Source organism: Perca flavescens, chromosome 22, assembly GCF_004354835.1.
Source record: "Perca flavescens isolate YP-PL-M2 chromosome 22, PFLA_1.0, whole genome shotgun sequence".
NCBI classification, from domain to species: domain Eukaryota; kingdom Metazoa; phylum Chordata; class Actinopteri; order Perciformes; family Percidae; genus Perca; species Perca flavescens.
In genome coordinates, this window is record NC_041352.1 from 16,349,318 (window position 1) to 16,421,406 (window position 72,089).

Consider the following 72,089-nt stretch of genomic DNA (forward strand, 5'->3'; position numbering starts at 1 on the left):
AGAGAAAAAAGATCAGTCAGGACCTCATTTGAGTTCGTTTTTATCACACATTCTGTGATATAAATGCCCTGAAAGAGCCAAAGTTTCATACGCAGCAGTAAGAAGTGAACGTCCTGCTCGGAGGGCAATTCTCTGATGTAAAAACACGTCTGTGGATTAAGTTAAGACAGAGCATTTTGGGGTTTATCCACTTGGGGCCACACTGCTGTTGACACTATATGTTATTTTAATGAGTGTTGCGGCGTAGTGGTTAATGTGGCCACAGCTCATGGCTCAGAGGTGCTGCTAGGCTGTGTGTGCGTGTGTGTGTGTGTGTGTGTGTGTGTGTGTGTGTGTGTGTGTGTGTGTGTGTGTGTGGGGGGGGTCACAATATGGTTATGGTGACAAGCACTGGGATAACTCATACCGCCTCTCCTGTCAAAACAAAGACTATACTTGAGTGAATGAGGCCAGCAGCGACACACTTTACGGTAACTGGAAAAAGCTTTTGGTGCCGCAGACTTTTATTCTCCTTCAATGTGGGCTTCATTCTCATTTTCACTATTCAGATTGTTTTTAAAGCATCCTGATGGACATATTGTATTCAGTAAGGTCGCCATACTCAACCCAGCAGTGCATACTGTGACAATGACATAATGACATGAATAGGGGAAATATTGCACAGTTCAGTGGTTTGTATTGCGTGCCATTATCCCTTTGTGAAACAGAAAGATCAAAATTATGAAATATCATGCGACACATGTGGGATCTATTCAGCGGTATCACAAAACTCCCATTGAAAAACGGTTAAATGGCTTTGCATGAGGCTGTGTACAGAACCATATGGACTCTTCCACATCTCCTCATTTCATACATGTTTCTTTTGACATCAATAATGCCTCGGTATCCAGTGGCGTTTGGAACGCATCCAAAACAATTATAAAGTTGCCGTGGAAACTGAGGTCCTGTGCCAGGGTGAGACATACTGTCTCTGCTCAGATAACCGCATGGAAAGTCACAGCAAACAAAGCACTTGACAGGGGTGCAGAAATGGAAGAAATGAAAGGAGGGAGGGAGGGAGGTAAGGGATGGGCAGAGGTGAAGAGACAGAGACGGAATAACAAAAGCAGTGAATGTGGCAAATACAATCACACAATCAACAGATGATGAAAACATGCACAACAGAATTTCATTTTTGTGTGTGTGGGGGGTGTGAATTACAGACATTGTATTAAACCCTTGTCATGTCGAAATTTATAAGACTCTCCAAACATCACCAAAACAAGTCTGATTTAGGCTGAGAATCAGTATAACGTTGAGGTTCAGTTAAGGGTTAAGTTTAGGCATGTGCATGTTTGTGTGTACATGAATGAATATTATCATGGCAAACTAACACACAACCCCTCAGTGACACATGCAATTTTGTGTGCGGAACATTGGGACCGGTGTAATGTATTGTAACCTTATGCTAACCTAATGAACAAGGGGATGAAAGTGGTGTAATGGAGGCATTTTTACATTCATCTTTAGACTCCTCATTATACGCCGAATATGACAACCTCGTTAGGAGTGCACGAAAGATTACCCATGCGGGTAAAGAGCACCACCTTAACGCAAAAAACCCCCACAAACACACAGAAATATTGTAAAACAGGTAGGAATGTAGAGTGCACAGACTGTACAATTGGTGTACACACACACACACACACACACACACACACACACACACACACACACACCTCTGGTGGGGGTAACTGGGCTCTAGGAGTCAGAAAGACAATCTGACTGGCTTTCAAAGACCCCTGACTGTCCGGTCTGTTTATTCAGATGGGAGCACAGAACACCACCATTTCAAAGTCATTGCATTACTTTGTTTTGATCTCACTGATGAAGAACATAAGTTTCAGGGTTCTGGTTGGGCAGTTGGGGTGATAAAAAAGGCCCTTGATGCTACCAACAGTTCAGCTTTATTTTGCATGTGATGCAGTGTGTTTGAAGCTTAATTAAATACATACCTAAAAAGTAAAAAAAAAAAAAAAAAGTATAGCTATTGTAAAAGAAATGTTAAATACAGCAGAAAACACACTACTTATTATATATGCAGTGTTTTCTAGGCTTTGTCAGGTAACATGAATCAATTAAAACGGGTTTTTAGTTGTCTGTGCCTGAAGTGTCAGCAGATCTGTGCACGAGTCATCATTTGTTCTCATTAGTGTTTCTTGGAGAAATCAGTAGCGCTTGAGGAAATCAGGTAATTTGTATCCGCAAATAAGGATACTTGGGCCAACAACGTGGTGTCATTTGTAACAGGGTAGTAAGTGTATTTGTGTGTGTGTGTGTGTGTGTGTGTGTGTGTATCAGTGTGTGTCTATCAGGGACTATTTTGAACAATGAAAAGGCAATTTCTGCATTAGTCTTAGTAATGGCCATGAGGCCGAGGATCATTAGCTCAACACTGCTCTCCAGTGGATACAAAGAATAATAACCAACACATAAAGTTCAAGTGTGCATCAGCTGTGTGTAAAGATGCTTCCCCTTAACATGTTGTTATGTTGCCGCCTTCAGGTTTGTAAAAGTTTGAGTTACTTGAACAGTTATATATAAAAAAAACATCAATGTCTTTAAGATATTACGTGATGCAGCGCAGGGTAAGATTGCAAATTATGTATTAAATACTTTTATTTAATACATTGCTTCTTGTTTTTAACATAAAACGTGCTCAGCTGCAAAATGTTTAAAAAATAAAAAAGGTTATGGTGTTCTTAGGTAAGACGGTGTTCCAGCTGGATTTGATTAGCCTATTTTCTCTCTATATTGCCATTAATGTTGGAGTCAGATCAGAATTGTGAGCCTGCAGCTAACTTTTAACTTCATGTCTCTATTGCTTGTGTGTGCAGCTGAGTGACATGGAGTACAGCTTTGTGGTTACATCTGTCAACAATCTTTCTCCCACTGCATTGTAGGGACAACAGAACAATAGTGTCTCTCATAACATGCAATTTGCTAAAATACACAGTAGATCTAACACAATCACTGCTTGGTATCAGATAGTGTAAATATAAGCATAACAGAAGAGCAATGCTTTTCTTGAGTGTCTACACATATTCCCCATTTACATTATTTACAAACGTTTTTTTAATGATGTTTATGTGTTGTTTTCAATGTCATATGTGCCCTAATAATCTGCATAGACTCATGTTCTAACTGTTGGGACGGGTTGTTGGGATATCTATAGGGGCATTAAAGGTGTCCTGCCACACGTATTTCATTACTTGGTGGTAATGTCTGAAGTTCTACTATGGACTCATTTTTTGTGGAAAAAATGCCTTGGTTACCTTGTTTCAAGCCATTCTAGCGTGGTATAGAAAGCCTGCAGGAAGACTCAGCTCGATTTCTGCCAGTTCTCATTAATATTCAACAAGCTAAGCAGTTTGAATCTGATTGGCTAACAGCTAGCCAATGAGAGCCTGGCTGTCAGAATCCTTTAAGCATCTTATATACAGCTGGCGCGTACAAATGTGACGTCATGGGATCGCCGTGAGTATTTATACCCGCGCTGGAGCTCGCGACACTAGTTGCAGTCTTTTCCTGAACAGCGGTGGTGCTAATGAGCAAAGGCTACCGACGTTGCTCTTTCTATGGACTAGAAGAAGAAGAAAAAGGTAAACAACCACAGAACTGGCAGCAGCATTGCCGTCATAGACAGTATATAATGGACCAATAGACCCCGTTGCTCTGGACGGAGACCAGTGAAGGCTATTAGAAGCACTTTTCCGGTGATGGCCAGCTTTACTGCGCAGCCTCCAACTGAGAGAATGTGACGTGAGCAACGTGTCTGAAAGTTGTAAGTCTTCTGGTAGCTGTGCCAAGAGAAATCTCAATCATTCCCAATCTTACAGATACGGAGACTGTAGGTGTATGTAAGGAGATAACATGGGCACAGGCTAATTATTGATCACTAAAATGCTAGTTAACATTAGTAATTAAACCTAAACATCTCATGTAAGTCGAAACTGCCTCAAGAGCTTCTCCTGTACTATACGGTAATTCCTCTACTATGCGACAGTAAGTCACTTGGTTATGACACAATCGTTAGCTTATTTTTACAAAAACGTCTGCTACGGAGCCATAACGTGAGGTACAAGGTAATGAAGCCTTTTATACATTGTCGTGTTTCTTTGGAACTAAACAACGGACAAATAGAGTCTTTAAACGCTTCAGATGTAAAGTTATTCGCAGTCAAGTGACGTAAAAAAAAAATGGCGGTCAGCGGAATGCTAACAGGAGGTGATGGCCAGTTAGCAACAAAATGGCGCCATGATGGCTCGAGTTCTGAAGCGAAGCTTACCCCCTTAATAGCCGTCAATGCTTTGATTTGATGACCTACTTCGTCGGATCAAGCCTTTCATTCTACATAAAAGAACTCATCTTAACCCAGTAAGTTTACAAGAGAGACTTGCAGTCACTCTGGGAGTCCTGTTTCCGCTTTGTCGCGCACTGCTGAAAAAAAAAGTGCTGTGCGCGACCTCGGCTCGCGCGCCGGCAAGATATTACATCATTTTGACGTCACGATGGCGCGGACCACCTTGGATGCATCTAGTGTAAAAACCCCTTTACTCAGCCCAACTGGGCGAGCTAATGAATAGTAATGAGCTCAGGCAATATGATGTCAGACTGACCAGCTTTTGGAATTGGCCTGATTTCTCTGCTCATTTCTTTTCAGTGGCTAGAGCTGACAAAGGAGGTAGCAGTTCATTTTCACATTCACAACATAACATGGACCTAATATATTTCAAAAAATGCAAGTAAAAACTGTTTTGTATGGCAGGGCACCTATAAGACTTAAAACACACCATCTTCTTAAATAATTTCAGTAGTATTGGAAACCTCTATAAGTTTTCTTCCCATGCAAATATTCATGTGCATATATATATATATATATATATATATATACACACACACACATACACATACACACAGACATGTGTCAAAGGAATACTGTATGAATAGGTTTATCAGCAGATTGTGATGGTGCATAAACACATTGAGTACCTGGTAATTACACTGCAGCTGAGAGTTTCCTACACTGGTGAGCCATGCAGTGGTTTAAGGCCATTGAGTCACATCACTCTGGATACAAATATCTGATGGCCACTGCCCAACATATCCTTATGCAAACATACAATGCATTAATGTTCAATGCTTGAAGATGGTAGAACTATAGCGACCTATATGTGAATTAGGAGAGGTTGAGAATAAATTAATTTTTTTTTAGTTAAGAACACACATCTGAAATGAAATGTCTGTTCTAAATCCTAAAATGTTCTGGTATACTGATGATGACCAAATGGAGTATACGTTGGGGACTTTTGTTTCTAAAGCAAAAAAGACAAGAAGGTTTATTTGTTTAATTTATGTTGCTATTTTGGTATCTGGTCCCTGGCTATAAGTAATGGTGTCTTGTAAGCCCGTTTGGGCTGGGCATACGGTTTGTGTGCATGACACAATAATACAATTATTCATTCATACATGTTTTTGGGTAAAACATTTTAAAATGTAAATGTCTCGTGAATTTGAAGACCTCTTCCTTTCAGTCCAGTTGTCATTTATCACCAGTCTTCAGTTCCAAACTCTACATCCCTTACTATATTTTTTATCTGACAAAGTCCAACATTATTGGATGGGGCAAAAATGCCTTACTGCAGACTCAAGAACACTCATAACCTAAGCAAATGTTCCTTAATGATCACCATATGGAGCTTATGTTGTCTTTTCTACAACTCAGCATAGTGTGTAGTGTGCACATGCATGTGAGTGAATGTCTGGATATGTGTGGTGGCTGGGCAGGTATAGGAGGTAGGGAACTGATCTTTAATTTGGATCCCATGTTATATAGTATTATACTGTATATCCTTTAGTAATAAATAAAGAATGTCCCTTTATTTTCTATTTATGAATTTTTAAAGATACAAAAACAAATTCACAATAGTCATTTAGCAAAATAAGCCTACAACTATCTGAGATAAAATGCTGTATATGATATAGATATTGGGGTTTAATAAAAACATTGTTTTTGTAAAAAAAAAAAAAGATCACGTGCTGACTGTGCACACAATGCGAGATAATAGTATTACAATACTGTAATACCTTTCCACTCTGCTACTTGCTTGTGTTATTGGTGACATCTAGAGGATGGAAAAATAAAAATATGTTCATTTATCATCAGAACATGCCAAATAAAAGCTATTGTAAAAAAAAAATTATATTGCTGTAAAATGGACAAACTAATGCAATGTGTGCATGCTTTCTCTACAGTAGGTTATTTAATCATGCAACAGGCAACTATTGATAGTCTGAGTCCAGTTCTATTATGTAGTGATCTAGTTTATTCTACTCCGTTCTGTTGAGCTGCCTTCTACACTCCCGGCATGTCATTGGCGCATGAAAATGGGAAGTACGATGACGTCGACCAATACGATTATAGGTTTATTCCACAAGCTTGGTTCCCGGAGTGGCCTGTTATTATTTTGAGTAGCAGGTGAAATATCGGTGAGTAATTCGGATTCCGAAAAAAACAGCTGCCTGTTGTATAGCTAATACAAACTGTGGCCTACAGGCTGTAATGGGAATATTGACGGAAGCTCGTCGCTTTTAACAACTCGCCGTCTCCTTTGAATGAAAAAGTAGGCATCAAACCTCGGCATGGGCTCTCTTTACCAGCAGACGATACCATAGGCTGTAAACATCACACGTTGAAAATAATCAGTCACAGAGATCTGCACTGGAATGCCCTACATCGTGGAGAGGAGCGGTGTAGCTTGTGTTGGCTTTTGGACGTTTTTTTTTTTTTACGTGTAAACAAACGGAGTAAAAGGATTTCTCATGGTGGGTGTCTTCCTGTCAGAAGCCCGTCACTTCCCGATACAACCAAGACTATCTGTGTCGCCCACCGTGTCGGTCCGCAGCAGCACCCCCAGGCTGCGGACGAGCTGCTTCGCAACTTGTTTACATCTTAACATAGTGGAGAGGACAAGGGCGGGGGGGGCTCCAGGCTGACCTGTTAGCTTTTACAATACAGAACATGTCATGTCATGTATAGAAAGACACATATTAACCGCTTTGGCGATGTATCTCCATTTGTTTAAGAGCGTTACCTAAATAAACACAAGATGGCGCCATATCTCAGTTTTAACCATTCCATTTATCAACAGGTCATCCTCCAGACTAACAAAAATGAATATGTATGCTGTGCCCAACCCGGAAATACCAGGCTGTCCCCCAGGATTAGAATACCTGACTCAGGTAAGAAATACAACAATGTTTCGTTTTGATTTCCTTACAAATGTTACATGTTAGTGTTAGTGCCACTTAGTCCAGTAGCCTACTGCCTACATGAAGTCTGTTCATTCATTAAGGGCTGTGGAAAGGAGCGTCAGGTGTCACTGACTCTACATTCCCTAAATATTTAACATCCTCACAGCACACTGAGGATACATCACCAAATAGTCCAGTGACAGTGGGGGGTATAGGCTTCTTCAGTATAGTATGGGTATAGTGTCCCAAAGTTAATTTGTTTGTTAACATACAGTATGTTAAAAAAAAAAGCATTAGATGGAACAACATGTTTAATATGTGTTTAATATGTGTTCCAACTTGCAGAGAGAGAGAGGGCAAGGTTTATGATGTGACTAATTTACTTCTACTTTTGAATCTTTTTGAATAAAAAGGTTCATAAATAATAATAATACATTTATTTGTAAAGCGCTTTCAAATCAAAGTGCTGTACAGAACATAGAAAATACAATTTAAAAACATTTCAAATAACTAAAACAAAAATAAACACACACTCAGACTCTCAGGAAAACATACAAAGAAATTAGGCCTCATACACAACAGTAAACAGATGGGTCTTTAGCTTTGCTTTAAAAGCCTCAACAGAACAAGCCTGCCTGATGTCCTGAGGTAAACTGTTCCACAATGTCGGTGCACGGAAAAAAAGCCTGTTCACCAATAGTCTTCTTTTTAACCTTTGGGACACTCAGAAGACCCGTCCCCTGAGAACGCAGGGCTCGAGCAGGCACATAGGGGTTCACTAGGTCTTTAAGATACAACGTTGTGCTGCCATTTAATATTTTATAGGTTAGTAGCAACACCTTAAAGTCTGCTCTGGCATGAACAGGGAGCCAATGGAGCGAGGATAACACTGGTGTAATACAGTATGTTCATATCTGGAGGCTCCGGTCAGAACACGAGCTGCAGCATTCTGAACCACCTGCAGACTCCGAAGACTTTTCTTTGGCAGACCCGACAGAAGAACTTTACAATAATCTAGCCTTGATGACACAAAGGCATGAATGAGGACCTCAGAGTCCTTAAAAGAGAGTATTGATCGGATCTTGGAGATGTTTCTAAGATGGAAAAAAGCAACTCTGGTCACCTCCTTTATATGTAAATCAAACGAGAGTGTCCGATCGAAAAGCACAACAAGATTCTTAATTTGGTCTCTGTGATTGATTACACAATCATCAAGAGACAAAGTAATGTGATCAAAAAGATGACCTAGTTTTGTCATCTTTTTGACAAAACAAGATCAATGATCATCTAATCATTTGTATGATTTTTTTTTTCTGTTAAAGGTCACTTTGAATTATTCTAACTAATGATAATGTAGAAAAACAAAGATTTTAAATTTGGGATGGTCCACATTTCATTTTGGGACGGCCTAGATTGTATTTCGGGGCAGTTTCAGGAGGATTGTGAAACAAGTTAGGATAGAGCCCTCCCGTTCATCACACTAACTTGTTTTAAAACATATTTCACACCCTAAATGTGAATGTACAGATATTATAATGCACTGATGCTATGAAAGACGGTGCCTTTTTCATGAAAGACATTTTGACATGTCACAGTAGGATTAGCACAGGTGTAAATAATTAAACATATGATGGCTGAATTCCATGAAGCCGCTTCAGTTTCAGGGCCCTGCTATTGTGCATGCTGACTCACTGTCAAGGCTCACTGGGATACTCAAATATAACAGAGCCATTGTTAATGTTGTAAATAACAACTGTGCTTTTGTTACTGTTACAAGTCAAATTGTCTTGTGTAAAAAGGATCTTTTGTCAAGGGAGTTTCCTACCAGCCCTCCCTTCTGCAGATCAAAAGCCTAGAAACTGCACTACAATTCCTCTGTTGGAGTATTTATACACAACCGTGGTGCTTGAGATGTGCATAACAATAGTCACAGAAAATAATATACAGGTGCACTTAAAAAAAATGAACTGCTCCACTCCAACTCTTTTGTAGGCCGTCCCCTTCAACTACACTTACTCCACTGAACTGCTGCATTTAACAAACAAAAATGCATCGGTTTGAATCCATTGTATGTGGTTATCTTGTTTTCTAGGTGGATCAGCTACTCATCAAACAGAAAGTTGAGCTTGTTGAAGGTAAAGTATGTAAAACATGCACTGACTTCTGAGAAAATATGTAATTTATGCTCGTAGTTATGTTAAGTACATATGGGTTTTGCAGGATCTGTATAGCAATGACATCTTCATACGTATTGTTGGTCCACGCAGCCCTTGTTGGATTCGAAAGCAACAACAAGTATGAGGTCCGTAACAGCATGGGGCAGAATGTGTTCTACGCTGTCGAGGAGAACGACTGTCTGAGTCGACAGTGTTGTGGTCCCATGCGCTCCTTCACCATCCACGTACTTGACAATTTTGGGCAAGAGGTCATCACCGTCACCAGGCCACTTAAGTGCATGTCTTGCTGCTTCCCTTGTTGTCTACAAGAGGTGAGTGAAACCACTTGTAGACATGCTCACATTGTGTCCATGAAATGACAGTGTTTGAAGGTGGGTTTTGTTCACCCCATATGTTATTGTTTACATTCAATGTTGTCTAGTTTTCTTGCGAGGATATGACTACAAATCACACTCTGTTCTCCCACAATCCCTCACTCAGCTGGAGGTGCAGTCTCCCCCCGGTAACACAGTGGGGTACGTTATACAACAGTGGCACCCGTTCTCCCCCAAATTCATCATTGCGAACGAACACAATGAGCCTGTACTGAAGATCCATGGGCCCTTCTGTGGATGGAGCTGCCTACCAGATGTTGACTTTGAGGTGGGTTTGTCTAAACATAGAAATCCATTCAATTCATGAAAACATAACATGACACGGTAACATTCTGGCCCTCTGGACATTTTTTTTGTAAGGGATCCTCCTCATGCTCTGGAGCAGGAAATATGTTTCCAATCAGAGCGGGCTGTAGCTTGGATGAAGCCATCGCAAAAGGGCATGCTCTTGTGTGGTACAGTGTGGCCATTGTCCCACGGCTCAGCTGGTTTTATTAGATTGAGCGGTGAAGAGGATTTGGGTCAGGGACACAGACCTTTTACCAGACCCAGAGGAGGGGTAACTGAAGCATGATATTACCATCACGCTTCCTCCCTTGCTGCTTTGAAGTCATTATTGGGATAGAAAATTCAAGTTACTGTGGCAGCGGGCAAAAAAGCTAAAATGTGATGGGATTATAAATGATTCCATGATCTCCTTCCAATAAAACAAAACAAGTTTAGGGATTGATCTTCATCCTAATGCAGCACATGTCAGCATTCTGCCCTCTCTGTGACTCTTTCTGCAGATTTTGACAATGGATGAAGTCAGTAAGATTGGGAAAATCAGTAAGCAGTGGACAGGACTTCTTCGGGAAGCATTCACAGATTCAGACAACTTTGGTATCCAGTTCCCCATGGATCTGGATGTGAGAATCAAGGCTGTCATGATCGGTGCATGTTTTCTCATTGTAAGTAAAGTCTTTTTACTGAGTCTTTAGTTCTTAAACAACATCAAAAAAGATTCCTTGTGAAGTTGCATTTCTTTTTTAAAGATTCTCACGTAACAAAATAAACAGGACTATTGCCAAAATGTGGCTGTTAACAGATGCAGTAGCCTCAGAAGACCCAGCTTTCATGGGGAATTATGTCTTTTAGTTCACTGATAGTCGGAAACTTAACGTACCTACCACTTAAAGGAACACGCCGATACATACCCTTCTCATCTCTGTGCGTGTCGTAACTCTGTCTGACGCACCCACCGCTAGCCTCGCTTACCACAGATCCTGGAGGTAACCGGTTCCAACTAGCCTACTGCTCCCAATAAGTGACAAAATAACACCAACATTTTCCTATTTACATGTTGTAATTTGTATAGTCACTGTGTGTACAAATAACGTCACATGAGACACAGCTGTCTTCTAACCGTATATTTACTGGGAACTATTCTCCACAGAAGGCAAAGCACTGCTACTTCTGCTACATGGGCGGAGTGATTTGCTCGCAGCACCTGAGAAGCCCCGTGGTGAGGAGCAGAGAGTAACAACGGTGCTTTTCAGGTGTTGCGCTAATCACTCCGCCCAAGTAGCAATGCTTCGCCTCCTGTGGATAATAGTTCCCAGATTGTATACGGTTAGAAGATGGCTGTGTCTCATATGACCTTGTTATTTGTACACGCTGTGATTATACAAATCATAACATGTTAAATAGGAACAATTTGGCATTATTTTATCACTTATTTGGAGCAGTAGGCTAGTTGGAGACGGTTATCTCCAGAATCTGTGGTAAGCTAGGCTACCGGTGGGGGTGTCAGACAGAGTTACGACACGCACAGAGATGTGAAGGGTATGTCAATTCCATTTTATTTATAGTATCAAATCATAACAAGAGTTATCTCGAGACACTTTACAGATAGAGTAGGTCTAGACTACACTCTATAATTTACAATTTACGCCCCAACAATTCTAGTAATTCCCCCAAGAGCAAGCATTAGCAGTAGCTAATGCGACAGTGGCGAGGAAAAACTCCCATTTAGGAAGAAACCTCGGCAGACCCAGGCTCTTGGTAGGCGGTGTCTGACGGTGCCGGTTGGGATTAATAATTGTTAATAATAATTGGCAATAATAGTCACAGTTAAGATAATGGAACAGTGACTATGTAGTAGTTCATGTCATAGCAGGGCACTGCAGGGCGTTACAGGATGTAGCATGGCACAGCAGAGCATGGGTGGACATAGCAGGACGTAGCAGAAAGCAGCCGGACACTGCAGGGCATCGCAGAGCGTAGCAGGGTGTAGCTGGACGACAGCTGCAACCAAGATCTTGGTGCCGCCCTAATCCAAGGAAATATTCTGGGCGAAAAAAGAAACCTAAAGACTCCGGGGAGTAAACTCCCCAGAGCTAGGTTAGTAACAATCAGTTCTGGTACAAGGATGCACACAAATGGAAACAAATGGAAGGAGAGAGTAGAGAGCAGCTCAGTTTGTCAAAGGAAGGAAGGAACTTCCCCAGCAGTCTAGAACTACAACAGCATAACTAAGAGAGACAGGGTAAGGAGAGGAGCCTGGTCGGGCTAGAACTCTCCCCAACCGGATCGGGCTGTACCCTCTATGTATGGACTTATCTAACTCTGGGGGATACGGTGAATAAGCTAAAGTCTCAATAAGTCGGCATGTTCCTCTAATGCACCACTTAGCCTACATTTTATGGGAAATGTGACCTGAAACCACCCCAATCACCACAAATGCAAAACAGCTTGTCTGAGCTACTTTTTGTAATAGCACAAGCCACATTTCCTAAAATGCTTCAATGCTAAAATCTCAGGATGTTTTTTACAGCTAATTTGGCAGTGACATACCAGTGAATAAATTCTACCCCTCGGCTATATTTGAAGTTCAATTAGGCATTCTGTGTCAATGTAATGCATTTGCATTGCCATTAACACGTTCTCCTTGGTGTTTTTCTTTACAGGATTTCATGTTCTTTGAGACTACTAACTAGGAGCCAAACAGGATATCCATGTAAGCATACAAACATTCCTGGAAGAACAAGGCCACAAAGCCATGATGCTCGGTCCCAAATGCCCTTACATAGAACAACCTTCAAACAGTTAGTTTAAAGGAAGTACCAAAAGGTACCTAAATGTTATACTTTTGCATGAAAAATTAAATAGGTTTGTTTTAGTCTTAGCTGCTCAGGTTGGTTGTTAAAACACGTTACTGGGCTGTGAGTACAGGGCAGTGTTTTTAAACAATGTCTCATTTGGGTTTACATTATGGTCGCTGAGCCCATCTGGGCCCAGAACCTTTAGCTACTCTAAAACAACTTGAATAGTAGGATAACATCCATATATGAATGAATAAAAAAGGAACACCATTGCAGGCAAGTGCTGTTATACAGTTAATGAAAAAAAAAGACTGGTGTCATTATGGTAGTATGCCAAGAAGGTCAGCCAAATAGCACTTGTGTAATTTGGTCATATTAATAGTCATGTTACTTTATATGGAGCACTATGCTTGTAGCCATATTGTGTGAGAACTGAAGGACTCATGTAATATCATAGTTTATAGTTCAGATATTCAAAGCCCTTATTTATTGTTTTATATTTTGGTCTGTTACACATTTGTCAACATAGAGTAATGTGTGTGTGCACTGCTTTGTGCGTGTGTCTGTGTGCTATGAGTGTACTTGTGTGTGTGTGTTTTAACTTAAACATTAACTATCATAGCATTGCAAGTCAATTGTTGAGGTTGTTTATTTGGGAACAGAGAGGTTATGGCTTGATGTGTCCCAGTCTTGTCCACAAGAGGGAGCTAGCTTTTCATTTAAGGATAACCCAACACCCAAATGGACAAACTGAAGACCTCCTTATGCCATATGGTTTTTATTCAAATATTAGTGTCTAATCACAATGTAGATCTTTGGACAAACTCAGGTTGAAATGCATGCTACTGTTGGCTCCAGGAAATACACACCTACACCTGATACTATACATATAAAAGATAATCACATTTAGTACATTGAATCATCTAAATATCCATATATTTTGAATACATTGTGTGGTTATCAACATGAATTTCGATCTTTCTAGATATTGCATTACACATGGTGTGACAGCTCTACATGTGTCAAAAATGCAAGAGTTAAGTAAAACCTTACTTTCCATCAAATGGCCATTGATACGGCTGTGCACCATGCTTCATTATAAAATTCTAAATGTGATTTAATGAGTATGGTCATCAGTCTGATGTTGACTGGTATGAATCATTGTTGCAACGATATTATCTATGTGCTACATCAGCATTAAGGCCATTAAGAGCTATTTTGTAGTATCAGAATTAGGGCTGGGTATCAATGATTTCCTGAATGGATTCAATTCCGATTCACAAGGTCCCGATTCAATTACATTTCCAATTTGATTCCATGTCAATTAGGTTATGAAAATTTTAGTTACAATACCAATTTTGCTTGGTTATGAAAGAGATTATCAGAGAACCTATGCTGTAAATTGTACAAACAAGAAGCAACCCTCAATTTAAAAAACAATGCAGGTTAATGTTTACATTAAGAATTGACCCCAAAAAGTATGTTTAAAGTACTTTTTACTTATACATCCATGGTGAAAAAAAGCATGTTAAAAGATTGATTTCTGGATTTTATTAATCAATATCAGATCACTAAAAGAAAGAATGGAGAATCGATTATTTTAACCCAGCCCTAATCATGATAACATGTATGTCATCAGTGGTTCAGGAAAACTGGAAAAACATCCATCTTAAATAATCTTCTAATAGATATTAAGTGGTAAAAGCTTTTAAGGCTTTAAAGTGCTCATATTATGCTTTTTGGCTTTTTCCCTTTCCTTTATTTTGTTATATATCTATATCTTTTTTGTGCACGTTATAGGTTTACAAAGTGAAAAAAGCCCAAATCCACCCCAAAGGAACTTACCATCTTCATCAGAAAAAACTCTTCACCAAATGCTCCATTGTAGTCCAGCCTTTACTTCCGTGACAAACGTGCGTCACTTTGTAACACGTTATAATGCTCGCCTAGCTGCTAGCGTGGCACGCCCTCATACTCTGCAACTGACAAGCTAGCAGTACTTACTGCGCATGTGCGACTCCCAACAAAGATGGTACAGAAGTACGATGCCTCACTCTGTAGCTAAAGCAGAGAGCTCAACACACAGGGTGAAAAGAGGAGCTGCAGCAATGTGCAGTACAACAAAAATATGGTGTTTTCTGAAAATTAAACCACATAAACCTATTCTGGTACAACCTCTAAATACAATTATGAACCTGAAAATGAGCATAATATGAGCACTTTTATGTTTGTTAAAACGTATTATAAACTTTCAGTTGGAAGAGCTAATCTAGACTTATTTTATGTCAACAGTGTTTGATTCTACCTTTAATATATTGATACTTGTTTGTAGTAACTACCATAAGTGGATTAATCTCACCTTTTATCAGCAGTATTTTTTCAAAACTTGATATTAGGACTAAATATATGTACTAAAGATAGATGTTTTTTCAGTCTATTCTGTTTTCATGGTTTAAGTTGTTGAGATACTACGTCATTTAAATACATTTTAATTACATTCTCACCATTAAGATTACCCTGATGATTTGGTATGTCTTGTTTGGTTAAATGGATTAATAGTATAAGATGCTGGTGCCTCTCTGATTGTGGTTAAAAGCCAAAACTTTAAGTCAGAATGTTATACAAAGGGAGTTTAGCTATTCCCAGTCAGTTATATATACAACAAACAGTACTTATTCTTCTACTTTTGCACTAATACTGTGAACTAATTTAAATCATGCAATGAATGCAAACTAACTCTGTGAGCTAAGCTTAAATTGTGCAAATAGTCCATGGAAAAATAAATAAATAAAAAATAAAATAAACAAATTGTGATGTGCTGTGCAGTTCTTTTGTTTTTTGTTTCTTCATTTGCCAAGTTAATTTGGCATTAAAAACCGCTGACACTCAAAAATTGTTTACATTACTCACTATCAGACGGGACCCTCTGTGCTGTAGGCCTTTCAATAAAGTTAGTGTCTGTGGGTGCTACAATGGTCAGACCTTTTTAAATGGTCATGTAAAACCACTCAGCCTTGATTGTTAATTAATTGAGCTCACCAGCTGATGTGATTGCCACCTTCACCTTTTTAAGCAATATTCTTAAACTGCTCATGAATTATGAATGCTTTTTTTGCGGCAAAAATCCAGCCTGCAGAATAACTGATTGGTCCAATTACTTCAAACATAGATGTCCTTGAAGGTTAACATGAAGAGGGGAACATTTAATTTTCTCCCCTTTCAAGTAAGCCATTAACCGTTAACCTTGTGTGTAACCTAAATAACTAATTTAAAACTGCCTTTTAATGCTTTTTTTAATCACACAACAATGAAAAGAGGTACTTTGAAGCTGAGTAAAGGGCAAGGCTTGCTGTGTCTGGTGCAGTTCATACAGTATTGTTTTACAAACTGTGACTTCCGCAAAACAATAGTATCTTTGTATGGGGCTAATGTCAGTGTGTTCATGGATATTGTCAAAAATCCACTGTGTTGAGTGATCATTCTTACAATACTAAATATTTGAGGCCAAAGATCCCTTACATTTAAAGTTTCACATTAATACACTGCACCATCTCTGAGTCATGGGAAAGCCCCCTTTTTGTGAAAAGGACAGTTTTTACACGTTGCTTGGCCTGATGTTCTGGAATATGACGCGGCACTGCTCCGAGTGCTATAGGTAATTAAGCTGTGGTTGGAAAACAATGACAACTGTGGAGGCAGGTACGTGGAGGGCCAGAGAGGACATGGATAGGGATGATTTCTTATTCCATTTTCTCATGATCATGTGAACATCTGTAACTCTCATGTCTGTCATTTGGACGGTATTCGGTTGTTTCAGACATAAATGTCTCAGCAACTATTGGTGGACTGTCATGACATTTGGTACAGATATCCATGATATCCATCTTTATGACTTTTCCTCTAACCAACCAGCAGGTCAAAGTTTTTACTTATCCTGAGAAAAGCATGTATTACAGTAGATGGATGAGCACAACATGGTTCCCAGAGGATGAAATCAATTAAATTTGGTGGTCCTCTGACGTTCGAGTGTGTCTCTACAGCTATTGGATGGATTGTCATGAAATCTGGTACACACATTTATGTTCCCCGAAGGATGAACCAAACAACTTTGGTAAACCCTTCACTTCTCGTCTAGCGACGTCATCAGGTCAAAATTCTCATAATGAGAAAATAGATGCGAGGAATAAGGATTAAGGTAAAGTAAAGAAGTTTAAATTGAGATTAAAAGTAATTGCTGAATCAGCTCTATGCAGCATTGGCAGAGGTCTGTACTCCTGAGTGATTTCTATTTATTTATTTTCTCTGCGTCTGGATCCAGGTTCATGTACATTAAAATACATATGATAGACAATCATGGGAGATGTGCTTGATTTTTATTTAAGTGACTTGAGAAATTTCATGAGAATATAGCAAAAAGGTCCAACCTCCCTATGTTAAAAATTCTACCAAAAACGAATCATTTGTTCCCTGCCCCCAAGTTACCAAACCAACAAACAGGACCCAAAGTAAATATGGGGTACTGTGCCGCCTTACTACTCAACTATCAACATAGACTGTAACACATGAAGCTATCTTTTAGCTACTTTTTCTCTCACCTTTGAACTCTTAGTGACCCCACATTTCAGTTAACTTTACTGGGAACTTAAGCCCAACTAAACATTCGTACAGAAACAGCTGCGGTCGACAAAGATTCATGTTTAACTGCTCATTGTTTTCCTCCTTTTTGGATACTGTGGAGACTTCCTTAGAATTCCCCCTCTCTGGGGGTATTCTGTAACAGGATGTACATTTCTGTAATAGCGGCAATTGTGCTGTCAGATATTACTGATATATTCTCCACATATGGTGATATGAATTAAAAACACCCAAACCACAGCAATTTCACTGATGTCATTCCAGCAGTGATTTGCTGGCTGAGATGTCCCAGACGAGGAAAAACACAGCTGTTTTCTCCAGCTACAGTATGCTGTGTTCTGTTTGTATAGCATTCCACTTGATAGACTTCCCTTATACTTAGACACATATTTAAGCTTTGCAGCCCAAAAGATTTGTGATAATTTTGTGTTACTGTACAATTATTTAAAAATGACACAATTGGTTACACAAGGGAGGTTGACATCTTGGAGTCAAGAGATGCAAACACACAATACAAACAACTTCAACATGCTTTGCGTCAGTGATTGAAGAGATTGGGGGCAACTAGACAGCCTTCTTGGACAATCTGTTTACACTACTGACACATTTAGGACCTGTGGGCTGTGGTTCTTCTATTGTTTCATTGGACTACTCTGTTGAATTACTGCACGCATTTTGGGTATTGAACGCAACATTAATTTTAAATGTCATTGTGAACTATTTGGGACTGTTTTCTGTAAGTCCTGTAACAACAAATCCATGAGACCAGAGTCTTTATGGAAACAATGTTTAAACTCTGTTACTAGCCAACAGGGGGAACAAATATTTATATTACTTTACTTATTACTTTTGGAGCTCAACACACACTGATAAATAAACAAGAGTATAGTTTGCTTACTGCAGACAGGATACAGGATCTGGAACTCATGGTGCTTCAAACCTACTGTGATAGACAAATGGCTGAGACAACATCTGTACAAACGCAGCCTACAGTAGGAAAACACCATATACACACAATTGGGGGAAAGAGAGCAGATGTAAAATGGGGGGTGGTTATTTACTTTTGTACTGACATTCCTGAGAACAACTCAAAGACTGGGGACATGTTAGACCTCACCAGCACTGTCTTATAAAAGTGATGCTCTTGCAAAACTTGGACACAGGACCCATATCCCAGGCTTTGGTGTCAAAGTCCTGAGCTTTGGACATCTACACTAAGCACCTACCCCAACCTCCTTCCTGTAACTTCTGGGTAATATAAAGATGTCACCCTTCCTGGATTGGAAAAATCGTTGTCAAGGCAACATTTACGTCTCCTTCCAAATGTATTTGGCAAAGCAAATTATTAATGTAAAAACTAATTTTTAGGGCGATAAAGGTGGCACTGGAAGGGGAGGATTAATGCAAGGTTAAATCCTCTTCCCTCAAACCTACTTCTGGTACATGTTTTGAAGTGGTTTTAACATGGCCACCTAATGATGACATTCTAATGAAAGGCCAGCGAAAGAGCTTATTATGTGTAATTTTCAAGGAACACTGCCCAAAAACTATCTATCCAGTAGAAATGCCAATTTATAGGACTGAAAATCACTTGAAAGTTAAAAAATTGCAAACCTTACCTCCTTAACTACTTTAACAAAGGTTGCTGTTAATTTTTTTTTTACGGTAAACTCAGGCTTGTATTCCGAGAAGAAGAATATAAGACAGACTGCCCATGATCAAAGGGAATTAATCCATGCTTAACCTCTTCTTCTGTTTGTGGCCATGCAGACTCTGACATTAAAAATGTACTTGCTGTGCTTGTTAAAAGTTCTTTTGTCTTATATTAAATGTAGTGTTGATGAAACCCCTTCCTAGCAACCCCTAAACCACACCCTGGGCCAATGGGTGCCCCGTGGCCTCATAAGCAGGACCAACATAGATGGAACTGAGCCAGGGATGACGTAAAGAGAAATTCTCAGGAAGACAAGCAAAGTGGGGGAAAGGAGTGCTGGCATTTCCATTGATCTGGACTAGTAATTAAACTTTCTGCAGAGTGATCAAAGCATTTAGGATAAAAATAAAACCCATTCTTTGACAATCATGGGGCAATTGTGGGTTCTGAAGAAAGGTTTAGGGCACCAAGTGTCTAGGATATGTGACTCACCAGTGCAACTGCAAAACCATCCGGTTGAACCACCAAAAGAGGGTTACGACAAAAATAGAGTAGAAAGTAGAAAGAAATCCAAGGTGTGTCCCAACCACTGACAGTTATGTGATTTTGGCTTTGATATCGCCTAAAGCACTGACATAAATAAAAAGGGACAATGCGTTCTTTAGATTATATTTCCAACATTATTGATGGTGGTCATAAGAAAAAAACAGTGAATGAATGGAGGAACAATTTCTGCTTTATATTCCCATGTGTCCCTTTCCTCATAGGAATTTCTAGTTTTATGTTCAATATTGGGCATCTCCTTTATAGTCTACCTCCGTAATGAATCATCGGTTTCTTCTGTCAGTTTGATTAAATTTAAACACTGCTTGTAAACCCACTGTTTCCACAACAGTGCTGAAAATAGAGGATGGTCTACTGTCGTCAGGAGGCTGTAACACTGTTTAGTCTTTTCCTAATGCAAGGACAGTGGAAGCTGGAGGCTTGTGTGTTTTATTTGGCACTGAAATAAGCCAGAATTAGAAAGCAGGCTCCAGAGCAAACCACCTGCGCTGTTAGAAGGTTCCTTACAGTCTCTGCTTCCTTTTAAGGTTTGATAAACAGCTGTATTTAACTCTAAGTTCATGTGTGCATGTAGTCCAAAGCCTGCTACCTTTTGCCGATACCCAGGCAGATATAGAGTAGGGATAATTATGTGCAGGTGTCCTGATGAGCTCTTGGCTTTCTACTTCATCCTCACCCCACACCACAGCAGTCTCTCAGTCTCTGTATTTCGTATGTGCCAATTTCTGTGTAATTAAATGTCATTTTCTCACCCACACCACATGCATCGCAAGTTGAAATGTGTCATCAGTGCCACTGCCACCACCATGAGCACTTAAAACGTCATATTTCCTGACTTAGAAAGGTAAAAAAAGAAAAAAAAGACTACAATGCCCTCATGTTTCTTATAGGCTATACACATCTCTAACTAAGCCTCATATAAAATCTGTACATTTTGTCAGGGTTTAATCAAACCCAGAGGACATTTCACTGGCCTTTCCAAATGTTTGGTGGGTGTTCGGACTCTAGCCAGTAAATTGAATCAAGACATAGCATATTCCCTATTGCACCCTGCCAAGATGCAGCATGAGGTTCTGTACCACAAACGCTTATTTTTTTCCAGCTGCAGAGTTCCCTCACCAACCCATGTGGCACAAATCCCTGTTAGATATTGGTCACTGAGTCGTTGAATTAGACATTCTTTAAGGCTCATTTTGATTGCCAATAATTGGACTGATACCTTTGCAAATCCGGGTTAACACTGTATTGTGTGAACTTGGTTTGTGTTTGTCCCAGCTTCACAGTAGGGAGGATTGCCTTTATTGTTTGAAGTTAGACAGCAAGATTCAAAGTGGTAATTTTCTCATGAAACAATAATTTCCATAAACGTGGCTGCCCAGCGCTAACTTTAGCATCAGTTGCATGCTGACTTACAGTAAAACGAATAAATGAAGTCCAAGTCAAGTACTGCATTTGTTTTTTCTGGCATGGCTCTACATTTTCAGGGTTTATCAGGGCCTCTCTGAAAATAATTTATCTCATATAAAACGTTGGCTTCTTCTCCCTCTGCATTCAAAACCATGAACCCGGTGATGTCATTAAGTAAAACAATCTGGGCACTGGCAGTCAGCGCTGCTGCCATGTAAAGTGTTCACCAGACAGGCATGGTTTGCGCGCGGGGGGGGGGTTCTCCTAATAAGGAAAAAGAAACACAAATGAGACAAAGCATTGGTTGCAAGGTCGGCTGAAACACTGGAAGACCCAAATACGACCCGACGGTTGATGGAAGCTGGATTTAATGTTTTGTTTCCCTTTTTATTAGGGGTGCACGATTCGATTTTTAGGTTCAAGATTCAATTCAAAATCGATTTGATTTAAAAACGATTCTCGATTAGAAAAACAATTCACAGTATGTAAATGTAGTTACTTTTTTATTATTATTAAAAAATATAAATGGATTTTTGGAATTCTACAATACGATTTTTAATCGGTAGAGCTTGAATTGCGATACGAATTGCAAGTTTTTTTCACGCTCCTACTCTTTAATATGGAGAGCAGAACTGAAATGATAATTAATTGATCGGCAAAAATGAATCGGCAGTTTGGGCAGTTTTCCCAGAGTAGCCCCAGTGGGAAATATCTAAGCACTCAAGTGGTAATTGTACTTTACATAACAGTATATCCAATTGTTTCGGTTATACCTTTACTCCACTATAATTCAGGGTAATGTTGTACCTCCACAGGTGTCCGACATTTATATTTTTTTTTGCAGATGAAAGTTTTTCAGATGAAAAATATGACCTTTAAAAAACAATATGATGCATTGTTAGAGATTGAACTACTTAACAGAATATGCAGCACTTAAAATGAACTCCACCTCCACTGACTACAACATTAAAATGCTGCCATCACATTAATCTATCAATAATATTAATCTATAGTATGATGTATACATAGCTACTTCCCTTTAAGTACATATTTTTGTTTGAACTTTAAATGTTTACTGTAAGTATTTTGAACTGAGGTAAGGGATCTCATTACTTCTCCCAATGCTACTATAGCCATTTTTGATGCTTCTCACCCCATGTAGCCTAATCAAAAACACTAAACCTAATGTTGATTGTAGCCTTATACAGTATGCTGAAGATTACCGCATTTTAAATGAGATTTTTGTAGTTTTATTCCATGGTCTGCACTAATGAGGCTGAATGAAAAGTCTCTTATTGAGCATGGTGTAGAAGGAGAGTAGTGTTGGCCAGACAGGCGCTGGCTGCTCAGGGGGAGGGAACCAGGGGAGGGATATGTAACAGTAAAGGGGTGGGGGGTTCAAATACAGCTGTGCTTAGTCACACTTTCACGAAGGACATCCCTGTATCAGGGGTGAACACCGTTATCTTTTCTCCACTGCCTCTCTTCATGGGCTGCAAATTCACCGCTGCAATTAAGGAACCACGCCTGTTGCTCTCTAATTTCACTGACTAGCAGTACTTATACTACTGCAGTACAAGCGGTCTCCAGTGCTCCTGCTCTAGAAAACTTCATATCCATTAGAAGACTTTATATTTATTATTTTATTATCGCGAGAGCTGAGCCCACCTGCCGGGCTGATACTGACAACTGCTTTCGGGCTGGGAGGTAATAGTCCAGTCGGTCACCCGCACTTTGTCCGGGAACACGCACAATGACAGCAATGGAGTACTTCAAATTTTGTTTTGTGTTTTCCTGCTTGATGAAGATTACACATTCTGTCTTCTCTACTGATATACCTCAAGCTCCTGCGCCTATTCCTAAAGGTAAAACACTTTTTTGTCTTCTCCTTCCTAATGTTTGCTTAACTTAAAAAAGCGTATTGTCATAGCGCACGTTTGATCGAACACATCTTGACATCTTTTACAGCTGTCATGCTAAGTGCACACATGGTGGAGCGTACATCACTGTAGGCCTACATGATAGTGCTCGACACAAAAGATCCGTCTGCGGTTTCTCACAATCCTGCTTTTATTTGATGTTGTTTGGCAGCTTTCAGCCACGCCATATAAATGCACACGTCAGACTGTAAAATGTCAGTAAGAGAAATAACCAACCAGTTTGAGGCTATAGTCTTGGAGGGTTTCACTTGTTTGCATTTAGACTTTGAAAAAAAAAAAAAAAAAAAAAACAGACCAATCATACAGTTCTAAGGCCTGAATTAGACCTCCTATAAATCAGAATGCGCAAGAAATCCTTTAGTATTTGATTTTAATAGCAAACAAGCTATTATGTGCTTAAAAAAAGAGAAGTATTTGTTAACCTGTTCTAATTGAAGGTGATGGACTAGAGCCAACTGAGTGCTCAGCTGCTGAGGCAACCTATATGCAGTACATGTATAGGTTTATGCTCGTAAAGCACCCTGTTGTGTCACACTTTGGTTGACTTGTTGGCATGTCCCTGTGGCTCAATTGCTCTAAATTACCCTAAAATCCTTTCGGTTAAACACAGCTCTTTTCACACTCAGAGGGCATGTTGTAAAGAACTGCAAACAACAACATAAGTGGGTGCACATGTTTTTTTTATATATACCAGTGTTGGTGTCATAATTGCTGTGGGCTCATGTGTCAGTTATTGTAACTCTGCAAATCTGGTACTTTCTTTTTAATGATGCATTTTGCTGGGGGGAGGCAGTCTACTTTCAGGGCACAACAGCTGCCTTCAGTCTCCACAGGCTCGTTTTGTCCTCTGGTCTGGACTAACTGGGTGTCTGTCACACAGCAACCACATTATCTTTACAAGGGTTAATATGTTTGCTTATGAAATCCTTGTTAGTACACCTGGGAGGGATTAAATCATGAAGTAAAGGTGATACAGTTTGTTGGGATTAATCCACTAAACCTACTAAATCTCTCACGCATGGAATTTGAGGTAAATTTGCAGTAAATATAAGCTTTCATACTGTAATGACCATGCAAACTGTGTGCAATGAAATTTCATCCAATGACGTTAACATGTGATTATATTAAAGTGGTTTAACTGGGTTGGGTTTAATTTGGTTCCTGCTACTGTTCTCCAATATTAAACCAGGTGCCATATTTACTGTACAAAAAAAAAAAAAATGTTTTAATATTGCCACCTTGCTACAATAGTTGAAAGGCAGAAAAATCTTTCTTTTTATAACAATAGAGGCATGTCAAGTTTAAAGAGATTTGGTTTCTGTAGGAAAAAGGGTGGGTCACAAAACATACATAAAAAAATGAGGCCACTTTTTATAGTTTTCCCCAGCATTTCATTGCCAAATACAACAACATACACAGAGGTTTCATCAAATAACTCCCTCAGTGTGCAAACAGCTAAATGTGATATAAACTAGTTTTTGCAATTTCTGTATGTGCACAAAACATTGCATTACACATTATATGCCCACGTTTTAGATGTAATGCACATTCTCATTCAGAAGCCATTCCTTTTTTTCAGTCCAGTTATGCAACCTGTCCGGCTCATAACGTCAGAAACACTTATGTATTTACACTTATTATATGAGGTGTTAACTGTGTGGAATATCAACTTGATGAGTCATCTTTTCCCCCAAGTTCTCAGTCAAACAGATTTCCTTTCTTTCCTGAAGAAAGAAAGACCGAGTATTGTAGTAAAAAGTGAAGCAAATAACCGTTGACTTGCTAGCAGATTGTTTAAAGTACTAGAGACCCAGGCTTGAGTACAAGTGCTCTATCAAAAAAGTGACTTGAGTAGAAGTTGAATTGCTCTTTCAAGTATTCAACATTTTTTGTACTTAAGTATTGCAAGTAGTTTATTTTAAAATGTATTGAAAGTAAAAGTACAAGTATTGTGTTATGTAGTTATTAAAGAAAGCAGTCAACAGTTTGAATATCATATTGATTATATTATTTTAAATGTTTAGCCTAAAGGATACTCACGGTTCCTTTGGCTGTAGCAGCAGTACAAGGACAGGAATGTACAACACCAAAAAGGCTCAGGATGCTGCAAATGTTGGTATAATATGAAAATGGCTGGTGGATTTAAGACAAAAAATAATAAGTTATTGAATTAATCAAATTTGAACATATGTGTCAGTGGCTTGTTGATCTTTACATTGTTAGTTAATTTCCTAACCTGGCCTGGGACTCACATTCATACGGTTTGATAAACTACTTGGACTTTAACTTATCATTGCACTTACAATAACAAGCGTAGCTGTCCTCAATTTAGGTCATCCTGTAGGTCTCATCTCTGGTGTGCGTGTGTGTATATGTGTGTGTTCAGCGACTTTAGAGTGAAAAAACGTTACAGCGTACATTGATGTTAAAATGTATACAGGTTGGCAGGACAGTCTGAAATGTTTTGCACCGTCTTTCGCTGTACGTTTTGTTGGTAAATGTGAGATGTTCGAGTCACACACGTCTCGTTTTCATATGGGAAACGAGCTCTCTCTCACTCCCGCTTGGTCAGTGGCTGTCAGAGTCACATACTGATACAAAGTCTGGCACGTGGGACTGCTGGGATTGGTTGAAGTCACGGGAAGCTCCGGTTATTGGTCAAATTTGCGGAGAAGTTGCGGTGATTGGTCAAAATTGCGAGTCACACCAAATTCACGGTGATTGGTTGTAACGAGTAACGATGCAGCACATAAAAAATGTATCGGAGTACAAGTATTAAACTCATCGAAAATATGTGCTGAAGTAGGAGAAAAAAATAATACTCCAGTAGAGTACAGATACAGCCTTTTAGTACTTAAGTACAGTAGTGAAGTAGTTCTATTTCGTTACTTTACATCTCTGCTTGCTAGGATCATGCAGTGTTTAATTATTCTATTTTAGAACACCAAGTTATACATACGGTTTCAGAGTGACAGCCTTTTTAGGTGGGGCAAGGTGCTGGTTGTCATTGTGACGGGGAATTACAAAGTAGAAATAGTAGTTAGCAAGGAACCAATAAAAAAAGGCTACAGAGAAAATATTGCATTTAGAGGAAGCATACACATGTATTCATATTTACTGATTTGTGTTAAATGCCACCTGTGCGAGTTGATATGTAAGGAGAGTGTTTCTCTGTTGGTTCAGACTTTCATGCAGATTCTGATACCTCTCCCCCAACTCTTCCCTAAGACCACAATGCCTCTCCATCGGTTGTAGCACAGACGCAAACGCTGTGACTTAGCAGCAAAAAGGACCAGTGCAGAAGGAGGAATGCAGGGCTCTGCCCATTTCTCACCTATGTGCACCTTGCCAGTCTCTGTGAACAGCGGACGTGGCTGTTGGTTTGTTGGTTTTGGAAAGTTACAAAAAGTGGGCAGCCTAGACCCCCACTGTCCATCCACCTGAAAGGAGCCTTTCACTTATTTCTGACTGACTGTGTGAACAGCACTTCTGACAAGAGTATATATTGGATTTAGCATGTAGTTCTTGTGGTGAGTCGAAGCCATTGAGTTGCCTTCAGAGTCATTTTTACAATACCGGTGTCCCAATAAGTAAAACAGACAAGTATCAGAAAACCACTTCAACTGTTAACCTCTGACAGACATTCTATTGAAAACAATGTTTCTCTAGTGTTTTCAGTGTCCTTAACCCAATATTTTACAAAGAGACATTTGCTTAGAAACAACTTTTGTATTCCAGTTAAATTTTTTGGTGAGTGTGTGGGAGATAAAGATAAATGTCATTACGATCCGTTCTGCTCCACTGTTCTATGGAATATGAGCTATGGACGTCTTCAGATTAGATCTTTCCCAGACACCACTGACGTGTCAGCAGGGAGTATTTTATAGAGAAGAAAAGGAAACTCCACCTAAAGTTGTCCATGCCTTATATTCTGTATAATGGTGCTCTCTATTGCCTGTAATTCCAGTCTAACAAACTAACAAACCCTGTTGGCAGGCAAAGCCTGTAATCACACCTAAGTACATTGTCACTATATCACAGCAAGGTTGGTTCCATGACTTCTTTTTAGCCAAATATGTGCTGCTGTCTCGTTTTTTTTTTTTTAGCTGTCTGAGGTATTCTGCCAACTGTCAAATAGATAAAATCAGCAGGATATCTAGTGGACAGACAGTTCTCATGATGTAATGTCTTCTTCCATAAGCAAAACTGTAAACAGATGACATTTCAGCAAAGTTGTCAGGACTAGTACAACTATTCAATTGTGCGACCTAGCCGTGCATTTAAATGATGACAGTATGTAAGTGGGAATTGAGCAGGTGTTGATGTTTGGCAAGAACTGCGTTGGCTGAATCTTGAACTAATACAGCTGAGAGGGTGTACTGTTCAAATTGCCAGGGATCAAAGTTGTAGAACTTTGTTTAAGTTTGTAGTAATTTGTAGTTGTCAACATATTAAATATACTAATGCTGAAATATTTACTGTAACATACTGTACCAATGTGATGTTTTTAACATTTGTCAGAAGTAGTCAGAACCAACTTGTAGCTTTTTACTGGGAAACTTGCCCTTGGTTGAATCACAACAGGTATTCTGATCATTTTAAAATCTTTTTTTAAGAGCTAGCAATATCAGTTTGTATTTAGTAATCATTGAAGCCTGTTAAAATAAATAAGCTAGGTGAACATGCAGATGCCTAACCATGCACTTAGGGAGCAGCTCACTGCTCATCTTGAAAGCATTTTGAATTCACTTACCAGATACAGAAACAGGAGCCGTTTCAAAGAAACAGCATGTGGTTGTACATTAAAATGCTTGGCTCATATGCCCTTTTCAGGAAATAATATCAAAATATAATAGCTTATATCATAACATTGTGTTCTGCTTTCCACTCACAGCAATTTCAGCAAAAACTATTGAAGCACACTCTAAACCTAAATAGTTAATCTCTAAATGCATTATGTTAAATTAAATTAGGTGTGTATTCCTGTCAACAGTAAAAGATTTGAAGCTCTACAGTAACACCGGACTGTTGCCAACAGATGAAATGACTACTCTAACTGTAATCATTACCCTGACAACAGCACTGCATGACATAAACCAGTTGAAATTAGTTGTTTTTCTTTCTACATTATAGTTGCTTTTTGGACGGTAAAATAAATAAGCTATTCTTGATTCAAAATGATGTGTGACGAGACTATAAAATTGTTTCCTTGCCCAATGCTGGTGACATCATGCCACATCCTAGGACTGAAGTGCCTGTGGTTTGACATGACATTGTGTAATTGAAAACACAGGCTTTCACTGCAGATTCACTACACAGCTCATGTGTTATGGAAATGGTGTGTTTGATCAATTATGGTGACTTTGAAACATCACTAGTAAATAAAATCTATTGTAGTTGTGGACAGCTAAAAATAATGTCCGACAAACCAACCTGCAAGCATTTGTTTTTCTAGTCCCTTTTGTATTCATTCCTCAAATTTGGTGACTACAGCTAATTGCAAACACATGGAGTACTCACCTAGGTAGCAACAATGGTATTTCGTAGGCGAAAAAGAATGTCTGCAGGTCTAGGGGCTTCTGGATTTAGATATGAAAAGTGCTACCTCTGTGCCAAAGCTGCTTGCAGTTACATTAAAATTATAATGCATTCTAAAGCTGGAACATCTTTAAAAGTAACTGTAGGTTGGGTAGCATGCTATATTTAGCTGGGGTCTGAGAATTAAATGGATGGCAGAGTTGCTTAAGTGAGGACAGTTAAAGAAATGCATTGGTCTAAAAAGACGGGATGAATTGATTTTTGTGTCTATCCTTCTTAGGATTATTATTATTATGTTATGCAGGTCTCTGTGGACAGATAGACCTGCCATTTCTGCTCTGATTTAGCCAGTGTCCAAAATATGGATTGTGAGTGTGGCTTTACTTAAACACCGACTTCTTCAGAATGCTTCTATCTTCTCTTTGCTGTTGTGGTTAGAAAAATTATGCCACCAAATTATTTACCTTTTCATTTCTCTCCGCTTAGGTATTACTTTCATTTACTTGGGACATGTGTGACTGGTCTGCCTCCATGCGTATTCTCGCTGAGGTGACCAAACTATGTTGACATCAACCACACATTACATACCAACAGAATACTCTAATGTTGGCTTTCTCTACAAATTTCTTCTTATGCAACCTGGCTCGAAATTTCACATTACATTTTAGAGAAAACACTAGGGTGGAAAAGTGTATGTTACATTTAGTAATACAATGAGGGGTTTCAGCTTTAAAATTACTGCTGAAATTTTGGCACAGCTCAAACTGGGGGATTCCACTAGGCGTAGATGCGCCGCTGTTTTTGCTTCGTCCTTTGTCGTGCGTCATACCACACCCGATTGCATTCCGAAGCAGATTTAGTTGATTTGGTAATTTTTCCAGGATATTTGCTCTAGCTGACTTCCTGCACGGCCTGTGCAACGCCTCACGACTCCGTAAAAAATAGACCTAGCGCATATTTTTAGCGGAGCAGAGCGGAGAGCCGCTTCTGGGACGTGTTGGTGGAATCACAAGTATTGTCTTAAGTGACCGCGATTGCTCTGGTGGCTGGGGCATCGCCGGAACACAATGCAGACACACCTAGTGGAATTCAAAAGTAAGACCCACCCATGTAGAGTAATGCCTGGGAGTCTGTTACACTCAGCCCATTTAAACAATTTCTTGCAACTCTCCATGCACCCTGATAGTTATGTCTCCTTTCATTATTAATTAATTTCAATTACTTGAGTTAAAGTTAAATTTACATTTCATATGATATCATAGGAAAATCTCCAGGTTCAGGCATGGCACATTGGGTTATGCTAAAAAAAAAGTAGAATTGAGCATTACTGTACTGCAAGTATGAATCTGGACTTCAATAATTTCTCCTTTTCCCCCATCAAGGTTCTTGCTTTACCTGTAGATTAAAGGCATGCTCACTCAAATAGAATGCAAGGCCAAAGGAATATGGGATTTTAACTAAACTACTTGGACTTTCCTTTGCCCGACACTTTTTCTGAACACTGTTTACTTGGATGACCAAAATAGAACAGGGATCTGTGTTCACTGTCCAGGACTGTCTCGTCAAAGAGGAAAGATCCGGTTATCCTTATGCTCAAGGCCAGGGCACATTCCCATGATACCGCTTTCCGTTCTGCAAGAAATGCTTACTTAAGCTTAGACCCAGTCAGTGAATCACAACTTTTGCTCATCGAAGTGTGAAAGTTTACTTAAACGGCTAGTCCCATGTGGTACAGAGAAAGAGGGAGGGGAGACCATTTGACGTCCATGCCTTTCCTGGAGAAGAGTTACAGCAGCACTGTATGAGCTACATTCCTCTCCCCCCTGTGGGCTGTTCATACAGTAATGACATGATAACTTGCTGTTTACTCTGACTAGACTCTCATCCTCCAAAACCAAACCTGCCAAAAAACTTCTTTTGAGTGTTGCTATTTGTCTCTCAGTTATATTTCATTAGTGTGATTTACATTAAAAAATTCAATTTCGTAATAAGATTGTAAGGAAGAGATTTGAAAAAAGATTTTTAGCCTACTAGCCTTGAAACCAGATCAATCTGTCATGTTTCCTTTGCTCTGGCAGATACATTTGGCCTTCTCATATTGAGTCAGATTTCCAGCCAGCCAAACTGTCCAACTAGGCAGTGCTTATAAAAAAATTAGTCAAGGTTATGTTACTGTATTGCTTATTTTTCGCCTCAAATGTTTTTAGTAAAACATTTTAGAGTCCTGTAATTTGAGAAAGTTTGTGACCAGGCAGCCATTTCTGTTCCTGCTTCAACTTGCATATTTCGCTCAGAGTTACATCTTTTCATTGCTCTGATTGGTTGTATGTCATGTTTTGTTGCTCTGATTGGTTGTAGGTTTATTTAATTATGTCCAGAGACATTTTAGTCTGCGGTGACAATAATGCACCTTGGAAATAAAAAATACTATTCTTGTGGATGATGGACCTCGGAGGAAGCAAACAGAACAGTGCGAGATCATGATTGACCTTAAAGGCATACCTAATGAAATGTTGTGTACATAAAAATAAGGTGACCAGGCAGCCAATTCCTTAAGGAGGCCAAAAATGCCCCAAAAGCCATTTACAGATGTGCAGGATGCGCTACAATATAAGACTGTGTGATGGCATAAAGTATGGGTGAAAGTCAGTTTAAAATAAACTTATTTTTCAGTATGAAACCGCTACCTCGACAAAGTATGCAAGGTTGGTCACTTTTTGCCTGTGATCCATAGTTAGATGTGGAATTCAACAATGTTTCTCAGAGCATTGTGCCAAACTGATTATAAGAGAATTACTGGGTAAGTGTTGGAAAGCCCAATTAAAATCTACACTTAAAGCAGCCAATTGACAGCCCCCTGTTTACCATGATATACAAAGTATGTATGAGCTTGGCTTGGCATAGAATTGGCAGATAATAATTCGTACTTTGGTACAAGGTTTTCAGCCGTAGTTCACATGATGCCACAGTTAATTTCTAAGGGATTATTTCTACCAGGCATTGTGTAAGGTAAAGCCATGAAAGAGATTTTCCTATGTGTTTGAATAACAAGTTTAATGTAGTAAGTAAAAATCTCTGTCTCATCTCTTTTAAATCAAAGGTGGTTTGCATCCCCAGGCTGTACTTAACTGGGAGCTTGCTTGTTGGGATGCACTCATTTGGCCTGCATGTTTACTATGGGAGGAAAGGTTGTGGTTTCATAAGGTCAGGACAAAGTCAACAAGGGGTAATTGATGTGAGCTGTCAGCCTATTTTTTTCCTGCCGGCAAATGTCTCCCTGACATCACAGGCTAGTCAGTGATTTTGTTTTCAATATGCGTGCAAAAGCACAGGCAAAAGCACAGCTCTAAATAGTTGTGTGTTAAGGAAAATAAAATAGGTAAGTCACAAATACAAACAAAGCTACTAGTTATGATTTTAAATGAAGAAAGTTCATTGCAAAGAGAAATATAAAACATGTGTGCTGGCTTTAAACACATCATAATGAAAATGAAAACCCTTTTGCAATTATGTAAGCACATAATGTAATTGTAACTGCTGCCCTGATTAATAAAAACAATGCAACTGATCTGAGCTGGTATTCTGTCTGTAATGGAGTGGAATGGAAATTTCTAAGTGACCCCAAACTTTTGACCGGTAGTGTACATATTACATATAGAAAAATTAATAACCCATGCACTATGCTTCATCAACCCAAGCCAAGAACACGGACACACCTGTAACTCCCAATAGGCATCCCTTCCCTCTGTGCGCTGCGTAATTTGTATGTCTGAATCTGCCCAGTTCTTTGCTGTCACCTAATGCTGTTGAGTTAGAGGCTGACAGTGAACTATTTCCAACCTGTAACAGAACCTCTGTGTCAGAGGAGTACTGGAATGGCTATTAGAGCGACGACAGGGCCACAGGCTAGACTGGGATGAGAGAATGGCTAAGTCACATTGACAGGAAATGGATGGAAAAGAGCTGGAAGAAGGCTGCTTGTAATGTACTTTATTGTGGATGGGTGGGAGGTAGGTGATTTTGATTTTGCTGACAAAAAATAATTTAGAATAGGACCTAGGCTCTTGTATGCCATCAGGCTTTGTTGAGGTTTAAGTGTACAAATACAGTGAATGTCAGAAATTTCTTGTCCAACTTTTCAGCATCTATAGAGCACTGATTGTCCAAAATGTTATATATGTTATTATTAAGATATTTTCCCTATCACAACGTTTCCCTTCCATTGCAACCATAGTGGTATTGTATGACCACTCAGTTGTGGTGAAGGGGGTGTGCACCACATGAAAAATTACATGACAACAACAGCAGAGAGCAGAAGCCAGCAGGCAAGTGTTATTTACATAAACTTCTGGTGTACTTACAAACTTTCCAATCCATCGTTTTGCGTGCATAACCTATTTGTACTACTGTAGACATTTGGTATCATTTCGGGCATTATTAGTGGGGTAACTTACGAGATACAAACGTGGGTCCATTAGCCCCTGCGCTAAGCTATTCAGCTGATAACGCTACTCTACGCCAACTCTCCCAATGTTCGACCCAGGTGAAAAAAGCTTCTGGGGGGGTATTTGGCTCGAGGTCATGGTGCAAAGGACCCTAGGGTGAAATTACTCTGAACCATCACTTTAACCCCAAGCTGCCCAGTGGCCAGCAGATCAGACTGTAGTTGTACTGGGCAGCTTCCAGGTATGAATGTGTAACTGTGTGAATGTGACAGGTTGTCGTTGCAAATGAGAATTTGTTCTCGATTTACCTGGATAAATAAAGATTAAAAAAAAGTAAACTTATGGGGTAGAGTGCACTTTTGGGTTATTTTATAGGGACCCTTTATAGGGCCCTGTTATGTTCTCTTTCCTACTTCCATACTACTTCCTACTTGCCAATGTCCAATAAATCATTAACAAGGGTTTAGTGGAACATAGTGCTGTATATTAAATAGAAGGCAGATTGGCCCTTGAAACATGAAAAGCAGGATTAGTACTCAAGTGGTCCTATTAAACCATATTAAAATGTCATTAACTTTTTGTTGGCCTGTCTGACTCTGAGCGCAGAACATTTTGCACATTTTAAAATGATCTTTTGGAAGCTGGAAACAAATTAGTAGTCCTCCTTTATGCAACATTAGAGCTTGATGAACTAGATCTAGAGATCCAGGGCACCTCCCTCCTTGGCTCACAATCACACCTTGTGGCCTTTCTAATCAAGGTTACCCCCAGTTGGTTTTAAAAAACATAATAGGACAAGTGAAAACTAGCTTAGTGGGTGTTGTCTGCCTCTCTTTAGCTTGAGGCTATGGTGCTAATTTGTATTTAGTCTAACACATCCTCAAACCTCAGACTTCAGCACTTGTGGCCACTGGAAATGTCCTGTAGGTTTGTGGGAGTTGTTTTAACCCGAGAAGAAGGAAATGATTGAATCCAGGTTTAAAAATATAATAAAATCAAAACTACTGTAGATGTTCCTAATTTGAGATGTAGGTTTAGACTGTTAAACCAAATAGCTACCAGTTTGTTGACATAGGTCTGAGGTTTACAAGAAACTTGGTTCACAGAATTGGGGATCTCAATACTTATATATAAGCATCAAACACTACATATTTCTGTGGATATCCTTCAATGTAAACCAAGAATTTTCTCTAAATTCACAACTTAAAATGCCACAATTTCCAGCTGCAAGACTACATCCGCACATCCCTATAATTTTGTAGCCAAAAAATATGTAATGACTTTATAAGTCACATAAGTAAGGTTGTGGAAATGTTTTTCTTTCTTTTGCAGAAAAATTGCTTGTCCTAACTGTTGCAACAGAGAAAACAGATGGGTTCCTCCGCTTTATGCAATCTGCAAACTATTTCAACTACACTGTGAAGGTAAGATTGTCTTCATATTTAAAAAAAAAAAATGCTCACAAATGTGTAGTTTGTAACAATGCCCCCCTCTCTCACTCTCACTCACACACACACACGCCAAATGTTTTCAACAACACACACTTAGGATTGATAAGGCCTGTTAAAGAAAACAACGGACTGCATCAAGCTGCAAAAACATCCATCTTAAAAGGGAAACTCCTCAATGTGGGTCCAGAATTCCCCTCTGTGGTTGAAGCAGAGGTCAGCGTTAGTGCACCGCCCGCATTTGAATGGTCCTTGCCTTTCTGTGAACCTGCTGCACCTGTGTGTATTATATACAGAGGTGTCAAGTAACGAAGTACAAATACTTTGTTACCTTACTTAAGTAGAAATTTTGGGTATCTATACTTTACTGGAGTAATTATTTTACAGCATACTTTTTACTTCTACTCCTTACATTTTCACGCAATTATCTGTACTTTCTACTCCTTACATTTTAAAAATAGCCTCGTTACTCATATTTCAGTTCGGCTTGTTTTCATTCAGGCTTGTCATGTTAAAAAAAAACACACACAAAAAACCCTATCCAGATCGCTCCATCCGGATAGAGTGAATTTGATTGTGGTTGGATGAGAAGTATAAACATAGTCATTCTGACACCCTATTGGTTTGTACGCGATCCATCAAACCTGCACAGACCCGGTGCTAATACGCCACCGGTGCTTTAACGACCGTTATCTACCGGACCGAATAGCAACGCGGATTTCGGTGCCTTATTTAGGTGCCACTTAAATGCCTGCGCTTCTCTCTGATGCTCCGAAAACGGACGTTAGAGGGAACTGAACATCGCCGCACGGGACGCTAGTTAACACTACAGTTGGCAGCAGCTAACGTTAGCCTACGGTTAGCTAGCAGCTGGAGTAAACACGGTTAAAATGCTGAGAGCTAAACGGTGTAAAGTGTGTCTGTATTTCACTGGAGAGGATTGTAACACCAGACTGTAGCTGCCGTTGTCTGAAAAACACAGAAGAGATGTGTCACTTTTTTCAGCCCTTCTGAGTTTGCAGGTATGATTTTAATATAACATTATTATAGTCATATGATTTTGTCCTAACGTTTTGGGGTTAAGCTGTTGTCCTTAATGGCATTGTTTCCCCCTTACATCAGGGGTCTTCAACGTTTTTTAAGCCAAGGACCCCTTAACTTAAAGTGAGATGTAGCAGGGACCCCCTACTACATATTGTATGAAATTAAGTTGCATATTAAACTGGGCCTACAATAACAGTTAGGGCAACCTAAAGCGTTCTTACATACCCTTTTTTCATAAGCTATTAAAATATTAATTGTTGGCATGATTTTATAAATCATATTTTAATGTTACATACTGTATGTGACATACTGTATGTGGCACAGTAAATCTAGGATTAACTGTATCTGTGGGCTGATATCTTAGGGACTACCTTACCTATAGGCCAGTAAGCTTATCATCAGTGGGAATTTATGTTTGCTAATAATATGTTGGAATTATGTTAAGGCATTTTAATTTTAAAAGACTCAAAGATAATAAAAAGACTCAAACATTTACAATAATTTGGAGGGCCCCTGCAATGACTTTGAGGACCCCTGTTGAAGATCTCTGCTTTACATTACTTTTACTTTTATACTTTAAGTAGTTTTGAAACCAGTACTTTTACACTTTTACTTAAGTAAAAAGCTTGAGTTGATACTTCAACTTCTACAAAAGTCTTTTCAAACCCTAGTATCTATACTTCTACTTGAGTAATGACTGTGAATACTTTTGACACCTCTGATTATATATATCTTGCAGATTGCATACTGGCAAGCTACTTTGCTAGCCTTTTTTGGCCCTTACTGAGACTTTTCTAAATAAGAGTTAATGTTGTCAATTTCTCGTTATTCTTTGCTTGGTTATTTTGTTTTTCTGGGCTTGGTGTGCACTTATCTTTGTTCAGCAAACCCAATGAGACTACATTGGTAAACAAAGAATAACAGGGCACTGATGATCTGACTGAAACTCAGGCGTTTCCTCAGTACCGCAGGAAACTCAGCCCATGTGGATTATCAGTATGAAGCTGCCTTAAACTCAGAGCCCCACACCAAAGAGTTTGCTCACACTGTTATCTACATCTCCCCCAACAGCCCTGTGTTTTTGTTTTAATTCACAGTTGTGTTACAAAACAGTCCGATTGTGTGGAAGTGTATTTTGGCAGCATTTACACACATGAACTTATAAAATGCGGCATTCACCACTGGGTGAAAAGGGTAACAACAACAATTGGCCTATTTTCCACAGCAGCTTATTTATATTCTATATTCTTACTGGACACATCTTACTCTGCCCTATTCTAGAAAAATGTTGCTCCCGCTGGTAGAATTGCCAACTAGTTTTTAAGAGATAAAAAATGAAGGCTGAAAAATGACTGAAGGAAAACATTTTTACAGTGCTGCTGGGCTGCCTTCTGATGAAGTTTTGTGTTAAGCCAGCTCATGTTGGGCTCTACAACTTCATGTGTTCTGTCTCAGGTGTTGGGAATGGGAGAAGCATGGAAGGGTGGTGACGTGGGTCGTTCTATCGGTGGAGGCCAAAAAGTCAGACTTCTGAAGGAGGCCATGGAGGCACTGGCTGACCAGGAGGATCTTCTTGTCCTTTCTGTGGACAGGTATGTTGATGAAGACAGACAGACAGACAGACAGTTTAGCTTTTTTTGTTTTATTTAGCTCTACATGATATGATTTTACCATTGTCGTGGTAACTTCAAACCAACACTACTTTTCCTTTGTAGTCTGACTTTTCTTAATAATTCAGATTCATAGCAAATATATCTCAAAATCTAAATTAACCTTTTGTTCAGTGATCCGCTGTGGATGGATTATTTAAATATTCACTGACTATATTCCTTGAAAAAGACATTTTACTTTAAAATACTGTAGAAAGGTGAAGTGCCTCATTCTGATTTCATGTTTGCAACCAACATAACAAAGAAAAGCCTAGGCTATGTGTTGCTTTTCATAGACATTGAGCTTTGTTTCAATTAAGCTTTAATATGAAATATAATAAGACATTATTATATATATATATATATATATATATATATATATATATATGAAGACATAGAAGACATTTCCATAACAAAAAAGCAACGCAAAACACCTTCAATTGCTGTGTAGATGTATGAATTAGAAATTAAACTAATTTTCAGAATGACAGACTAATAATTGCTATGAAAGCGATGCCTCCTCAGTAAGAGGAGCTTCTGCACATTTCTGTAGCTCTAAAATGCCCTCTACTCATTCATGTAAAAGGCATTATTACAGAGCATCGGCCAATATATGAGGAGAGTAGTTGTTACATGCAGGTAGCTGAATTAAGAGTTTTCAAAGCCGATGGAAATTTTCACTGAGTTAATGTGAGTGGGTTAGAATAATAACAGCTTTGCAAAAGCCATATTTCCTCAAATGGAGCAGAAGATGTCAATACTTAGTGCACCATGTCACATGAATAATGGATGCTATAATTGCTGTGCAACGTTGTCACGCCCTTAAAACAGGTAATTTGAATGTTGTTGTTTTTTTTTAGGTTTTTTTCTTTTAGAGCAAAAGATTGTAGTGTAATAAACTGCATCTTCAAGTGTATTTTTAAATCTATAATCTTGCTGGGCCACCTTCGTTGTTTTCACAGGGTCTGATTCAGTCACTCATAGCCTTACAGTACATTTTGTCCTATATGTAATTCACTTACTGAAATTCATTCACTGTGTTGTTGAGCTTTGTGCTGAACGTCCCTAAATGAAAAGAAAATGAATGCATCCAATTCAAAAGCCAAGCCTTAAATGAAGACTTCAACTGTCATTCACATCCAGAACCTTTTCAGTCACTCTATGCAATTTGGAATTGGTAGACATTTTTCACATATAGAAATTACTTTTGGGCTTCAAAATAAAAAAAATATTTTTCTTCTTCTTTTTTTTAAGATTAATTTTTGGCCATTTTTAGGCCTTTATTTGACAGGACAGCTGAAGACATGAAGGGGGGAGGGGAATGACATGCAGCAAACGACCACAGGTCGGAATCGAACCCGGGCCCGCTGCGTCGAGGAGTGAACCTCTATATATGGTCGCCCGCTCTACCAACTGAGCAATCCGGGCGCCCCAAACTACACAACCTTGTAATGCCAGTATAAAAAGAAAGAATTCTCACTGGTGCACATTTTAAGTTTGCTCCTGTTTTGTGGGTGTGACCAGGGTTAAAGCCACTACATCCTTAGTAAAAACCCAATGGAATGGTGACACACTATGGAGTGCATTGTGCATCATTAAACATGTATTAAAACATTGGCTATTAGTGTTCAGTTTATTACCTAAAAAGGACACAAAGCTGCATCACATGCAACACAACGTTTAATGCAGCTTTAAAAACAAAACCCTGTTTTTTGTCCTACTAGCTATCGTTTGAATACACCTGGTAACTCTGGTGTATACACTTAGATGATAATATAGGCAACACCCACAAAGAAAATGTAAAACAGACCAGTTCATTCCCAGGCCAGGTTAGTCCTCAATTTATTTTCATATATAAAAACTTTTTAAACATTGTCATAAATGTTTTGTCATGGACTGCAGACCCTTTTATACTGCAGCAATAACTATGATTGATGAGTTTACAAGGGACGGAGTGTACGTGTATGAACATGTGTCGGCCAGATGTAGATACTGTACAGTAGAGCATGCAGGCTTCCTGATCAATGTAAGACTTCTATTCATCTCATTACATGCCTGACCGAAGTGGTTCAGAATGTCTTTTACTTTTCTTGCCACACTGTATATAAGTTGTGTGTACAGGATTTCTTTAGATCTGTAGTGTGTTCAATAGGGCTGCCACCTCTTAGTCGATTAGTCGACTAATCGGTCGTTTTGGTCTTAGTCGACTAAGATTTCTTTAGTCGATTAGTCATTTTTTATGCTTATTCATGCTTAATACTTATTTCCAAGAAACTTCTGAGCACATTTATGGTAAACACAAGATTTAAAGTGGTGCTTTTGAAGGATTAATTGTGGAGAAACTCAGTTTTACAGATGGTTAATTAACTACATTCATATTGTGCTTTTCTAGTCTTAACCACCTCTCAAAGCGCACAGCTCTGTCAATTAAATCAACTAATCGATTAGTCGACAAAATCATATAAGTGTTAGTCAACTAAGAATTTCTTTAGTCAAGGACAGCCCTTGTGTTCAACGATAGTGTGTACAACAGTACACAGACACACGTACAGAATCAAAGTCCCATCCAGAAGAGAGCGTTTTATAGTCAGTGACCATGGAAATGGTCACCAAAATGAATCGGCTGTTTTACTGTTATGACTTCACACACCTCAAAGTAACATCGCCAGAAACATTAGGAGTTCCCACATCCTAAAATATTTGCCCTTTGCCGGCTATTAAACAAGACACTGAAAGGCCTTTTTAAATGGATTAGGCACTTTTTCCTCCGTCTGTTACAGAACTTTCTGTGTATTGTGTGTTAATGTCTGTCAAAGCTAGACTCAGTTGGGAACATCTTACAGAACAATCCAGAAATGCTTGCCTATACAAATGCTCACTCATGAAGAATGTTTACTGTTTACATTACGATTTCTATCTATCTCAAGCAAGTAGAAACCTGGGTTGTGGGTCAGATACCAGATAAAGAATACTTTAAGAGATAAAACTGTCAGAATGCCCCTAAAGGGGGAAAGAAAATGATAATGATCTGTTGTCTTTCATATTCACCACTCCCTTTTAGCTATGATCTTATCTTTGCCGGGGGACCAGAAGAGATTCTCAAGAAGTTCCAGAAAGCCAATCACAAAGTGCTTTTTGCCGCAGAGGGACTTATATGGCCAGATAAGCGACTAGCTGACAAGTACCCCTCAATGCGCAGTGGCAAGCGCTACCTCAATTCTGGAGGTGGGTTCCAAAAAAGTCTATATATGATCTAAATGCTCAATTGTTTTAAACCTAATGAATCGTCTGTGACCCTCGATTACTCAACTATCAGGTGACAAAAAGTAGATGTTAAAGGGTCACCCTTGTCATCGTATATCCCTAAAGTATCTGACTAATCCTAACCCTATCATGACCCTGTCTAATTCTAACCCAATTCATAGCGTATTAACCTGAAGATTAGCCATTACCCATACACTCATCTGTACAGAATGAATAATCCCAATGTAATGTGATGTTCATCTATGTGGATTTATATTGGACAATGCGGAAAAAAAAAACAACCTGCATAATTTGAGGATATATTAAGATTTTCACCAACTTAAAGTTGTAAAAGATAACCATTTAATTTATGTTATGTGCACAGCAATCTTGTGTTGCGGTATACTAGTGCTTGCGTAACCTGGTTGGAAACCCATAACTTAATGGGCGGGCAAAGGTTTATACATTGCACCATCAGCTGTCAAACTTTGAAGACATGCAGGCCTCGTTGGAATTCAGGGGGCTTAGCAGTGCAGCCTCACTGTTATTGGTCTAAAAAGTGGTGCAAAGACTTTAATGAATGACAACAGACTGGAGTTAGTTTTAAAATATAAAACCGCAGGACCTTTATTGTTATCTCTTGCTGTAAAATGGAAGTATATTTTTCTTGTAAACTGGCACCTTGAGATATGTCCTGTCTAAGTGGACAGAAGCACATTCATGTGAATACTGACTGTGAACTTTGTTCCTTTTAAACCCTTTTTTACTCTAGATTTGGTTTTAGTCACCTTCCTCACTTTTGCATTGGAAGGCATGTATATTACATATGAAGATGTTTCTAGGCATAATATGATTGTGACATTAGTACACAAAGGATGATGAATAAGGAAAAAGTAGTGAACATGTGCACACATTTTTAACAAAAGAAAGGGTAACAGTATGTTCTCATCCATAATCCCAATGGCCAGCTGCATCCTGCCAGTTGTTCAGGACATTGACTTACTGCTGTCCCTATGGTCATCAGCCTGGTCTGACCTCCCATATTGGAGCCTAGCTGTCTCAGACTGATCACAGACTATTTAGCATTTATTGTCATTGACATGACATGTGGATTTGTCTTGGCCCCCAGAATGTGCCACAGTTTGTATAAAATTGCAGGTTTTGTTTGTGTTCCTACTGCTACCGCCCAAGTGACCATATGGTTACGTTTTATAGCATCTGGACACACAACTGTGTCACAAAGAGTGCAGTATTCCGGCGACATAATACAGATACAGTAGTGTTATGTTTGTGTGCGTTCATATATATAAAAATCTACTCATAAACTAACCTGAAACTTTCTTTCTTAAAATTTCAACAGACAACATATCATGATAACTTATATTGTTCCATGTTAAGTTCCTTTTTTTTTTCTTGCAACTTTGCAGTCAGAAAAATTGCACACTACATTCCAGCAGAGCAGTGAAAGACTCAGAATTTATGCATTGGGTCAAAACGGCATGCACTTCCCAGCACTCGCCATGCTTTTAAAGCCATTATTGTGGATAAGCTACCAACAATAAAAGTTGTTTAAAATGTCATGATTTCCTTTTAACTTTTTCTTACTCCTGCTATTTAGATTATGTCATGTCTACCCGCCGACTTGTTTACAGTGTCTAAGGCTTTTTTTTTTTTTAAATCAGCAACATAACCAAACCCTGCAATCTGTCACTGTGGTCAGTGTCCTTGAGCAAAAGAAGGAAAAAGAGGAGACAGGGGAAAACGGGAGTAGATTGCCATGAGAATATACATTTAGAGAGGGTGTGAGATAGTCACACACACACTGTTGGGAGACAGTTATAAAGTATATAGATTGCAGCTTTCCTACTGCCCATTATTGCACACATTGCTATGTACAGACTGTGGGAAGAGAGAGTCCCTGCCCATGTCTTGTTTGCTTGGGATTATTGCCAAAAATTACACTTTGTGTAAGGCATTCAGGCAGTATAGTGTAATTGTCACTAACAGTCTGCCTGCTGTATATGACCTTGTAAACTCTATATTTTACTGCTGGATATGTTTCACACTGTTTATTACTTGCAGGTATAATCGGCTATGCCCCGTACATAAACAGAGTTGTTTCCCAGTGGAACCTCCATGACAATGATGATGACCAGCTCTTCTACACCAAAATATACTTGGATCCTTTACAACGAGTAAGTATCTTGTGTCAACGCTTAATATGAAAATGTATCCCTATAAAACATATCCTGAATGGCTAATACTCTGTTTTCGTGTCTTTCAGCAAACTCTCAATATGACTTTGGACCACAAGTGCCAGATTTTCCAGAACCTGAACGGGGCTGTTGGTGAGAACTCAAAGAAACTGAATCAATATTTGTAAAATATATTAAACTCAATGATTTAAAGCTTTAGTGCGTAACATTTTTATATTAATGAACATCTGTTACATTCAAGCCATTGCCAAATGAGTTGATACACAGCTAATTAAGACTATCAGCTCCACAAAACACTGTTCAGAAAATGGTGTCGCCCTGTGACTTCCACGCGCAGAAAATCAAATGAAGAGCGAAGTGATCTTCTGAAGAGTCCATGTTTTTTTTAATCCTCCGTGTCCTCCTTGGTTACAAGCAACTGCGTTGAGCAGGGGTGGGTGATGCGCAATCACGGAAGGCTTGTATCATGTGGATGCACTATGGCTGTGCTCGATTGAAGAAATTCTTAGTTGACACTCATTCAATTGTATCGACTAATCGATTAGTTGATTTAATCGACAGATCTGTAAATCTGAGCTTCTCCGCAAAGAGTCATGCAAAAGCACCACTTTAATTCTTGTGTTTACCAGAGCTGTGCTCGAGATTAGTCGACTAATCGACTAAGAGGGAGCAGCCCTAGGATGCACCGAACATTTTGTTGTCATTACTCAGAATTCTTCATGGGGGAGACACTACGCATTATAGCTTTAAAACCCCAGTTTTATGCTGGCTTTTATAAGTGAAAAAAATGAAGTGAACGATTGCACATTTCCAGAGAACTTGTAGGCTTGGCAATTTACCCAGTAAGTTATAAAGCTTCACCGCTCTATCCCATGTGGTAAGTTGATTTTTTATAACCTGGCCAGAAATGTCTCTTGTTCCTGTTTTTGGCAGACGAAGTGCTTCTCAAGTTTGGAACAGACCGCGTTAGAGTTAGAAACACAGTGTACGACTCTCTGCCAGTGGTTGTCCATGGCAACGGAAACACCAAGGTGAGTAAGGGCACACATAAAGCGTACTTATGGCACAGCATATATACTTTTAAGTTAGCAGCCTCATCTACTGTAGTAGACTCGCTCTGGGTTGAATTATTGAACTCACCAAAGATTTCATTTCAGAGCAGAAATTCCCACACATTCAGGAAATATACATACTGTTCATATACTTTCCAGTAATCCTGGATATATCCAGCTCATTATTCAGTGGAGGAGAGAGGTCTGGCCAAAACTAGCCTACAATGCTTCTGGCCATGTGTTCCCCCATTTTCTTTTCACCATCCCTCTCTCTGAGAATGATGGGCCCAGCAAGTTGAAAAGCAGGAGAAGTAGGATACCATCATCACTCCGTGGAATTTTATTGCTTGCCTATTTCCTTTCCCCATCTCTTCGCAAGACTTGCTCCACCATCAGCCGGCCGTTTCTGGCCTTCCTTGGTAATGAACCAAACCCACCAAACTGTTGAGTCATTCTTCCCAGAAGCCTCAACATCTGGATAAGAAGCTCTAAATAGTTTATCACAGAATGCCTGTCCTAGCAGTAGTTCCACGGATTTTAAAAAAGCAATATGAGGAGAGAGAGGAGGAGGTTGGTGGGGAGGAAGAGACGAGAAGTTCGAGAGGAGTGATGATGAAAGTGCAAGCAGGGACCGACTGAGCCAGTGAAGAAAAAAAAGTGCCATTTTAAATTAAATAAATGGATTGAATATTCACAGTAATATTCCAAGGTATAATCCAAACATGTCACGATGATAAAACAAAGTTCCGCTGAATCAAAGAATAGATTTGGAGTTCTTGCTTAAGCTGATATTAATCTTCTGTAACCTGGCTTTCACCTGCTTTGAATTCTTTCCTGTACAGATGTACTTGAACTACTTGGCCAACTATGTCCCTAATACATGGAACTATGAACATGGCTGTAGCCACTGTGATGACGATGTTATGGACCTGTCTCAGTTAAAAGTGAGTGCTTCAAATAAAGTCATTTTCCTCTTATTTGCTGTCCTCTTTAGTCCATTTTCAAAGTGATGTTGTGGAAATCTTGTATTAAGCCACCTCCCTGTGGACAAGGGAAAGAATGAAAGATCGCTTGGTCTTCCAGCATGAACAATCCATCTATCAGTGACTGTCTAGACCGTAGGAGTGGAGCCCAGTTTGTCCTATTTCAACAGATATGCAAGACAGTTGGTGCTGCACACACTCCCTTTCCAATAATAATAGGTTATGTGCCCGTTGGTCCTTTTGGACCCTTTTAAAAGAGCAAAAGTGCCAGGGAAATTACTTGAGGAAGAGGAAGCACTGCACTGCTGTGGTACAGGATATGGCTTCTGGGGTTTTCAGAAGGGCTCATTTAAAGGGGTGTCACTGTCGACCAGCCTGCCTTTTAGTGGGCTTCTCAGAATGGGTTTTATCCTCAATAGCAAGTTATAGTGGTTACACTGAAAATTTGTCACTGAGTTCAGCCAAGGCTGGCGATGTATAGACAGAAGGAATGGCAGGCACTAGAAAATGTCTCTGGCTGTGTGGCTGCATCTGTCAACAATATTACAAAACTTAACTTCCCTCTTTGTGGACAGAGCACTTAAGCGTCCACAAGATCCCAGTTCATCTATTCTATTATCCCTGTTTAATGGTATTTCTTTAAACCAATCAGAATCGTCATGGGTGGCGCTAAGCTACGCACAGAGCCGCTGTAAAATAGTCGTGCGAGAGAAAACTCAGATTGGACAGATAGTCTCAAAATAGTTGTCTCAATTTACCCTGCAGAGATCTGAGCAGCAGTTAACCATAGTCCTCATAAATCCACCGAATTTAAAATTCCAACAAAGAAAGCATAAGGAAATGGAAAATACATGCATCCTGGAAGTGGAACGTCAAGTATATAGACTATGAATCCCTTAATATTTACTGTAATTCTGTAGGCTCCATGAGTAAATGTGCTTAAATAGTTTAACTGGAGCTGATTCAACACAAACCCAGCTACATGAAAGGCATCTCTGTGAAAGTTGCTCTCAGTAACCTTCCATAATGAATGCAGAAAAATGCTGTTCCTCAATAATAGGCAAGTTAGTGGAGACATTTCATTCCGCTGTGCCACTCTGTGTGTTTGGGACAGAGATGTCTGTAAGAGCAGGTCATGTGGAAACTCTGGTCATACTGTGTCCAGCCCTTTGTTGTGGGGTAACCCCAGGTCACTGGCTGTCTAGCTTGGTTCTTTGTATAGTTTGGTTTTGGGAATACTCTTAGACTTTGCAAATATACTGTGAGTGTAACACTACTACCTTATACTAATTTAGCCAGATCCCTTCACGACCTAGTTGTGTCTCTTGTAGTTGTAACTTGCTATTATTTGCAAATTAAATTAATTGAACTTTTTTTTTTTATCTGTTCCAAATGCACTTTAAAAGGGATATTTAGGCCCAAATCACAGAACACACATGCATTAATCGCGCGTGAAAACAACAAAAGTAGTTTTAATTGAAAACAATTAGTGCATTAAAAGGAATTTGCTTTAACTCTAATCACATAAACATTGACAGCCCTAGTTCAAACAAAAGTTGTTTCTGTCTGTCTGCTTTAATAGATGGTTAAATTATACTTTTCTCTGCACTTATTGTCACTCCTTTCCTTTTGTTGTCTGTCCACTGTATGTCCATAACAAGTTAAGCTCACATTGGCAAGATGCTCGAGTTTCCCATCTTGTGCCTGAAACAGTCATTGCGGAACTCGCAAATTAGAAGGTGCTGCTAGGATCCCTTTTCATCCCTGGCCCAACCGTTGCTGTGAACTGGTCAAGAGGATGAGGAGTCCAGACTGAGCTGTGTGGGCTGGAGCTGAGTGTCATGGGAAAATGTTTCCTCCTCTCTTCTCGGTGTCTCTTGCTTTATGTCTCTTTATATCTTCTCTGCCCTAACTGTCTGAGCCATCATTTTGTACATGGGCTGTCCTCTGCAAAGACTTATACATACGTGGCAATCTGGGTTAGAAGTTATAATTTCTGTAATGTAGTGCATAGCTTGGGAGTTTGTAAAATCACCAACTTCAACTGATCTGGTCTGTAGAACCAAGACATATCCAATAGTTTTTTTGTTGCACAGATTGTGCTAATCATGAATGTAAACAGTTGAAATATTTATTTAAAAATGTAACAGAACACTGCAGAGAGTAATAACAGGGATCACATCAGTGATTTAAGAGCAGGTAAGTGACATTAAAGCAAAGAGAATGCAGTCATGGACACCATCTGTTGCAACTTCACTGTTTGCTTATGTCTGACATGAAATGTCAAATCATCCATGATTTATGTTAAACATTGTCCCTTAACTAAGACTGCGTGTCTAAAATAATACTAATTTGTCTTCTCTCTAATCTAAACAGGAGTATCCAAATGTGTTCGTTGGAGTATTCATTGAACAGCCAACTCCATTTCTACCTGAATTCTTCCAGCGGCTGCTGACCCTTGATTACCCCAAAGATAAACTCAAAGTTTTTGTCCACAACAATGTGAGTGTATGCAGCTGCAGCTGCTTAGGTTTCCTTCTAGAGCTATATGATGCATGTGTCCATATGTGTGGCTTCCAATCCATTAATATTGGCTCCTTGCTCAGGAGGTTTACCACGAGAAGCACATCCAGAAGTTCTGGGAAGAGAACAGAAATGTGTTCAACAGTTTCAAGGTTGTGGGACCAGAAGAAAATTTGAGCCAAGGAGAGGCCCGGAACATGGGCATGTATGTCTTTTAATCTATCATCTCTCAGAACCTGTGGTCTGTAGAGCAAAATTGATGAAACCAGATGTTGGTGTATTAACCCTAACCTAAAGGATGGTTTTACCTGATGTGGAATTACTTTTAAACCTCTAAATGTGTGACTTTTATTTAATAAACAGTCCTTTTGTGTTGCAGAACAATGTTAATGCATTAATTCCCTGGTGATTATGACAGGCCCTTCCACGTTCATTTTAAAAAGATATGTTGTGTGGTTGAAATATTGTCAGCTCAATAGTTAGCTCTCCAGACTTGATGTGACGTGATGTGTCCTTTCTTAGCAGTCAAATACCTACAGTAGTTGGAGTATTTTCCCCTGATTCCTCCTATATGGGAGAGTTAAATAGCGTCACGTGATGATTTTAATCTGTGAGGCCACATCACAGAGATCTTATCAAACCCACAGTATTCCTAAATGCATTGGTCAGGACAGCCCCATAATGAAGAAGTCTATGGTTTATTAGCAGTCTCTAATCTTTCTTAAATCACATTATCCACTGGAGGCTTAAAGATAGTCGGTGAAAGTCTGACTCTGCAATTGAAAATGACATCTTCTACTTAGGACCTGATACATTTCAACATGTGACCTTGATGACTTCATGTCATTGACTAATCAGCCCCGGATTGAATAATCACTACTTTTTCTGCCATGTCTGTGTTTTGGATTTCATTAGGGACCTTTGCCGTAAGGATGCCAATTGTGACTACTACTTCAGCCTAGATTCAGATGTGATGCTCACCAACCAACAGACACTGAAGCTCCTCATTGAGCAGAACAGGTAATCACATGGTAGCTGGAATAGAAACCACGCTGGAACCCATTCAACAAGTCTCCCTGGTAGTTGTTGTGCACCATTGAAAGTGGCAAAACCACAGGAACATTACAGCCGAGTGAATAAAAGGTTAAAAATAAGCCGCTATGGCTTCCTGTTTTTTCCTGGCCACATGGAAACAGTGAAAGAGTCTATTGCACTAACCCCGAAATGCCACTTTGCATTATACAAAAAACAAACATGCAAACCCTTTTCCCTTCTGCAGCTTGTTCCCAATGGCATTGTGGCAGTGGCGTGGCACTGTGACCTGTGGGAGGCATGCAATGCAAAACTCTTCCTAGGATATATAAAGACAGCATGAGAATTCTTTGCTGGCAATGAAGTTGTGGGAAATTCCAATCTATTGTAACTGAAAGAAACTTTTTCATTAGTATACTGCATTGTAGTGCATCCATTTCAACCAACACTTTGATTTTTGGCTCAATTATTGAAATCTGCCCAGTTTATTTCATAGAAGAAAATCCCTTCCATTGTGGCTTGGGTTTGTAAGAGTAAAAGACCAGGAGTGGAAAAATCCTGTATTACTGTATGTCATGCAAATTCAAATAGACCAGATTCATAGTTTATAAAAACAGCCTGCTTCAGTAAGCCGTTATACTAATTTGAATCCAATTGAGCATGATTTACAGCTCTGGTTTGCATTATACAATTTTACAATATGTTAGTGATATGGCAGTGATCATATCTATCTACGAAGAGGTTGATCTCCTTCATGCAGCACAACTACGAGACCCAGTACATTAGGTGGTTGGCTGTCTGTGAGATGTCACTGCATTGTATCTGCTCTGACAGAATTTCTCCACTCTGCCTCCTGCTTTCCTACAGAAAAATAATTGGTCCCCTTGTCACTCGTCACGGCAAGCTGTGGTCCAACTTCTGGGGAGCCTTGAGCCTGGATGGTTATTATGCTCGCTCTGAAGATTATGTCGACATTGTGCAGAGAAAACGTGTGTAAGTCACAAGTGCCAAAAGGGAACACACACAGCAATGGCTTTGCATTTTTATGGTTCACACACCAGTATTGGATCAGTGTGTCTATGACTAAAATAAATCTTGTACTATTGTGCTGAAACAGTTCTCATAAATGGTTAGCCATGAATAACAATACACATAAGATGCCTTCATTATGAGCTACATCCTAGAATACACATATGAATTAAATCCACAATCATCCTGAGCAGTGATTTAATACTGAGCCTCAAAGCCTGAGGTGTAACAGAAGCTGTAGTCAAATTCAGACTATTTTTATGTGTTTAGAAATAAGTTGAAATGGCGGCCAGATGGCGCAAAGGACTAAACATTCACCCACCACAGTTGAAAACTAGATTTAATCACCCACATTCTTGTCACTGCACTAGCAACTCCTACTGGTAGGTCAGGGTGGGTGGGCAAAGAGGGTTGGGATGCACAGATAGCATAAATCACGAAGACAAAGAGGCGAGTATAAGTGGAATTGGCCGTAAAGAGGTGTTTTATGCCCCCAACATCGTCTTCCAGGCAGCGCTGCCTGGAAGGCACTAGGATTAGGTGCCTTGAAGTCGACGTTGGGGGCTTAAAACACCATCAAGCGACAAAAGAAAACACAAAAACGATTCTTTAAAAAATGTCTGCTAATTGTAACCAAATAGACAAAAGATTCAGAAATAATCTTTTACCACATTTGACATGCTGCCATAATTTACCATGTAGTTTGCCAACACGTTCCCCAACTCCTACAACACACCTGTAGTCATGGATGGCACAAGGATACGATAAAAAATCCCCTTCAGCACACCAAGAATAAACATTTTAACAGTTACTGTACTGTAAAATCACAATTTTTCTCGGTCTTGTTGTTTTTAGGGGTATGTGGAACATTCCTTTCATGGCACATGTATATCTTGTCAAGGGCAGTGCCTTGAGGAATGAACTGAAAGAGAGGAACTACTTTGTGCTGGAGAAACTAGATCCAGATATGGCTTTTTGTAGAAATGCCAGAGAAATGGTAAGGATACTCAACCACCATCCCTATGGATTCATGTCTTAGTATTGTAAACATATGTAAACCATGTGGTTTCTATAAAAACATGTCAGCATTATGGCACTTAGCCACTGTAAGGGATACTTATACTAGATGTAATTCTGTATTTACATATAGAAAAGATTCAGTACTATTAGTTTAGAATCTTAACACTGACAAAGTCAACAGCTCCAACGGAAGCCAAAGACTGGCAAGTATAAGTGGTTTGAAATGTCTTTGTCTGTCATCAAGGCATGCACCTCCTGTTTATGGTTGCTCTATGGTGCATTTCAGGTTCTCTGCTCCACTTATCCAATTATCCTTTACTTTCTCTGCCTTATTGTCATGATGACCACAGACAGTGCAACCAGTTGCAATGCCTGGCTGGCTAGCTGACAAGTTTGTCTTGTGTGTTATGTGTTTTCCTTTTTACTTTTAAACTGTGTTCCCTATATCACTGACATGTCACCTGTGCGCTGCATTAAAACAACTACTATGCCTGATCCAAACTCGTGTGCTTTTGGATTGCTTGGCCTTTTCCCCAGCATGTATTCCTCCCATGTTAACCCACAAAAAACATCAGCTTCAGAGGGAACCTTGCTCCTTTTTTCATGCAGGCACATTTCCTCTCCTCCTGAGTTGCTATGTATGTGCCATATATACAGTATATATTTCAACTGTCACCCTGTTATCCTATTTACATGATGCTTCTCCTTCATTTTAGACCAGTCACAGAGAAAAAGACTCCCCTTCTCCGGAATCATTCCATATGCTCAGGCCCCCAAAGGTTTACATTTGTTTTGATTATTCTGCTATCTGAAACATCCATTTCCAATGGGTTCGCACTCAGAAGCAATTCCAAGCTTTGGCTCATTTTATAGGCTCTATTTCACAAAAAAACGTGTACATGATTTGACTGTGGATTTTTTGGCCCTGCCAACTTCCATATTGTCCATTGGAATTTATATGAGCATTATCAATCATTATTTCAGATTGGACTGTTACATATTTATTGAATAAATAAAATGTAATATCAAGTTGCTTTCTATGTTGCTGCCTATAACCTTACATAAGAAATCAGGATGCCTGGCAGCTCTTTGGAAATTGATGTTGATATTTTGCTTTAGTTTATGTCCAAAATCAGATATTTGTTCAAGATAGACAGATACATTGTTTCTTGACCTGTTCTTTATAATGCCTTCCATGAGGACATTAAGGAGGAGAAAGAAGGTTGCAGATTCAGTTCACATGCAAGTCCCCTGTCCTGATGCTTTACCCCAAACAGCCGAAACCTTCCAGGAAACATATGTAACCAGCTGCTCCCTCTTAACACTCCAACTGATCAGACTAGGCTCCAACAATATTTCATTTCACTCATGTAAACCATCTGGACTAAATCACAGCTTTCACAAGATGATTTTGTACATTAGCAAATTGGAAACTACTTGCACAAGGATATTGCAACACCATTGTAATTCATCATCTCTTTTCCTCTTCAAAGCCTAGTCTGATAGTGAGTCCAAATCTACACCCACACAGGACCCTCCCCATGCTTAAAGTGATGGTTCGGAGTAATTTCACCCTAGAGTCCTTTGCACCATGACCTCGAGCCAAACACCCCCCCAGAAGCTTTTTTCAGCAGGGTCTAGCATTGGGCCAGCAGGCAAATGTTCATAAACTTCTGGTGTACTTACAAACTTTCCAATCCATCGTTTTATGAGTACATAAACTATATGTACTACGGTAGACGTTTGGAATCATTTCGGGCATTATTAGTGGGGTCATTTACCAGATACAAACGTGGGTCCATTAGCCCCTGCGCTAAGCTATTCAGCTGATAATGCTGCTACACTAACTCTCCCAATGCTAGACCCAGCTGAAAAAAGCTTCTGGGGGGGTGTTTGGCTCGAGGTCATGGTGCAAAGGACCCTAGGGTGAAATTACTCCGAACCATCACTTTAACTGTAGAGGGAATATCATTCCTGGATTTGCTTTGTCCCAAGCTGCCTCTGTTCCTGTTCTCCCACTCCTCTCAACTCGCTGCCCCACCCTGTCCTGTTCCCAACCCACCATCACACTCCAGCCCTCCCACCCACCACCCATAAATAATCTTAGATTATTTATCTGTCTCCCTTGGTTCTATCCAAGTTAAACCTAATTGATTTCAGTGTGTTAAAACACACTTAAATCACACTTTATTTTCATTTTTTGGGCAAATGAAGCTTTGAAGTAGTTTGCCACAGTTCGTCAGTTTTTATGCCAGTGCTAATCATTGAGGAGTGTTCAAGTCATAAACAGTTACCATAATTATAACCTGCAGTGCAATTATGTGCAGATGTGGTTATGAAGATTATGGATCTTTTCAAAATCCTGCCTGTGAGACATACAAGAGATTTTAACTTTTGTGAAAATTATGGTAACTGACTGAACTTTTTCCTTTTGCTGCAGGGAGTCTTCATGTACATAACAAACCGTCACGACTTCGGGAGGCTCATTTCCACAGCCAATTATAACATTTCTCATTATAACAATGACTTGTGGCAGATATTTGAAAACCCTGTGGTAAGTCATTATGATCTCTCATTATTCTTCATACACAAAGAAAGCCTTTTTTTTTCAAAGTAGCTGAGGTAAACAGCAGCCACCTGTAAAGGGTTATTAGCCATAATGGAAGGATTACAGATTGTGAGACAATTTTGAAGTAATGACTTCAGCGTGATAAGACTCCTGACTGATAAGGCTTTGTGATTTACTACTGTATTTGCCACGTTGGGACCTGCCCTGTGGGAGATGGGATTAGCTCTGTGAGGTATGTAGGTCAGCAAACAGTCCAGAAAAATGGCAACAAAACTAAATCTAAAATTCTTTTTCCTCGCAGGACTGGAAGGAGAAGTACATCCACCAAAATTACACTCGAATTTTCACTGAGAACTACTTGGAGCAGGTTTGTATCATGTGTGTGTATGTGTAAGAGAATTACAATGTTGCATAGAAATCCCAACATCTGGTTTTAACATATCTGGGTATGACATTACAGTTACTACAGCTCAAGGTAAAGGTGTGACTCACGTCTATTCTCAGTGGTCTCATTGTGCATGTGTGTGTATTGCAGCCTTGTCCAGATGTGTTTTGGTTCCCAGTCTTCTCAGCGAAGGCCTGTGACGAAATAGTTGAGGAGATGGAGCACTATGGTTCTTGGTCCGGAGGCAAACATGAGGTCAGTACTGTTAACTCAGGTTCACTAAACACAGAGCTGCAGTCAACACACTGCAGGCACACATGTTTTTCTGTGGTTATGTTCACACATCTTTGTAAGGGCAAGAATGTGTGAAGAATAATATTATGGCTGAAAATACTTATTCTTTTTATCAAGGGCTGAAACGATTCCTTGAGTAACTCGAATAATTTGATTACTTAAAATCCTCGATACAAAATTCTTTGCCACGTAACTTTGTTTAATCAATATAACTAACGTCTCTCTCACTAGGTTTCTGCACGGATGATAATTACTAGCGCACAGCATGCTTCTCTGCAAATAGCGATGTTTTACAAAGTTTAAACGAAAGCTGTCAGGTTGTAGTCTAACTGTTTATTAGTTTGCTACGAATCTTGAAATTTGGACAAATTCTTGTAAACTCAGCTGCTGCTGGAGACAAACCAGCCCCTCCCCGCTGGAGCTGTAAATCCTCAATGACGTAATCGGACCATGCCAGTGATGTCAGCATTCTTCATTCTTTCTCCTCACTCTTTTAGCCTTCTGAAAAGGTGTACAGTGTAGTTGAATAGCCCTGCTGTTAGCTTTGTACAGTCCCATTTACCTGGGCTTAGTGAACAGCTCTTTTGCATATCTGTAAAGAGCCAAAGGCATGAAGGGGAAGGGGGTGAAACATTTGGGCCTCAAAAAATGTACTTTTGCCAATAAGGGGCTTGGTGGCCCATGCGGCCAGTGCTTAAAACTATTAGCATCTATCCCTGTTATTGTGTGCAATTTCGGCAATAAAAGTGTTGCTTTTTCTAAAAAGGAAACCTCTCTTGAATATTTACTATTGCTGTTTACTATAAAGCAAAAGCATTTCTTATCCGATTACTCAATGGAATAACCGGTAGAATACTCGATTGCTAAACTAATCGATAGCTGCAGCCTTTTTTATTTGAATTACTTTAACTATTACTTTAACTACTATATTTATTGTTTAATTATTAATAAAAACATATTATCTATAAAATGTGAACAATATGGTACAAATGCCCATTGCAGGTTGTCAAAGCTAAAGATGTCCTCTTCGCTACTTTTGTCTGAACAGTTAAACAAGACTTTTCAGCCCTGCTGGCAGCTCTGTGAGGTTATGCTTAGGCAAACCCTTGCTTTGAGCTAAAAGCTAACATCAGCATGTTAACCTACCATAGTGTTTAAGAATGCTAACATTTGCTAATGCCGCGAGCATCGCTAAGAAATTCAGTTAATTAATAATAGTTAATATGAGATTGATAAAAAAAAAAAGATGCTCTAATTTTTGGCATTTTTATTTGATAAATTAACGAAAGCTTTCTTGTTCAAATGGTTGCCTCTCAATAAACAAATTATTTTAGTACTAAATAACACCTATCAAAAATTTGTAACATTAGGTTGCCTGTCTATTACTGCACACATCATTTCCAGCAATGGTTGCACACAGTCAGCACAGTTGGAAACACCAGGGCTCACTTTCTAACCTTCAGAAGAAGCCATTTGCTGTAATTTATTCAGTATGCATTAAAAAACTTTCACCACTTTTTAATTGCCTGAGTAATTATCACAGTAAAGATTAAGCCTTCAATGTCTCGTCGTGGTTAAGTGTTGTAATCAATCACACCCAGACACCAAGAGAAAGAAGTGGAAGAAAGGAAATAATCCTTCACATAGCCTTGTAAACTTTATTGTAACAGCCATGTGTTTGTTGTCTTTGATGGCTTGGGGAGCGGTTACTTTCAAGCTACCTTACTAACACCTTTTTGTGGTGTGTAAAGTGTTAGCCAGATGTAGGGAGTAGTAAGAAGACTCTTTCTTTAGCTACTTTTTAAATCGTCATATTCTATATAGTATTTATCACGCACAATCTGGCACACAGACACATGACTGATGTTCACAGTATTGTTACACACGTGCTTTTATCACCATCCTTTCTAGGTTCATCATTTAAATTTAATCAAGTAAATGGTTATGATATGGTGTTTTATGTTCATGGTGTCTATTTCATGTGGCCTGTTTTATATAGTTTGAAATTGGTAAATTAATGTGTCTAAAAGTTTGCCTGGGAGACCAAATGTGTACAGATACATGGACTAACTGTTCGGAAAAAAGGCTGAGCTGGATGGGTCATTAAGCCTCATGCAGACAGACAACAGTACAGCCTGTGGTTTTAATGACACACACATGCACACAAAACGTACACAGAAGACACGTAGTCATCATCATTACATTGTGATTGCACACAGAGGATGGTGGGTCATTTGTTCCGTCGTTAATCACACTGCACTGTGCTTTTTTCTCAGGACAAGCGGATTTCCGGCGGCTATGAGACTGTGCCGACAGACGACATTCATATGAAGCAAATCAGCTATGAAAAAGAGTGGCTACACTTCATCCGAGAGTTCATATCGCCCATCACATTAAAAGTTTTCTCTGGATACTTCACTAAGGTTAGTGCAAGAAAGATAAACAGTGAACACCACCTCTGTTTGCCCAAAAGCTCAAATTGAAGAAAAAGTTGGAACCTGTTTTCACATGTACAGTAAATTCCAGTGGCTAACAGGGTTTCCACTGGATATGTTCAAAAATACACTGACTGTCAGCTAACTTGATGTATGTATGCGCTTCTTTACAGGGTTACGCTTTAATGAACTTTGTGGTAAAATACACACCTGAGAGGCAAGCGTACTTGAGGCCTCATCATGACTCCTCCACCTTCACCATCAACATTGCCCTCAATAACAAAGACACAGACTTTCAGGTAAGGAGTTGAATTAATTGGCAGATGAGGCACGCCTTGATGCATCTGGGCTGAATCAATCAATTGATTTAATGTGAGATTTCCCACTTACATCATCTTCCTAATATTCTTGTTAACCCGGTGACCTATTTCACAATGAATCCTATTTTTAAAGTCTCAACCATTTGTTATCATCTTCCCTTTCTTGTATTAGGGTGGGGGATGCCGTTTCCATAGGTACAACTGCTCCATAGAGTCACCAAGGAAAGGCTGGAGCTTCATGCATCCAGGCCGCCTGACTCACCTCCACGAAGGCCTGCCCACCACCAACGGCACCCGCTACATTGCAGTGTCTTTCATCGACCCTTGAAGTGTCTGATTATAGTGTAAATTAGTATGTTGACCTTGCTTACTCTTTGTTTGTTTTGTATTGTCATTTGATGTATGTTTTGCTGATGCAATTCTATTTTAAAGCAAAAGCTTTCAAAGAATAACTAATTGCATTAAAGGAATCTCTGTCAAACAGAGTGTAGAGTGGAAAGGAAAGTGACAAAAGTAATTCACACTTTAGATACACAATTACGAAAGAAAAATATGCAAGGAGGAGGGTACGCAATTGTTCCACACTCCGATTTCCATTGAACAATTTGTGTTTAGATTAAAACCTAACATCCTAACCTGGAATTATTGGTAGTGGAAGGAGCTGATTTGATTACATTTCACTGGAATTGTACCTCGTACAATTTCGAGTGTAGCTTGTCATGATTTTCACAAAACTGATTTAACATTGTCATCATTAACACACACACTGGTTGATTTGCTAGCAGTTAGCTGCGCCATGCTAGCATGCAGATGACCGTTGTGTATCTATTTGTGTTTCAGGTAAAATGTCACTGAATGCCTTAATACTATAAAAAGTTAGCATTGCTTCAAAATTTACTACTGGTGCTTATTAACACTCCATGTTTCTACTTGTGAGATTTAAGTCAATATTTGGTGCAGTGTTGTTCTACCCTTAAGCAGTTCATATTCCATTTGTGATTAGTGTGATACATGCCCAGTGAAAAATCTATTTTTGACTTTTTTGAATTTTGCACACCAGAAAAACAAGACAGCAGAATTCAATATGAATTCTGTTTGAATGAAGTTCAATATTCTGTTTTACTTGAAAGGTTTTCCTTCTTTTTTGGAAATTGATAACATTTGTTAGCTTTCCTAAAAGCATTTTTCTGAAAGTGTGTAAATGGATTTTTAAACTCTGCAAGTTTTTTAACTTATTGTCAAAATGTAATAAAAGTCTTTATTAAAAACAATTGTTTATGTATTATTTTGATTTTGACTGATTATGGGCAATATTAAAACAAACAATTTTTAAAGCACACAATAGTCCTTTTCTACAAACTCGGCATACAGTAACTTCAGACACTCAACACCAAGAAAGTCTTCTACGTTGATTCTTCTGGCAGAAGCAAAGCAATGTCTGGAACACATCACTCGCCACAGCAGACAGCCTTTCATTGTGTTATCACTCTAACAGTTCATCTGTGAAGTTCATCTTCTCCGTATATGTCGGCCTGGTCTGGACTGGAGTAGCACTGGAGTGTTTGGGGTGTGGTGTGATGATGTACATCAGTGCAAATGTAGTTCAGTTTACCTTAGGGGCTCAGTGTAAACATGTACATGTAACCTTATGAAAGGACACAGATGGGGGTTGTAAGACTGATGACAGAACAGAGGGGGAAAGTGTGGAAGGTGGGGCGTAGCGAAAATTTATATCATACTTTAGAAAGGAGCATTGGTACACTTACTTATTTCTCACAACCATTGCAATCAGCCAGTTTGATTGAGCAACTGGGACAAACTGGAGACAGATAAACAATAGAACCGTGAGCAGTTACAGGCCTCTAACTGTGTAGCACATGGGAAAAAAATAAAATCTCAACCTTAGATCAGTACTTAATTTATAAAACAGCATCTAAGCTCTCCCCTTTATATCAAATCACAATCCTTTTTAGCACCCACAGCCTCTGGAGACTTCTCGCGCCCCCCACCCCTCCCCTGAGGCCCATGTTTTTACACTGCAAGGTTGACTCCCTGACTATGCCCACGTTTCTGCTCCCTGTGAAGCCAGCATGAAGGCTGAATGTCTGAGTAGCTGCTATGAGGCAAAGAATATGGGGGGAGAGGAGGAGGAGATTTAGGTCAGCATGGGGGAAAGGCTCTCCTGCTGAAAGAGCCCTTTGTGGCCAGCATTTCCCCTGGTCTGCCCTGTGTCCAGACCCTCTGAAAGGTGACATTGATCCCAGCCAGGCGTGCAGGAAAACCTGCATACCTACTAAACTAGCAGGTTCTCACAAGAATGGCTTTATCAAAAGGCAGACTTGGAGGAAAATGTTTTAAGTCTGGTTAATTTATAAAGTCCAAGAGTAAAACAGGACTGGGTATTTGAAAGGAAAAGGCAGGTTGTTTTAGATCTTTTTGGGACTTTGATTTATAAGAAGATTCAACTCCTAAGTGCATGTTTTTGCAGTCAAAGCTGAACACACCAGGAGGCCAAAAACTCCCCGTTTATATGGCAATGTTTGGGGTCACTGGGAAACATGATCCTATACCAAAGTAAATGCAAGTGTGCCACTAACTGCAGGCTGCCCAGTGACAGATAGTGATTTGGCCATTACTGTGGTATACACTCTGGTCCTGACTAAACAAAAGAATTTTAAATTAAGTGTTTGCAATGATGTGTGAAGGCAAGTGCCTGAGGCCAGCCGATGTGTGGTCATATCTGGTACCCGTGGTTTAGTGGCAAACGTGCTATATGTGGCAGTCGTGAGCATTTTCAAGCATATTTTGTCTGCCACTGAGGCTTAATTTCCCTATTTACCAAGCCAGGATTAAAGCATTAATCCTTGAGTACCAGCCTTGTGACCTGGTATGTGCCACCAGGAACTCGGAAAAGCTGTTAACTGGCGGACTGCATAACCAGTCTTTATCTTACTGTCCATTTTACAATCCTCTTTTTCTCCAAATATCCCTCTCTCTTTTACTTAATTATATAAATTTTTTGAATTTTCTTCTTGTTTACTATTGTCTCGCCTTTTACTGTAGATACCGTTTAAGGAAGGTGAAAACATGAGGTAGTGTCCAAGTTAAACAATATCTCACCTTTCACACTGTCTTGGACTTTAGGCCCAATCCCATTCATTCTTACTATACAAAAATGTATAAAGCAAGGGCACAAATATATAGTTTGAATTGAATAAATTCTTATTTCCTTTATTTTATTTTAATTTCCCCTTTTCATTTCCTAAGTTTTTACCAAATAGTGCTTTTGTTGGGAACTTTTTTCAGATGTGCAGTCACACAACTTTGGTTACTACTAATAATACTACTGAGTATTTTTGGCACCAGGATGGTGTATTTAGCTCATTAATGACTTTTCAATCGTTTTTGACATAATCTAGATCTATGGACATATGCTGTATCAGGCTTGGCTACACGGGCAGGTTAGTAGGGTTTAATCTTTTCTTGGGATTTGTTGACAGAAAAATATAGAATATCATCAGCCTTATCCTTTCAGGCATTTAATTTTATGCAATACGGTAGTTTTGAAACAGATACTGTGTGTTAAATAAATAACTGAGTAATTTCAAGGCAGGAGTAAGCATCTGTGTAGAATGCAATGCAACATGTTGATCCAAAAAGTATCATATGAAGCAAGCCAACTTTGTGTGTGTGATATATACAATGAATCGCATGGTTAGTGTAACTCACTGTAAATTTCTCAAGATATGTTTGGAGGAGAGGGTGGAGGGTGGGGGTAACCGGGTTCAGGCACAGTGCAATTGGGAGTCAGACATTAGTGGAAAACTACTGGGATAGCACACAAATACAGTGACGAAACGTTCAATACAGCTGGGCACAGATGCAAGTGAGTGCATGTGAGTGTGAGTGGGAGGGTTTGGGGGAATTTGTATCCATTATTCTTGCGTGTGCAGTTCAAGGGATGTCAAATTTATTAGACTTAACATTTCATACAAATGGGACTCAAGGGAATAAAGCATTCTAAAAGTGTGTGAGCAAGATACATTTCATACAGGAATGTTTGAAAGCTTGAAACAAGACCCCCTCTGTGTAATTTGCTACTTGGCAAAGACCAAAAGGCGTCCTCGTTTTTAACATTCCTTGAAAAATGGGGATGATGAATTATGAGGCCTGCCGTTCTTTTGATACTTGTTCATTAAAAGGTACCTGTGACAAACCAAAGGAAATTGAGGATTAAAAGGTCCCATATTATGCTCATTTAAAGGTTCATACTTTATTTTTTTTTAAATGTATTTTGGGTTTCTACTAGAACATGTCTACATGCTTTAATGTTCAAAAAAGACTGTAAGGGCACTGTAGCTGTACTTGCTGCCTATATGTAATATAGTTTTGACATCACAACCCTACGGAAGTCCTGATGGCTCGTTTAAAGACACCGTTTCTGAATACTTGCTGTGTGCATTTCTCTGTGAATTAATTGTTTTGATACTATTACAATATTTATATAGCACCTGGAACAGATTCAAAATTAAAAAGAAATGGAAATATCACTTTTTATAATATGGGACCTTTAAATAAAGATGTATAAAAAAGTAGTGTCTAGGGCAGCTATTTCAAAAAGATCCACCATTACAGCTTAATAAAAATGTATTTAAAACTTTTCTGATAAAAACACAAAATGTTTGTGATTGCAGATAGATAACAAGAATCTATACATTAACCAGATTATGTATTAATTTGCATTTTGATTAAATTTCCATCATCACATGGCACGTGTAAGTGCTTTACCAGCTGAAGAGAAAGGTCCTTTAATTGTAACAACTTAAAAGCCCAATCTTTGGCAACAGCAGCACTAACACATTGTAAACGTTTTATTTCTTTTCTTTAACTTTATTGGGCCCTTTAAAATGGCCATGCGACTGTATGCAAAGTCCCTGTTCAAAAAGTGCTGGGAATCTTTCATACAGTAGGCTAATATCTATGATAATACACTATGTGACACAAAAATGGATTCAGACGTGTCAGGTAAAACGTGATGTAGTGAATGTGATCCATATTGTATAATTTAACCAAAATAGTACTTTATCATTAGCCTGCCATCACGTCTATCTCCCAGGTAAGTAATCAAGTGTGTCCACAGTCCACAATACCAATTACAGCTGATTGTATGCTTCGTGACTATCAGCACACTCCCTTTTTACCAGCCAGACTGTTTACCATCTCAGAGGGAACTAGGTGCAAGTACCATTTAGCAAAATTACACAGCAACGCTCTTTAAAAACAATCAGCAGCCCCACACTCCCAGACAGATATTGATTTATGGAAAAGACAAAAGCGGAATGAAAGACGGGTGGAGGATGGGGAGGGTTCAAAAGCCACAGAAGCTAAGTTTATGGTAGGCAGAGAAAAATACAAGTCACACAACGTGCCTTTTATGAGCTATTTCGGGGTCTTGTGAATGATCCTTCGGTGTGTTTAGTCTGGTTATGCTCCTTGAATCAGTACTTTGCAAGTTAAACTGCAGATAAAATAATGGGAGTGTGGAGTATTCTGGTGTCAGGGTGTGTGGGTTTGTCTATCCTAGTGTATGTGGAGGCTGCGTGTCTTGGGTCAATATGGGTGTGGAGTAATTGGAGCAACAGCAGGCTGGTGTTCAGGGTCCCCGTGTGGGCACAGTTTTCCAATGTGAAGTGAGGAGTCTTCATGCAATATCTTGGTCAGAATAAGTTCTGCTTACAAGACGTATCACAAAGAATCAATCATTTATATGACAAGTGCAAGCTGTGATGTAATGAACAGCAAATACTTGTAAATGGGTCCTTAGTAAGCAATAAACTGCAAGCAAAACTGAAATTCTGACTTGATTGGTTGTTATAGACTTAAAATATGCTGGTTGTACTGAATCCGGATGATTATTGAAACAATGACACTGATTGTTCCTGTCTTCTCATGGAAGCCACAAGTAACTTCACAGATAGCAAGAGATGGTTTAAGCACATCAATTATATAATTTGGGACAGTTTAAGACACATTAAGAAATGTTGCCTATTGCCAGGCACAGGAAAGTGATTTCATGTCTGTCCTGATGATTCTTTTAGTAGCAGTGAAAGAGCCAAAGGTCAGATGATGCTACTTGCTGCAATGTTTGTTGACGTCTGTAACGCTCTCTGTTATGTTTACATGCAATCAATTTCCTTGTTACTTTGTCAGTGGCAGTTTGTATTTTTTGGCACAGTGTTGTGGATGGACACCCATGCTTACCATGTCCATGATTCATCATGAGAATCTGGTGTTCGGGGACAATGAGTTTGTACGATATAACAGTTTGGTAGATTTCCATTTAGGATTCATAATCTTCCTAAAATTTTTCCTAAAGACTACACATATTTTGCTTTGATGTCAAAGTTGTTGGCTTTCTGCTTAACAGGCACCTGAAGTCAGTAGCTGTCAGTGTCACAAACAGTGTCATGTCAGCTACACCAGCGAAGAAGAACCTTTGGGGAATAAATAAATAAAAAAAGAATCAAAGAAATCATTACTGAGTCCTTCTTTAAAACATCAAATATGCCCTCAGCATAGCTGTAGATTTCAACAGCACACTGCCATATTGAAGCAACCATCTGTCTGAACCTGGGAGTCTGTGATGAAAGAATGTGAGTAAAATATCTCACTAATCTGAATGTGCCACAAGGCATAAGCAAGGTTCATCCAAGAAAAAAAAAATGAATTGACCACATTCATTTTTTCCAGTGTCTAAGTCTATATTTATGCCACGTCTGAATTCAATTGTGGATGAGAAGTTGCAGCAGTCCAGGCTGTACTCCCTTCGCTGAGAAAGAGAAAAAGAGCAGGGTTCAAGCCATGTTTGTTTGACATGAGCACATTCCCACCATCGCTCTTGACCCCATGCCATTAAAAGCTATCCACTGGTAGGATATAATTGTATGTTCCAAGTTGTGTGGCTCTTGTTGGATTTGTAGTTAGCACTTCTTCTTCAAGTCCTATCAAACATTGAAGACGAAGAATCCATGTGAACTTGTTGCCCTCTGAGGAGCCAGAAGCAATACAGCAGCAGACTGGCAATCTGGTGACCACAGCACATCAAGACAAAACCAGTGGTGATCCACCCTAATCCTTTTAATTAGCTCCCTGGCTCCAACTTAAAAGACCAACCACAGGGATGTTTTTCTCTCCCCTTGGATACTTCTGTTGCATCTACAAAAGAGATCCTGCACACTGGACGCTGTGGTATGTAACGCTGTGTTGTGGCATTCTGCCTCTGTCTCGGCACCTTGCCGTAACCCTCTTTTAGTTTTGACTTTCACAAATTTACGTAGAAGGATAATTTACAATTAGGGTCAAGTGTAAACTAGCCATGCAATACTTTAATATCAGATTTCATGAGGAGGGATTCACCTAGAAAGGCACATAACATTAAGTATTTGTGAGTGAGTTTCCACAACACAACTCAGTCACAGTTGTTTACATCTTTTTTTGCCAGTTTAACCCCAATATCTAAAAAAAGATGTATACAGTTTTTCTTTCTTCCATAAACAGAGTGATTGGTGGTTTCAGGTTTTTAACACAAAATGCTGGGGTTTGAAACCTGAGCATTTTAACATTGTAGTTAGAAAGTGACCATACTACCAACAGAGATGTATAGTAACGAAGTAGAACTACTTCACTACTGCACTTAAGTACTAAAAGGCTGTATCTGTACTCTACTGGAGTATTATTTTTTTCTCCTACTTCCACTTTTACTTGAGTACATATTTTCGATGAGTTTAATACTTGTACTCCGATAAATTTTTTATGTGCTGCATCGTTAATCGTTACAACCAATCACCGTGAATTTGGTGTGACTCGCAATTTTTGACCAATCACCGCAACTTTTCCGCAAATTTGACCAATAACCAGAGTTTCCCGTGACTTCAACCAATCCCAGCAGTCCCACGTGCCAGACTTTGTATCAGTATGTGACTCTGACAGCTACTGACCAAGTGGGAGTGGATTAATTTCCTTGTTTCTGCTATGAAGACGAGACGTGTGTGACTCGAACATTTACCAACTACGTTAGCATTTCCCCACCAAATTCCACCAGGTGCGGACGTTGCCAGCTATTGCGATCATTTAAGACAATCAAGTCAATTTATCAAAAGAGACACCCCAATATTATATACTCCTATACCCCTAGACAAATTAGGGACGTAACACAACCCCATGGACGAGGCGAGATTCATCTTAGAGGTGGAAAAACACAAGATTTTAACATTATACGACACCAAAGACTTTTTTTTTTGCCAGAGAAGGCATGGAGATTTATTGTAGGAGTGCTTGGAGTGGAAGCTAGATACTAGCTAATATATGTGATTGCTCTTTCAAGTACCTGTAGAGAGTCTTTCAGTGATGGGTCAGGCAGGCAAGACGCTCCACTCCTGAGATGCTGAGTGCTGTTCTGTGTAATATTAGTGTTGGTTTGATACAATTACAGAGTAACCCTGCCCTTAGCAGTGGGTCCTCTCTGGAAGATGGCAGAGTAAATTTAGTCTTTGAAGGTCAGGGTTTGGTTGAGAAACAACTGTGGAGCACAATGCCAAAGTCAAGTGGTGGTCATTATGGAGCACACATGGGAGCCCCACCCCCACCCCCACACTCACCATCCCCTCTTTCACCAACGCGCACACATAAACCCAGGCGTTAGAAACCAAGGGGAGTTGTGAAAGCTAGAAATCACTCCTCCTCTCGAGCAACACAACCTCCCAGGAATGCAAAGCCTGAGACTGGTTCAAAAGGTCAAACATTCTCGTCTCTCTCTCAGATCTCGTTCTTTATCTTGCTTCTTGTCTCTCCACCAACTTCTCATATTAAAAGGTGCAGTAGGTAAGACTTATACAACTAACCTTCTGTCATATTTGCTGAAACTGACCCTATGTTCGAGTAGAACTACATGAAGCAGGTAAAAAAAAAAAAAAAAAAAATCACTGCACATACACACGCATTCATTCTCCCTTGTGGGGGGAGGGGCTTAAGAGACTGTTTTGGGCTTTAGCAGAAAGGGGGGAGGGACTGAGAAGTTGTCGATAAGTCCTGGATCTTCGCAATCCTACCTACAGCACGTTTAAATTCCACAATACATTGATGAATCACTACAGTCGAGGTAAAATGAGTTTCACTATTCTGTGATGTCAGATAGATCCTTTTGCAGCAAGGATTATTTATGAGAGCGGTTAATTCTTAAAATGATACAACATAATGCTGCTTAGTGAATCCAGACCTTTATTGTAAAACAATATCTGTGGAAACCTGTGTGACAAACTGACAGATGCAGTTCTCATGACATCCACAGCATCATGGTCAGTACACGCAACAAATAATGTCTCTAGTATCAGTCGGTGGACTTCGTAGCATCATGGTCAGTGACATCCACAGCATCAAGTATTCAGATCCTTAACTTAAGTAAAAGTACTAATACCACGCCGTAAAAATACACTGTTACAAGTAAATGTTCTGCATTGAAAATGTTACTTAAGTAAAAGTATGTAAGTATCATCCAGAAATTGTACTTAAAGTATTAAAAGTAAACTCAATGCAGAAAAATCCACATATTTTAGAAACTGGAAATGATCAAAACAGTTCTGTTTATTCTGCTAATCATTTCAGCTGTACTTGGAGGCCTATATATTGTTGGGTAGTTTAATTTATAATAAAACATTGTATTTTATAAACTACATGTGTTTTGTGAGCAAAAATCTTAATATGTAAAGTAACAACAAACTAAAGCTGTCTGATAAATGTAGTGGAGTACCATATTTCTCTCTGAAATGTGGCGGAGTAGAAGTAGAAAGTGGCCTGTAAAGAAAAGATTCAAGTATCTCAACATTTGAACTTAAAGGTGCTGTAGGTAGTAGAGCTGGGCAATATATCGAAATTATATCGATATCATGATATGATATGATACTAGATATCGTCTTAGATTTTGGATATCGTATTATGGCATAAGTGGTGTCTTTTCCTTGTTTTAAAGGCTGCATTACAGTAAAGTTATGCCATTTTCCATTTTTTATATTATTTGCGTTTACCCACTTAGTCATTATATCCACATTACTGATGATTATTTATCAAAAATCTACAATACACTACAATATCGTTGCAGTATCGATATTGAGGTATTTGGTCAAAAATATTGTGATATTTGATTTTCTCCATATCACCCAGCTCTAGTAGGTAGGATTGTGAAGATCCAGGACTTAGCCAAAAAAATTGAACATCAACAACTTCTCAGTCCCTCCCTCCTTTCTGCTAAAGCCCAAAACGTTCTCCTAAGCCCCTTCCCCCACAAGGGAGAATGAATGCATGTGCATGAGCAGTGATTGACACACAGTTAGACAGACAAATATGACAGAAAGTTTGTTTTATAAGTCTTACCTACTGCACCTTTAAACTAGTGATGTAAAGGCATATGAGACCATTGATTAAAAATGTTAAAACTAGCCATAGCATTTTGTTTGATATATTCTATGTGTCTTGGGAGTAGACAGTGAGCTCATTCATGTGGTAAGATTCTACAATATACTATGATTTATAGCACGACATGTGCTCAATACAAGCATACATATGTTTCCACTTTTGAACATACAGCTTTACTTATGCAAATCCTGACGCACAGGGCTCCTAATCTCCGATCACTCATACGGTCGCTATCTACAAGCAATCATTCTGTCACTGAGGCTTGATAACAATTGCCCAAATGTACCCTGGAGCGTGGCAGCATTATTCAAAGACACTATCACTCCAGCCTGCTACACCTCTTTGTTCTGAGCCTTTTACAGTCTGCAAACAGGAACAAGGCCTTCGAGGCAAAAACCTAATAATGGAAGTATATCAGACAGCTTGCCCATTTCAAGTGAGTTATAGATCTAAGGAAATGCATTTTTGAACTAAGGTAACACTGATGACAGTGATGCCACACAAAGAAAAGAGGACTTTGCAAAACTGAAAATGATTTCATTAATAAAATCCTGCTTCTAAAATCCATACTTCCACTTGGAACTTCCTACTGTGCAGCTGGCCATTCTTGGGAAGAGTGGGGGAGTCCTGTGTTTCCCCTAGACAAGGAACATAACAAGCCTCTTAAGATGGCCCATAATTCATTCAGACTAAATAAACCAGCTGGAATACGGAAGATTGCACGTCTTCTGGTTAGGCATCTCTTTCTGACATAGCTGGAGGTGATCGACCCAGACTTGAACTGGCAGGTAATCTGGAACATCTGTCATATAAAAACAAACCCACAAGTGCTTTAACATACATTTATTTGACACCTTATGTCTAGCAGAAACATACCACTGGAAGGGTTTCCCACGTGCACTTGAAACAGTTTGGGAGTGTGCACTGTGAACTCATACATGGGTGTTAAACATGTCAAACTCAAACAAGATGATTTTCCTCCATCAAAAAACACATAATTGTTGAATAACTATTGAGTGGATATATACAGGCATCATTATCTGCAGAAATATGTTGTAGACGGGCAATACTGCACTACACCCACTCAAATACACAGACTCTTTCACAGCATTCATTTGATTTAGTCAGTAGGCTGAAATAACTGGGGTCAATCATTGGTTGCAGTATGTTTGCCTACGTGCATATTCACACACAATTTCCTATAATTTTCACTTGCACAGGAAGCCAGTTAAGTATACACATATGGCCACCCAGCTATGTATAGTTATGTAGTCAGCACTGGCTGTGTTGATTGCCTTCTGTCCCACCCACCATGTGCTGATTCTGCTACTGAAATCTCACAGTCTAACTCCACACTTTAAGGAATTTCCTTATTGCTGCATGTGCGATGTGTAGCTCTTGTGGTCTGCTCCTCTATCTGATTGTATGTTCTATTCTTCAGAATAAAAATTTAAATAAATGATACAAAGTCAATACTTGTTAATTAAATTGTGGTGTTTGTATACCTGGCCATGGATTCATTTGTATGCTTATCATTCTCCATTACTGCACAACTCACAATGCAGATACCCCAAGAAAAGCCTATTGCAAGAAAATGATATGTATATTAGCATAATAATCTCAAATGGCTCTCAAGTGAGCCATGATGGAATGAAAAACATTTAGCTTGCAGGACTGCCTCCTGCGCCACCCCCAAATCATCAATCCTGCATGTTGCTCAAAATTTGTGCCGCACTCCCCTGCTGCAGATAGGTATCGCATGATGAAGTAAAAAATGTACAGCTTGCCAACAAGGCACTAAAATGTGCTTCATAAGAGAGCTATGACAAAAATTCAGTTTGTTGTCTGCACACTAGACAAGCATGATCAAAACCTTGGCTTGTTTTTCATACAAGAAATGTAATGGCAGAGGTGTTTTTCCTCATAGAGTTAGAGTGGCACTGCCAAGACAGTTGTAACTGCAAGGGGTCCAAATGCAGGGCAACATTAAAGTGCAGCCTGAAACTAATGAGTCATGGTAGTCGGGGCAAGGGTGACATCATTTCCTCTTAGCCTCAGTGGGTCTGGAATGTGACCCCCCTCCTCACCCACCCTCCAGCCTCTGCTGCTGCTATGTCTGGATGTGACAAAGCTGTGAAATTAATCTACAGTGGAGACATTCAAGGCTCACTGACACCCAGACCTCTGAGAGGAAGACAAATATGACAAAAACAGGAACCTCGCAACTCATGGGGATCCACAGATAAAGAGGCACTATAATAATATAATTTCACTTGAGACACTTTAAGCTACATAAGAAGAAAATAATAAGCCCTAAAATGATGGCATGATTTTGGTATTTTCCCAGACTGCTATTTACAGAGATACACTGTAATCCAGCATTGTCAAATTGCAGGGTAGTGCCACAAATAAATAGGCATTACGTGAGTTTTTCTTCCATTATGTCAGAGGCATGGATGGCACATCAAGCTAAATGCCAAATTGAATGGTGTTATTATTGCGATCTGATGAATTACTGTGGAATTTTAATGAGACCTTGTTGCAGATGCAGAACTGAATTCGAAGAGTGAAATACACTGAAGGGATTGGAGAGATATGTATTCACAGAGAAGCCTAAAAGAGTCCTGCAAAATGACGTCTTGTCAATGAGTTACCTCCCCTGCGCTGAGTCACTCAGCGCTGATAAAGACAGATACTTTCAGATACTTTCTCTGGTAGTTTAAAATTATGTGAGGGGAAAGCTCTATGCAAAGTTATACATCATAGCTGGAAAGCCTCTGTGCTGTGTGGGACAGGCATCTGGTCAGTGAAGCATGGGAATGGAATGTAGCCAATCATGCAACGCTGTAGGACTAAAGCTCGACTCCCAGGAGGTTTGATGTTTCTGAAATCCAGGGTAGATCGAGATAATGATGGTAATTCAGTTTCTATATACATTTCTATAACAAGTACATTTTCTTGTTATATTCACTATCTTAAAGCAACTGAAGAAAGAGCAGCAACCTCTTCATAGTACACACGGGAGGTCTGTTCACGATCTATAGAGTTACTCAATGGTGCTGATGTTGTTTTGATGTAGGGGAGACAGTACATACACATCGCCAGTTGCATTATACAGACTCATAAAAACACTGATTGTGCAGAATGTCAACACAGCTGGTCACAATAAAGGAGGACAAGTGGCAAGAGAAAAGTAGTGGCATGTGTACTTTAACTAGGGCTGTGCCAAACGATAATTTTTAAACGATTAATCTAGCAATTATTTTTTCGATTAGTCGACCAATCTAACGATTAATTTTTCAATTAATCTAACGATTCATTTTTCAATTAGCGATTATTTTCCCATTGCTCAATTATTAACAATTTACACAAAACACATTTCAATAAGGTTCAAATCTCTATTTATTAAAATTGTTTAACACTGCACTGTTCAAGTAAAATGAATTTGTAGTGCAACCTGCAGCCAGATGTAGGCTGTCAATCCAACAACAAAATAAAGTTTTTTTTTTATAGGTAAAATAATGAATAAGCTCTTGTTTAACATCCAAGCTCTTCTCCCTTTAATCTTACAGTAAAGAAAGTGCACTGCCGACTGACAGCGTTTGATAATACTTAATGTTAAGTCATAGCGGGGCATTACAATTAATCAACGGACTAACGGCCATTGGGCTACTACTGGGAACACATTCCGTGTCACTATGTTGATAATCGCACATGCTTGGGAGTAAAGCTTAGATCGGGCAAAAAAAAAAAAAAATCAAGCCCGACCCGACACATTAACTGGAATTATGAGCCCGAGCCCGATTTAAACCCGACAATTTTTTAATATGTGGGCCGTTATTACTGACGTTATAAAGGACTCATGAGAAATCTGAAACAGAGCAGAACTTAGGGTGTTTTGCTGCTGTTATCCTGACTCAGAGATGCATTTTACAAAGTCTACACAGACTACCACGTTGTTGTTGGCATTAAGAGTAAAATACTCCGACACTTTAGAAGACCGTGTGCAAGCCTTTTTCTCAAAGTGCTGTTGAACTTGCCAGGAATCCATACTTGTGCTGTTGCTGGAGGCAGCCATGTTATTTTTTGGATTTCTACGTGTGACGCATCGATACAAATTATTTGCCTAACATGGGGTCAAATAACACACCAACCAAAGCTTTTGATTAGCACGGGTATAAAACTTCATGCAAATATGAACAATCATTTTAAGTAAAACGAAAAACATTGTAATCATATTTTAGATAGCCTACATAATTGAAGTCACAAAATGGCCAAAGATACCTAATATTATGTGATAAAAACAGTCACTGAGAACTGAAACCATCTTGAGTGAAATAACTAAAGCTGCACTATAAGACTTGGCGAATGTTATCCTATAATACAGTCTTAAATTTGTTGCTTATGACTGCCCACATCCACAAGGTGTCACTGTAAGAATGACTGTCAGCAGTTGTCCAGCAAGTATTAAATCCCACCATTCTCATGCAAGATAATCAACACATTACAGGGATAGATTTAAAAAATATGTTTCTGAAAACCATTTGGATCAAAAGCCTAATTAACATTTGCTCATTTGCATTCGTCAAATGCTGGTTCATCACAAGTTGACTGAAGTTGTTGTCAACATCATTAACAACAAAGCAGAATTTAAAATGAAAAAGAAATATTTGATCACTGAGATGAGAAGCTCTGTGCTTGCATCTGTTCCGCTCTTCTTCCCCCTTGTGGCTGAGGATGGGACACAAAATCAGTCCTAATGAAGGAGCCACTATTATATTTTGGAGCATGCATTTTAAAATGTGTTAATTCATGCTTTTAGATACTTTGGCCTACAAAATATCCTTATAAAATATGAGTTCTGTATAATAAGCATATCAAATATGATTTCTGTATAATAAGCATGAATTATTTTTTACATAGAACCTGCTGTTTTGATTTTTTGACTCAAATATAATTTCTAATAACAAGGAAATAATAACTTTTTATGATTTAATGTATTGCATGCAACTAAAAGAGCATTTGAGGGCAAAATTAGGATGTTTGTCTTCAGACCACAAGGCAGCGCTAGTGAGCTGCAAATGGATTTTCCAAACTCCAACCTGCTTCCAAAATCCAGTTTAACTCCACAACTAGAGTGGCTGTGAGCTCCTAATTGACGATGTGGGTTTTGAGTTCCTGCGCCATTCATTGGGAGCAAACTGGGTCATAATTTACAAACATCATTTAATAATAATGCCAATTCATTAGTGCAAGACCCAAGCAATCGC

General features: G+C 39.2%; 2 protein-coding genes across 6 annotated transcripts; both read left to right on the forward strand.

The window, feature by feature from the left end:
- The first annotated feature begins 6,443 nt into the window (after nt 1–6,443).
- Nucleotides 6,444–14,872, forward strand: si:ch73-206p6.1 (phospholipid scramblase 1). Of its 5 annotated transcripts, XM_028569137.1 has the most exons (8): nt 6,545–6,662; nt 7,191–7,281; nt 9,386–9,428; nt 9,561–9,781; nt 9,951–10,112; nt 10,633–10,794; nt 12,793–12,842; nt 14,728–14,872. In XM_028569137.1, the coding sequence occupies exons 1-7, from the start codon at nt 6,655–6,657 to the stop codon at nt 12,820–12,822; spliced, it is 717 nt and encodes a 238-aa protein (XP_028424938.1). In that variant the 5' UTR covers nt 6,545–6,654; the 3' UTR covers nt 12,823–12,842; nt 14,728–14,872. The 5 variants fall into 5 exon arrangements, with proteins under 5 accessions (XP_028424939.1, XP_028424938.1, XP_028424937.1 ...); XM_028569138.1 differs by lacking the exons at nt 6,545–6,662; nt 14,728–14,872 and adding an exon at nt 6,444–6,528 and having other exon boundaries at nt 12,793–14,394; XM_028569136.1 differs by lacking the exon at nt 14,728–14,872 and having other exon boundaries at nt 12,793–14,394.
- Nucleotides 14,873–22,594: 7,722 nt separating this feature from the next.
- On the forward strand, nt 22,595–56,979 carry plod2 (procollagen-lysine, 2-oxoglutarate 5-dioxygenase 2). The gene is made up of 20 exons (XM_028569132.1): nt 22,595–23,052; nt 34,443–34,534; nt 37,058–37,194; nt 40,313–40,476; nt 42,577–42,689; nt 42,779–42,842; nt 43,644–43,741; nt 44,605–44,706; nt 47,122–47,247; nt 47,352–47,473; nt 48,184–48,288; nt 49,168–49,293; nt 50,185–50,326; nt 51,066–51,128; nt 52,790–52,903; nt 53,220–53,285; nt 53,454–53,558; nt 55,874–56,020; nt 56,206–56,331; nt 56,525–56,979. The coding sequence occupies exons 1-20, from the start codon at nt 22,941–22,943 to the stop codon at nt 56,678–56,680; spliced, it is 2,280 nt and encodes a 759-aa protein (XP_028424933.1). The 5' UTR covers nt 22,595–22,940; the 3' UTR covers nt 56,681–56,979.
- Nucleotides 56,980–72,089: the final 15,110 nt, after the last annotated feature.

Bases quoted from the DNA above. Each gene is read 5' to 3' on its own strand.
- si:ch73-206p6.1 (XM_028569137.1), top strand. The intron at 7,282-9,385 runs GTAAGAAATACA...CTTGTTTTCTAG, and splicing joins GATTAGAATACCTGACTCAG to GTGGATCAGCTACTCATCAA. The intron at 10,113-10,632 runs GTGGGTTTGTCT...CTCTTTCTGCAG, and splicing joins TACCAGATGTTGACTTTGAG to ATTTTGACAATGGATGAAGT.
- plod2 (XM_028569132.1), top strand. From the start codon at position 22,941: ATGACAGCAATGGAGTACTTCAAATTTTGTTTTGTGTTTTCCTGCTTG. The intron at 23,053-34,442 runs GTAAAACACTTT...TTTCTTTTGCAG, and splicing joins TCCTGCGCCTATTCCTAAAG to AAAAATTGCTTGTCCTAACT. The intron at 49,294-50,184 runs GTAAGTCACAAG...TGTTGTTTTTAG, and splicing joins ATTGTGCAGAGAAAACGTGT to GGGTATGTGGAACATTCCTT.